Below are 55,796 nucleotides of genomic sequence, written 5' to 3'. Positions count from 1 at the left end.
TGGGGAGTCATTTTTTTCAGCTTAATGTTAGCATTTTTTTAGGCTTATTGGGCTTTCACTACATATAGTTTCACAACTTTCCATGTGAAGCCCACTTTGAATCGTCCCAACTTAATCCGATTTACGGGCTTATGCCTTGGGCCGTGCCAAGCTGACCCCTCAATGTATCCCAGGGGAGAGAAGCATGGCCCGACTTGACCCGCAGGGCGGCATGGCAAAGTCCGCACTTTGCACGAGCATGATCTGATTTATACCTCTAATCCGATTATCATATTTTTAGATGAGGTGTTTATGTAATCAAATTAATTTAGATTTTGATACATTATTACTATATTATCATATATAATTGTCATGTGAAAAACACGTGTATGCTTACTAGTATTTTGTAAAACCCTATCCAGAATGCCATGCAACTCACACCATATCGTATAAAAAGAGGTTTTCAAAAAGCAAAACTCTTAACCCTCATGATAAGCCTCTCTAAACAACGGATTCCACTATGATACGTAAAAGATATGATATCTAAAAAACATTGTACCAATCAACTAGTCAATGTGTTATTTATTAAAATTCATGGGTGGGTATTGATTAGAGGTGTAAAACGAGTTGTGCTGCCCTCCCCTGGGTTAACTTAGGGGATCAACCTGACACGGCCCACAGCCCAAGCCCGTGCGGGCCCGTGTCGTGCATACCGTGGACCAGGCTAGCTCGTGGGCCAAGCCTTGGGCTAGGTCGGGCCAAAGTTATTTATTTAAAAATGTTGAAAAAAAACTTAAATTTTTAATTTTATATGAATTTATGTGTGCAGTTGCTTATATATACAATAATTAAATAAATTAGTACAATAAATTGAAAACATTTGTTTATTTTATTAACATATTATATACTATATTATTATATAATTATAATTTATACAATATTATATATAAATAATATATATGGGTCATGTCGTGTGTCATGTCGAGTCGGGCCACTAGTTGGGCCGTGTTGCCATGCGGGCCACGAGCGACATGGTCCACCCGGTCGTGATGTGCCAGCCCGACTCGTGGACCTAAAACTCCAAGTCCAACACACCCACACAATCGTGTCAGGTCTAGCATGACCCACATGCCATTGTGTCAGGTCAGTCCATGCCGGGCCACAGACGGCACGACCCAATTTACACCTCTAGTTTTAATTGGTCAAAACTCTTTCCATATATTTTTCCCTTAACAAATTAATTGGAGTTGTAATCTTTGATTCAAACTCTTTCCATGCATCGTACAAGTACAAAGATGATGAATAATTGGGTTTAAAAATAACACTCGAAAGTTCCTCATTTTTCCAACAATATATCCTTAGTGTGTTTTATCTATTTCTATGTATTATATCTCGGAATCGCTCAGTGGAGACGTCTTGGTTTCAGCCAGTCTAAAACAATACAACAATGCCCTATAAGTGATTCATATGGCCATCCCCAACCATTGGCAGCCACCCAGAAGTGACCGCCGGTGGCTTGCGATGTCATCTACATTAAATGTAAAAGCTGTAACGACTAAATAATAACAGTAAAAAACAGAGCATGTAATAACTGTAAAACAGAGAGAGGTCCGGTCTAGAACAATATAACGGCGGCCTATAATTAATTTATATGACCATCCCAACCACCGGCAGCCACCCAGAAGTGATCGCCGGTGGTTGGCGATTAATAACTGTAAAAAAACATAGTATCTAATTAATAATAGTAAAAAACCCGTAAACTAACAGGATTGAGACAATCTACTAAAATCAATTCCCAGAGATTTATAAGCACTTTCAGTCGTATTTAACAGAGATTAAAAAACAAAACTACTCCCCTTACTTGTGCAATCAGTTTCTCTAAAACTAATTGGAAACTATTCTACAAAAATATAGAAATTGAAGTTATGTAAATCAGTTTCTGAACACTAACCGGATTGAATCAGGTTCTCTGAAATTACAGCAATACTTTGAATTCAAAGTTTCTTTGTAATGCAGTTTGAAGCAGCTCCTATATTGAACTATTCTCCCGTTCCCTTGACTTCTCTGAGATTGCAGGCTTAAACAAATGTTATTCCTGGCCGTTCGAATGAAGGTTAACTGAGTTTCTCTGAGTTGTATATTTCTTTCAATCTAATCGGATTGAATCACCGCTTCTCTGAAGTTGCAGCTTGAGGAACCCAATTGAATTTCTGCTTTCTCTAAACTTGCAGTCAGATTGAACTCAATATAGAATTGCACAGTTGCAGTTCGAATGATAGTATTCAAACCTGGCCTTCCAATCGACTACATGCTACAATGGAATGAGAGGTTTTGGTCTGCTGAAAAATAGGTATGTGACCTACTAACTATTAGACCTGTTCATGGGCCGGGTGGCTCGACGGGTTGGCCGGGCTCCCGGTCGGGCTTGAACAGGTATATAGGCCCATGAGCTTAACCTCGGGCCAAAAAGCCCGGCCCGCAATAAATTCGAGCCGGGCTCGGGATTTGCCAAAATAGCCCGGCCCGACCTATAATTAAACCTAAAAACCCTAGTCGAATACCCCTCTTTTGTTCACCTCTTTCCCTTATTTTTCCAGCCGAACCCTTATTCTCCACATCCTTTTTCCCTTCTTTATATTATTTTTTAATGTAAATAAGTTTTGAATTTATATTATTTTTTTAATGTAAATAAATTCTAATTTATATTGATTATTGAATAGGGAAAATTTCTAATTTTTTTTATTAGGTCGGGCTTCGGGCTTTTTATCAGGGCCTGGCTCGGGCCCAAATTGTAGGCCCGTTGGTCGGGCCGGGCTCAGGCTCGGGCCTAACATATTTCCATTAATGAAGAGTAAAAGCCCGGCCTGAGCCTGGCCCATGAATAGGTCTACTAACTATGTAACTCTCTCTACATGCAGTATTGTATGACCACGTGTGCGAATGGGGAACTAAATAAATTCTCTCGTAATTAAGTATTGTAAGGCCACGTGTCTGAAGTATTGTAACTCTCACAAATTTTGGTATTTTTTATTGCACTAATTTGCAGTTTGTTTGTTATTTTACGAGTTAGCTATTTCCTAAAGTTATCTATTCAAATTTTCACTTTCCTAATTTTTATGAAAGGATTGAGAGTGGGGGCTTCCCACTTCACATAGCATTGTGAAGGGCTCAATTATACATGTTAGTGGGTTCTATTATTGAAAAACAACCAATCAAAAGAAAAGTACTTGTCTAATTTATTTAACAGTTTGAGTACAGGTGTCTAAATAGAGCAGAACTACGTGTCTCACTAGGGGAGGCTTTAGCCTAAAATCATTCCTATATATAGTAGCAGTAATGTAGTTATTAATTAACGATATTAACAGTAATGTTTAATTAACAATAGTTATTAACATTAATGTATTTGTTAATTAACATTATTATAATATTTTTAAATAAGTAATAATATTTATTAAAAACAATATTATTTACCAGTAAATATTTATTAAAAAATAGTATTATGTAACAGTGCATCATACAGAAAATAACAATAATCATTTTTTAATTAGTAGAAAATTTTATTTAATTAAAAAATTAACAATGCATCATACAACAATTATTTCAATTCAGCATGAATAACAATTTTTATGATCAAATCATCCTTGAATGGTGAGTTAGAGGAAAATGGTCTTTTTCATTTTTCAATTATATTTTTGCTTTTTACATTTTAAGTGTGGCAGAAATCCCAATATCGAATATGATGACAAAGGGGTTTAATGGAAAAGTAAACCCTTATATCATTTGTTGAAGGATAAAATTTCAACAATATTTATAATATTACAGACTTATAAGACTTATTACTGAAAGCTTAGACATATTTTCAGAACCATTATTGAAAAGTAATAATATTTTCAGTAATTCAAATTTTTAATAAGTATATCGAATTTTTAGATTTTGATATTAGTTATAATAAATATATTCAGTAATTATTTTGATTTTTTATATTTTGGTATTTTTATTTTTATTTTCAATAATTTAATATTTCAAGACAATATTTAAAACCAATTATCATCAGAATTTTCAGAATTTAAAGCTACTAATTTCACCAATTATCAAAACTATTATAACCATTTCTCACAATAATTATTTTAATTTTTTGCTGTTTGATATTAATATTTTTTATTTTCAATAAATTCAGATTTCAAAACAATATTTAAAATCAACCTATTCTGGTTTTATTAATTGGTAATTAATCAATTATATTAATTTATGAAAATGTTAAAATTTGAAAACAATAATTACTCATGAGAATAATTAAAATAAGTAATTTCAATAACCATTAACAAATTTCAGTAATTTTCAATACTTATTTTGAAATTTCAGGTTTCAAAATAATTAGTTATCATTATTCAGTTTTTAACTTTTTCCCTGAAAAATATACAATAATTACTAACATAATAATTAACTTTTACAGTAATTACATTAATTTATAAAAAATGTGAAAATGTGAAATGTCAGACTTATTGTAGGTAATTATTTTTATAAATACTGAAAATAATTACTAACATAATATTTTAAATTAAGTAATTAATAATATTTTATTACTGAAAATAATAATACTTTCAGTAATATTATAAATTCAGACTTATTGTAACAAGTATTCAGTATTATAATATTATAATATTTAATTATTCAGTATAATGATTAATATTTATTACTGAAAATAAGTATAAAAATAAAAATTCAATAATCATTACTTATTTTAAATGTTTATAAATATTGAAATTTTGGTTATTACTATTAATGAGTGATGATTATTTATTAAGTAATGTAACTAATAGTTATTTAGTTATTAATTAATAATTGATTATTAGTTAACTTAGTTAAATACGTGAATTAATTGTTAATGTAATTAATAAATGATAATTAGCGTAATTAATTAATTAATAAACCGGTGTAGGTCGGTTTTAAATGTTATGAATTAATACAAATATTAAATGAATAAATTTGAAATATTAATTATCATTATTAATTATCGGTTGGAATTAATAAGTACCAATATTATCAGTAATTAATTATTAACAGTAAGTAATTAATTGCTGTTAATTAATAGTTAGTAATTAGCATTATGTAAATACAGTTTATAATTAATCGCTGTTAATTAATAGTTAGTAATTAGCATTAATTAATTAAGTAGCATTAATTATTATAAGAAATTATTGTCAGTATTTAAATAAATTAATGTAAATACATTAAAAATAAATTATTTATTAATTCATAATAATATAATTAACAGCAATTAATTATAAACTGTAATAACTTACATTTAACAGCATTTATTTACATAAATGTATTTATTATTTTTAATAATTATAGTATTTTAAATAATTAACAATATTTATTAAAAAGCAATATCATTTAACAGTGCATCATACAACAGTTAAGAGTAATTATTTATTAATTAACAGAAAATTGCATTTAATTATAAATAATTAACAGTAATTAAACTGTAACAAAATATTATGTGAAGAATAAAACTGATATGGGTCTTGATAATTAATTATTAATGGTATGTTAAAATTTAAATATCAGTATTTTGGTAATTATTAATGCTTTTAATGGTACATGCCCGAATACCATTGTATTAATTATTAATGCTTTTAATGCTTTTTTTTAGGAAGAGATTGAGTGTGGGAACTTCCCACTTCTCAGGTATGAAGAGTTATAGTATCACAGGTATGTGAAAGTTAAGAGAAAATAAAATCAGAGATGGCCATGTGTCTACATGGTAGTTGGCTTTGGGCTTTATTAGTCTGTAAGTGAGTGGTCTCTCTTCTTGCAAAGACAGGTGTCCGAATGTAAATAGGCCACATGTCTGATTGGGAGAGACTTTGGCCTGATTTCATTACTTTAATATATATTAGATGAATCAATGCATTTTCTACCTATGCCCAATTTCTTGATTTATGAGACATTTTCTGTTTTGATGCATTTTACTTAAACTGTGCCAAACCAAACAAATCTTTAGCTGTTGGAGTTGAATCAAAGATGTGACACCATTGATAGGAGAAATGACCACAATAAGTTCAAACAAAATTATGAGTTTAGAGAAATTTTCAAAATTAAGAGTCTAGATTGAAGATGTTGCACCAAGATGGTTTAGAGTGTCCATTAAGTTCAAACAAAATAAGCCCATTGAGGAAGACAAGGCAATGAAGTAGGTCTTAAACATGAGATTAGGCTCTAATTGGGCTTGTTTAGGGTTTGAACAACCTGAATTATTTTTTAATTAATATCACAATAAGGCTGCATTTGGCATGCTTTCAGGAAATTGATTCTAGTGGATTTTGTGATTATAAGAATTAATTTTCAGTTTGAATGTATGGGAAGTGCCACAACACCTACAACCCTTTTTGGGTCAAGAATAATAATTGATTAATTAAAGCCCATTCTTCAAACTGCGATTCTTTGAAGTAGAAATTTAATTAGACGTAGATGATATCTGGGTTCTTTTTTTTGGGGGTGGGGGCAATGATATCCAGGTTTTTTTAGGCTCTATTTGGGAAGAGTGCAGATACAAATTTCATGAACTGTGCTTTTTTGTACGTCCATTGAACATTTTTATATTTACACTATTCCCAAATGAAGATTTAATTCCATTTCTCTTATCTTCCGAAACACCTTTTCAATTGCATCAATTCATTATATTGCCTTTGCTTCAATAACCTCTCTGGCTCGTCCAAACCAGTTCTACTATAACGTCCATAAAGAAACTCCCCTTGACGATGCCAAATGACTATGCCCACACCAGAAGAATTCTTCCCCTTGGCCCCATCAACATTGGACAGGGCTGTTCACGGGTCACTTCGGTTCAGTAGCACTTGATTTTGTCAATCGAATCGAAAAAATCGGTTGAATTTGAGGCAAACCGAAATCGACCGATAAAGATAGAAAACCATTTTTAAATTTTATTTTATTTAACATCGGTTTAATCGGTTTTAGTTAAACCAAATCGAAATTAATGCTTGTAGCCTAAATTTGTACCTATATGCTCCCTACATTTCTGACGAGTTGTAGATGGCTAGTTGAGTGTTAGTCAATCCCTATATAGGTCCGACCTGTACCTATAGTTGTCTATTTGGTTTTCACTCATATGAATATATTAAACTTCTTACTTTTTTTGCGTCAGTCCCTATATTTAGCTTTTGTTAGTTAGATCATAGATGGAGATGATTAAAAATTAGTGATCGTCAATCAAAAGTAACAGAGATGAAAATTATATAAGATATATGAATTATAAAAGGCAAATATGTATACGTATGAGGGTCGATTTCACATCGGGTTACAAAAAGCATAACCACAACCGAACCGGGACATCAGGTTTTGTCATTTTTTAAATCGAGACCAACTGAACCATTTTAGAAGCTAACCATCTCGAGTTGAATCGGTCCAGTTTAATTGGTTTACAATATCTTCTGAACAGCCCTAACATTGGAGGAGTGGTGGTACACCAATGAATAGTTCGATGGAAGTGAATGCCCTAGTTGGCCAGAGTGGATTGGTTTCTTTGCACCTTCAAATGAATAAGATGATGATCAATTTGAGAGTGGGTTGTAATGATAACCGAGAGAGGGTTGAGATTAGTACCCTCCATAACTCTCTTGCATCTTGCCTTCCAATAATGTTAAAGAAAACTTGGACCCTTACTAAAGGTATTAATTGATGATACCATCTAATGGTGTTTCATCTATTTTGCTCCACCAAATAATGCTTCGCATAACAACTACCAAATTATCATAACCCATAAAAGGGATTTGAAGTATAAATTATTATACAAATGTCAATGGAAGGTGCAAACTTGTTTACATCTTCATCAATAATAAGAAGTAACATTTGAGCTCTTTCATCTCCCAAATCATTTGGTCTTTACAGAATAAGAAATAATAGATAGAAAAAATACACATATTTTTTTTTTGGATTAATTCCTCAAATTCTACCAAATCATGGTATCTTAGAAAAACAAATGTAACATTTGAGCTCTTGTATCTCTTAACAGGGATGACAGTTTTAAACTTAACCATCTCTTCCTTATTATTGGATGCAATTTAAAAAACAAGTGAAAATAAAAGCATTCACATTGTAAAATGGATTTATGATGAGAAAGGAGCATAGAGTTTTGGTTTAATAATGGACCTTTCACATTGTGAATTAATATTTTAGCACCCACAAGTCAAGTGGTGTTTAAGACAATTTAATGAAACTTTATTAAGAATGGCAAAAAGAACAAAATGTCATTTTCTTGTTACTAGTAAGTATGCACGTGCTTTGAATGTAGCAATTCTATATATAATAATAATGATAGCAATAATATATCAAAAAATTTCTATAAACTTTATGTATTTTTTGTTTTTTATTACTAATCAAATGTAGATTGCAAAGTTCAAATATGATTACATAAACACATCATTCAAATATGTGATAATCAGATGGAGCTGTGAAGTTTCAAATATCATTGATAAGCCTAACTGCTTTGCTAGACTCTTCTTTTTGTGATGTTTTATTTATTTGGTTTATCTTTTTTTTTGTTCATTTATCAAAAAAAAAATGTAAGATTTAAATAGAGGGAATTAAATGAGGTGAAAAGTAATAGTTCAATTTACATTCTTATTCATACAATATATTTAATAGCATTGTAAATATAAAATTATAGATGTGTTCAATATTTTATTTTTTTTTTATTTTTATGTGTAAAAATAAATTTGACATGTCACACTTACTTTTTTGTTTGATATTATAAATACATGATACGATACATGTGCCTAAATGATTTTTTTAAATGTATGTATTTTTTCATTTTTATATTATTATATTTTATTAATTTTTATTATTTATTTATGACATTAATTAAAGGTTAACACATTTGACCCAAAAGTTGGACTATTGATCTTTACTAAACAGCAAAATAATTTCATTTTTGGTCAGGTCTAGATTTTGTATTTCATTTTCATTATCAATAAAAATAGTTATTGTTTATTACACTTATTTTTAAATTTTATTAATAAAAATATCATAAATGTGTCTAATTTTTTCTATATTTTTGTAGTTGGTGTATTTATTTATATTTTAAAAAATCTATTACCTAACTATGGCTTCATAGTTTGATCAATTTGATTCGGACGGTTGATTTTTTAGCCACCACTTGGATAAATAATGATTTTGCTTTTTAGTCAGTTTTAAAATATATGGGTTTATATCATTAAAAATATTAACATAGATCTAATTATTAGCATTTATTAGTGAAAATAACTTAAATATAAGATTTAATAAGAGAAAATGAGAACTAATAAAGTATATGACTTAATGAGAGGAAATTAAATGAGGTGGAAAATAATAATTGAAGTTATATTTTCAACACTTACAATTATAGATGGAATAAATACATAAACATGGGCATTTTAGTAGTCATTAAAGTTATAATAAAATGACTTCTATATATTTTCTCAAACAAAGAAATAAAAGGTAGTTTTAATCCAAACAAACTTCTGCTCTACATCCTCACTTTCATATATAGTATAGATATAGATTTAATTAATCACAACAGTAGCATGGTCCTTTTCTTAATAAGCCTAAATCAGTATTGAATGTAGAGCAAATAGACAAACTAGATTGGTTGCTCGTGGTAATTAATATAATGATTTTAGATCGACAAAATAGCTGGTTAAATACATATTTAATAAAATAATATATATTAATGAAGTATAATGTTAATATTAGGAGTTGGGAAATGCTCCCAACAAAACATGTTAAATCATGCTTTCAACATGATTTACAACTTCACGTCTCAAACATGATCCAACTCGTTTCCAAAATTACTATGAAACATGTTTGGGACATGCGGTTATAGATCATGTTAGAAGCATGTAGGAACATGCTTTGTTGGGAGCATACTTGAACTCCAAAATTACACCTTCTAATGATAGCTATTGTGAGCTTCAATGATATTGTTGTTGGGGTCTTACCCCAATCGGTTGAAGTTGCCATGTCTTGCAGTTAACTAACCTCTTCGAACCACATCAACGGACCAGCACACCACACACCAAAGTTGACGGATGACCCAACAAGCAAGAACCTTGAAAGGAAGCGTGATGCATGATCTCTATTTGACTATTTCCCCAATAAGTGTTCCCTCTAAGTAACACAGAGCCATTCGAAGACCTCGGTGGGAGGTCTCATCCCTTAAGCCCCACAAGGGATGTGCTCAAGTGTGCTACAACATTCGACTATTTAAAGGCACCTTCCCTCAAGGTACACTCTCTCCAATCTATTGCTATCTAGTCTCCTTGTTTCCTCAATCCTGCTCAACTTAGACCAACTCATCTTCAACAGCCCAACCCAACCAACCTTTATATATAGCTTACTAACTTGAGCATCATAGTGCCTTCCCTGAGAACCTCATCCACGGGACCTCTAACCACACTCTGATTGCAAGTTATGCTTGATGCATAAGTCCATCTTTCCACCTCAGTTCATCCAAATTGGAAAAGATTTATCTATTGATCAACCTGGACCGACTGTTTTTAATAGCCCAGCCCAATCAACCTTTACATATATCTTACTAATTTGAGTATCAGAGTGCCTTCCTTGATAACATAATCCTTGGGACCTCTAACTACACTTTGGTTACAAGTTATGCTTGATGCATCAGTCTGTCTTTCCACCTCAGTTCATCCAAATTGGCAAGATTTATCTATTGCGTATTCAGTTCGTTTTAGACAACATCAACTGGCCTGCTACATTTAAGGAGATGTTTAGTTTGTTTTAATACATTTTCATTTGCAGTAATGCAGATGTATAGGAGTACAAATGATTTAATTACAAATTTTGATTTATTTTGCTTCAGTTTGTGCCTTATTTTGCTATAACTCAACAAAGTCAGAAGATTGGACTACGGTTGTATTGCCCACTAAATCAAAGGGGAATAATATATATATATAGAGAGAGAGAGAGAGAGATTTAAACCATATATTTTATCCATTGTTTTAAAAAGCTCTTGAGGCAATGCCAAAAGGTCTATACTATGAGGCAAGGATAGGAAAAAAGGCCTCACCTCAACAGCCTTAGACCCCACTAACATGGCTTAGGCCTTTAGTTGTTTGAGGCTTACGCCTTTAGGCCTTTGGCCTCAAAATGTTCAAGGCTTAGGCCTTAACTATTCAGCATGTTAATGTGTAATATGAAGGTGTAAAGGGGCAAACATAAATTTATACAAAAAAGCGTTGTTTTATATATGTTGGTGTAGTGAGCAAATAAATAAACATACAAATAACAAAAAATGCATATAAAATGTGTAAGAAAATAGCTTGCTTTATTCTTACCCATTTGGCCATTTATCTCATACTTAATAATCTATTTTTTCTAAAGTACATGCATCATATAGATGATCATTATTCATTAATACACATTAATGCAATAAATGAAGTAGGAATGCCTTGTTCTTAAAACAATGTTGGTTCGTATCCCTAAATTGAAAAGTTTGATTTCCATGGGTTTGTTCATATAGGAAAAATAAGAAAATAGGAAAAAAAAGTAAAAAACTACTTTGATAATATTCTAACCCAAATTATATTATGTATCTTTGGGGTATTGGTACCCCTTTTTAAGGTAATTTAAAAAAAAAATCAATAATTAAATAATATAAAACTAACATTGTACAATTGAATAAACTAAATAAAAAGGTATGCATGGTTCAAAGTGTTGATACTCAATGCATCCCTTTCAACATAACGGGGTGTATGGATACTTTGAACCATGAATCCATGTCTAATATATCATACATGCCATGTAAGATCCTAATTTTATGAGGCTTATACCTCAAAATGCCTTGAGGCTTATGTCTCGCCCATATGAGACATAATTGCCACACCTCTGCCTTTAGCCTTTTAAAACATTGATTTTATCTTTATTTAACAAAGGGATCATATAAATTTTAGGCACATGTTGCATTTTAGTTTTAGCCTTGTATAACGAGTTAGAAATAACATGTAAAAAAATGAATGTGATATAAATTCATCCATTTAGATGGATGAGTGGAAGAACCAAAAATAATAGAATCATAAACCAAACCATTTGCATGAACCCAAAAGTAGCTCTAAATATGTGATAAAAGGAGAGAAAATAGATTTCCATGAGGGGGAGATGTTCTAAATGCACCATGGATGTGAATGTGGGGCACCCTTTGTGGAGGTACCCATCCGAGCTCTCTTGAGCCAAAGTGAAAAATAAAGGGTAAATTGCTAAAACCTCCATGAAGTTTCTAGTTGTTGTTGAAACCTCTCATAAAGTTTGATAATTACAATCACCCCTTTAATATGCCTAAAATACCTATAGAGACTTTTGACAAAAGTGTTTATTTTCCAAATTTTGTCGTCATATGAATCATAGTTCCAAGCCCTTTCAATTTTCTTTATGAAATTGATTTGTTTTCCAAATTTGACCTTCATATAAACACTCCAAATTAAAGATGCAACTTTAAATTATCTCTTTTTTTTGTTATTCATATAGTTTATTTGTGTTTTTTACATATAAACTAGCCTCAATAATAACTGAATGGGTATCGTGGACATTTCATGGCTTTTATTAGAAGATTCTTACATAGGATTGTGTTATAAAATTTTGGGGGTTATTGCAATTACCATCAGGGAGGTTTCAGCTGTTCAGCTGCGGTCAGAAGCTTCAGGGGAGGGTTTCAGCAATTAATAAAAAAAACGAAGGCGGATGGATTCCGTTTAAACACACCATGATTTAACACTCACGTCGTGTACTACGATGTAAAGTTGCAAAGGACAGTAGCGAATAACATGTAAGTTTGACCTCGAAGAGCCCATTGCCGTCCGTTCAGCCTGGGGTCACCCCATCGGTGGGTTTATGTACGTCATAGCATAAACTCTTGTTACATTCCCTTTTCTCTTCACTTGGGACATTCCGCAGTTTTGGAAACCTTGTTCATAGTTCCATACTTCCATTCGTATGTGGACCTTGTAGTGTATCTTCATACTCAGCTTCACGGATCTGTCACTCTGTTCTCAGTCATTGAGAGCCAATCGACATGGCCATGGCGGTTAGGGTTTTTCTGCTTCTTACTTTACTCTTCCTCTATGCAAACTTTAGCTCTGCCTTATATGAAGATCAAGTAGGACTCATGGATTGGTTCGTCCTCTCTCTTTCTCTTATCTTTTCTTATTTGATATCTCTTTTCTGTATGTTGTTTGCTTAATTTGATTTTACTTATAGTTTTCAGTAAATTTTACTTCTCTCTATTTGTCTTCGAAAAATTACAAAGTCTTCGGGTCTTCCGCTCTTGATTTTCTGTTGCATTTGGGTGAATTTATGTTAGTATTCGAGCTCTGTTAGTTTGCGAACGTTTTGCCTTTTCCTTTCCTCCACGAATAAGTGATTATCCAAAATTGTAGAATGAAAGCTCGATCTTTTTTAATTGCTTAATCAACAAATCGAACATCTTAATTTTTGATTACCTTGTTGATTTGGATTTGCAGGCATCAACAGTACATAGGAAAAGTAAAGCACGCAGTTTTCCACACTCAAAGGGCGGGAAGAAAGCGTGTTGTAGTCTCTACAGAGGAGAATGCTATTGCTTCACTCGATCTCCGTACGGGGGACATATGTAAGCTTATATTTGCCTATTCCACCATGAAAATTATGATAGTTTGCAAATTTGTCGTTTATGGTATTTTTCTCAATGTAGTTTCATACGAATCTACGTTGGTTTCGATGTTCATCATATTTGATGCTTATTTTTATTAAGGAAAAAGATTCATTGAGGTTTTCTTGGCTTTTTTTTTTGCTAAATGCAGTTTGGAGGCATGTTCTCGGTGCTAATGATGCTGTGGATGGAATTGATATCGCCCTTGGAAAATGTAATTACTCTCTTCTGTGTGTGTGTGTGGGGGGGGGATGATGGTGTCTGATCGTTCATGCTAAATACATTTTGGTTTTAGTTCTTGAGAACATTTGTTTTACCTTTTCTTCTAAATTGGTCTTTTATAAATATTTGAAATAGATATGGAGGGAATAGGACAGTCATACATATCCTAAGGTCTCATGACAAAAGTGGCAAATAAAAAAAGGAGAATATTGTGAACAACATTCTCTAAGAAAATATTGTGAACAACATCTATGATATTCCATATTAATTGTACAGAAAAAATCAAGACAACAACATTTACAAAATTAGTGTTGTATGTTGCTGCCAATGATTCAATCTTCTCATTTTCTTCATTCTTTTGTGCAATTATATCTATAACAAATAAAATCATCTTAATGTCATTTTGATATGAGGAGCCTGGTAGTTCAATTTCCATGCAGCAAGGGATGGAATCTATAACTACCTCCTAAGATGGTGTTTCATGCCTTCTCTTTCAAATGCTTAAGAATATAAGATCTAACAAACAACCTTGGTAAAGTGTTATTGGTACAAGGATGCAACTGGTGATACATGTCATAGAATTTAGGAGATCATCAACATGGTTGGAATAAACTTTTCCAAAGGATTTTTCTACCCTTCCCCAGTGTTAAAATGTTAATACATGAACTACTATGCCTTATCTTTTGGAGAGCCCAAGAAATTCCAACTCATCCAAATTCGTGTTTTAAAGGGAACTAGTCAAAGGCTATGCTAAGAAAATGCATGGAGGTATACAGGAGAGGCACAGATAAACGTGAGATGTATGCACCTAGCCTAGAGGCGCTTAGAATGAGGTGTCTGCCTCTATTGCTCTTTATGCAGGAGGTATATGCTTCATATGCCCTTATCTTTTAAGCCTTTTTTTTTTCATAAAATATTATAAATAGAAGTGGGGGAACCATTTCATTGTGTCCCCATTACATATTAATATAATACAAAATGAAGAAAACCCTCCAAACTTGTTTTGTATGCCTTTGTACAAAGGGAACCCCTCCCTTGGATTATCCTTCTTCATTCTTAATGAAATTTCACTTTCACCTCTTAAAAAATGCTATAAATAGAAGTAGCACCACTGCTTTGATTGCTTTCTGTGCTTTGCATTCATTTGAATATGAGATGACAACCCTTTTATGTTAATATTATGCAATTCATGTGATTTGTTAATTTTGAAAATTTGATTTGCAACTTTGCAATTGATGTATTAATAGCTGATTATACTTATATAATTACAGGTTATGATCCTTTGGTTTTATATTTAAATGTGATGGTTTTATTATTACAAATTGCAAATATGAAAATTTCCAATTTCTCATAATTTTATCTATCTATGTATTTTTAATTATTTATTAAAAGACCCATGCTCAAGAGGTTCATGTCTCTTGCATTCTGGTTTATGTCTCATGCCTTAGGTTAGTGGAACGCCTTGCGTTTTGCCTTTGCATTTTAAAACATTTATCCAAATAAATTGTTCTAGATTCATAAGCATGCCTCCACCTGACATCTGCAATGTTGTATAGGCCCAGGTGGGTTTCCACTTGTGGGTGTCTCACAGAATATTCCTCATATGTGGTGAGTGATGCACATGTACTAGTATAGCACAGATGGAAAAAAAGAGAGGACAGAAGGGATTCTAGCTTGGGGGGAGGCAATGTATTAACCTTAAAAATATTTTAGGGAGGCCACTCTATTAGAATGAGGCAACCTCCTATCAACCCAATGTATATGAGGGGTGTTTTCAAAACTTTTGTCTCCGCTGGGGGGGGGAGTTACCCCTGGTCCTAGTTATATCTGCTGCCTAGCCATTTTTTGGTAATAAATAAAAAAGAAATTTTATTAGAAGAAAAAGAAACTACAACAAGGTGACATGATATCACCCCAATATTTGAATGCCCGAATTTAAAAATTTCAAGGCCCAAGACCCACAACCCTGAAACCCTCTGACCCCTTTAAAACAGAAAACTTTCCTTCCCCAATTTTTACAATCCCAACAAAACTCTGTGGCTGATAAGTGTTAAAACATGCGTTCAAGTCTGAGAGGGGCCATTTTGTGCAGAAAATGCCAAAGATTAGGTCTGTATCTAGTCAATCCCTCCCAATACCCCAAATAGTTGGAACCAACATAATGGCCTCTTTTTAGCCATGACGCGAAGCCCCTTAAACCTGTTAAGAAAAAAAGGACCAAGCAAAAAAACTGCTGCCTGCCTTCCTTGACAATTGTTTCATATGAACCGGATTTGTTCTCAAATGCTCAATGGCTTATACTTTTCATAAATTGCACTGACCAGTAAATTTTAAATTGAAACACACACTAAACATGATAGAAGTTGGCCAAGATCTTCAGTAGTTTTCTTTTTTTTTTTTAATAAGTAACAAAAAATTTTATTAAAAAGGAAAATACTGAATACAACCTAAAGGCAGGTGTTAAGATAACACCCCCAAACCCAACAACGAATTCTACTAACCACCATGTTAATTGTCACAGTTACGCTTTTCTGCTTCCTTCCATTAGCCATATAATGATGCTAGCTTTTATTAATTAAATTCTCGTGTGACAACTAATTAAATATCTGAGTGATTTTTTTTTTTTTTTTTTACTTTTTTAAGATGTCATCACCCTTTCATCAGAGGGTAGTATTTTGAGAGCTTGGAACCTTCCTGATGGGCAAATGGTATGGGAAACTTTCCTTCGGGGTTCAACGTCATCAAATTCATTGCTATCCATACTGGTTAGTTGATACATTCTATGTTATAGTCATCTCTCTCTCTCTCACTCACACACACACACGCATTTATATCCACCTAACTTTCATCTTGTTACCTCCACCATATTTCTACCGGACATTTTATGTTTTCTTTTCTGATATCCTTCTCTTATCTTGACTTATTTTCCTATAAGAATTTGTGCTTTAACAAACTTTCCTCTATAATCTGACGTGAATGTAAGTCAAATCTTGTAGACAAACTTTAAAATGGACAAGGAAAACATGGTTCTTGTTTTTGGTGGAGGGTGTCTACATGCTGTTTCAAGCATTGATGGTGAAACTATTTGGAGGAAAGAGTTGGCCACTGAAAGGTTAGTGAAGTACAAATCTTAAGGTATTGAAGATTGTTCTTCATTTCCTTAACATCACTGTGTTTTGATCCTTTTTTTCTCTCCATTCTGTTTGCAGTTTTGAAATTCGGCAAATTCTCCAGTCTCCTGAAAGTGATATCATTCATGCTTTAGGATTTGTTGGTTCGTCAAAGTTTGTCACCTACAAAATTGATGCAAAAAATGGTGAGCTATTAAAGCATACCAGCACAGCTTTTCCTGGTGGCTTTCCTGGGGAACTGTCGCTTGTTTCTGCTGACACAGTTGTGGCATTGGATGCCACCAGGTCAATTTTGGTGTCAATAAGTTTTCAGAATGGAGAGACTAGTTTTCACCAGACATTTATTTCAGATCTGGTAGCGGATTCTGCTGGAGTAGCAACAATACTGCCTGCAAGGCTTACAGGGATATTTGCCATGAAAATTAATTCTTTTATTGTATTTATAAGTGTGACAGATGAACACAAGTTAGAGGTGGTACAGAAAATTACTTACCCAGCAGCAGTTAGTGATGTTCTCTCATTCTCAGAAGGGCAAAAAGCTTTTGCATTGGTTCAACATGGAGGATCTAGGATTCAGCTTGTAGTGAAACTTGATAATGACTGGAGCACTGATCTTCTCAAGGAAAGCATTGAGATCGATCCTAAGAAAGGGTTTGTTGAGAAGGTTTTCATTAATAATTATATCCGGACGGACAGATCTCATGGGTTTAGGGCCTTGGTTGTTATGGAAGATCATTCTTTACTGTTACTACAACAGGGGGATATTGTCTGGAGCAGGGAAGATGGGCTTGCATCTATTATAGACATGACAACATCAGAGCTACCTGTTGAAAAGAAAGGTGTATCAGTTGCTAAAGTGGAACACAACCTCTTTGAATGGCTGAAGGTTTGATTTTTTTTTTTTTTTTAACTTTATGAAGGCCTTAAGGTACAACTAGTTAAATTCGTTTCATCATTTTTTCCTTAGTTTGAAAGCAATGAGAATAACGATCTATATTAAGGTACAACTAGTTAAATGCATTTCATCTTTTTTTTCCTTAGTTTGAAAGCAATGAGAATAATGATCTATATTAGAACTTAGAAGTATGGATGCATTTCAAATTTGATAGCATGTTTTTGCAGACCTTATGAGTAAACTCTGGCTGTGACTTGTGACTTTTGTTGTTCAGGAAAGAGATTGACCTGCTCACCTTTTCACTTTTAAGTCACAAAGATGAAATAAGTTTATACATCTAGTTTTAGAGATCAGAATCTAACTGGTTACATCTGAACTGTGGTATAGATTTTTGAAACATCTTGTGTTGGCTTAAACCTATTTAGGTGTTCCTGGAAATGGTTATTTTCCTGCTACTTGAGAAAAGATTTGATGGGCAGGTCAAAAGAGAATAGATTGTTGATATGACCCAACTGACATGACAGGACAGTATTTCCATATTTGTAAACAAGTATTGTTGATCTGAGTTTTTATGTTTTGGATGTAGAGCCCAAAGCTGGGGAAAAAATAAATTATTGCTTTATTTAGGTCTTTGTAGTCCTTATAGGCCAATAATTAGGTTCCAATAGGCCTCTGTGAAATGACCCAATACTGCGGGCTTTGGCCACATATCTGTAGCTGCAGAACTCATGGGCCCTACAAAGATTTCATACATCCAAAAGAATGTCTCACAAAATATTCCATAGGTTCATTTTATCAGAGTTTCTATCCATTGGCTGGTAGTTTTATTTGCTGTCAACTCAAGAAATCCGAAGGATGTTTAAGATATTGTGTGGGTATATAGAGCCAACCTTTTGTAGGGAGCCTTAGTGTACAGGGGTTATGATGTATATGCTAATCTTTTCTCCCTGCTACAACTAAATATAATTCTCTATCTTTCAAAAAGGGCGGTTATTCACTTATTCCCTTGATCTAAGGTTTTGTTAAATGATTTATATGATTAATACAGTAACCGTATCTGTGCCTTTCTATGAGAAGCTTCTGCCCCTCTTGATCAGAATTTCATGTTTAATTGTTGTCATATTATTTTAATATTTATAAACTAAAATACATAATTACTCTATGATCTTTTCTCCAGATGATTTATTTGTGTAACTTCAACCTTTTGAATTTATGGTCTTTGTTAGGATCAAGCGCTTACCACTACACCAAAACCTTAAGGTCATAGTGGTGGCAATGTCCTGTGTCTAGACGTGCTGCGGGTGGGCCTTGGGGGCTTCACAGTGCACATGTGATGCATCAGTGGGTTGGGCTTTCAAGCACCAAAGTCATGCCCATATGTGACAACGAGTCCATAGGGTGATATGGGAATCACAGTCTGATGTGTGTCCTGAAATCTGACCTGGCAAAAGGAAGAAACAATGACTTGTGCAGATGTCTGTAGAAAAATACAAACTATTAAAATAGTCTATATTTTGTTGAATTTAACATTATAAACCTATAAAAAAGGTCTAAAAGATAAAACTGTTAATAACATTTTATAGGAAACATGACACTTATTGTGTATATCAACTGTTCATTTATGTTGAATAACCAAGGAGGAAAAAAAGAAAAATGTCACATAGAAGTCTCCTTCAAGAATCTATGAAGTGTCGGAGCCTGACAAGTGACAAGGGTACTTCATCCATTTAGAAGAGTCCATGCAGCACAACTTTTTCATCATTTGGCAACGACCAAGCAACTGAATTCTGGTCTCTTTTGATGCTTATTGCTTTGGTATTTTGAATTTTTAGGTTGGATCAAAAGAGAATGCACCTTACTTTACGAAGGTTTGGTGGAAATGTTTTGCTTTTCAACTTCTCCTTTCCAACCTGTTTTTAAGTTTGTGGGCTGATTCTTGTTTATGTTATTTGTTTTTATTGCTAAGTTGGGCCTGAATTTATTAGGCCCAGATCAGTTAAATTTTTTTTTTTTTAATCAGTGAAAGTTACTTTGTTAAAGTAGTTTAAAAGAGATCAGTACAATATGATGACAGCAAATCATCCCATATATCAAAGCCCATTCGCACTCCTCCTTACCCACTTGAATTAAGCATTTACATCCCTTACTATCCCTTCTACTACCCTGAAAACATTTTTGAGAGTCCAAGGGATGTTTCTGTTACTGCTTGTCCATGAGATAATTACTTTTGAATCTGCTTCCACCTTCACCTATCTAAAACCCAGTTGCTTTGCTAGCTGTAGACCTTGCAACAGTGCCAATAGTTCAGCTTTCATATTGTTTGCAATACCTATTGGTCCTGAATAGATAGCCAAGATTTTACCCTCCATATTTCTGATTGCACCACCTATGTCTGCTGGACCAAGGTTCCCCAGTGAGCTTCCATTCATCAAAGTATAGTATAACTTTGTTGACTTCTATTGGTTTCTATACCATTCTTATTCTTACTTTCTTTCTTGTTTTTATTTTTTTTATTTTTTTTCTAGAGGACTGTGCTACCTCATTCCAAGCCCTAAGGATGCTAGTTACTGAGAAATTTTGAAAGCAATCCAAGGTCTTCCCTCAAAAAGCAACAATCATTTTTATGCTTTTATTACCTCGTCCAAAGTCTAACTCTTATCCGTAAAAAATCTGTTGTTCCTCTCCTCCCAAATCACCCAAGCAATTGTTTCCTTAGTAGTTCTCCACATTATTCTCCCTCTTTTCTTCGGTTGCCTCAAGAAATTTGGTTTGAAGATGTCCACCACCTCTTGAGGGGGTCCTACCTGTATCCAAAAAGATCATAGAAAAACTCCCAGATATGCAGAGCAAAGGAGCAGGAGATTAATAAGTGGGATAAGGTCCCTCTACTATCCCTATATAAGAAGCACATATGAGGAGAAAGGCAAGACAAGGGTCTTCTTCTCTGTAACAACTAACAAGTCACATGTATTTACCTTTCCAAGGAAGATTTCCCCACAGAAAGCTTGAATTTTTGACGGGATTGGCTTACACTAGATTTCTTTCACTAAAAATTCCACCCCTTGAGAACTAGGAAAGGCCAAATGCTTGAAGGAGGAGCAAGTAAAGAGTCCATCTACGGAGATCTTCCAAATTCTAGAATCTTGATGGTTAGGGTCCAGAAAAGCTGTCTCCAAGGTGCCAAGTAGGTCGATCAAGGAGGTACACACGTTTTCCCTTAAGCCTCTTCTAAAAGCCAAGGTCCTAATTTAATCCCAATTGAGAGGTTGTGCCCATCTTTGATACAACTTCCCCTTTAAGGTTGGAGAGGGCAAAAAGTTCAGGGAATTGATCTACAACCTATCTCATTCAAAGGGAAATCTCCACAACCATTTCACCGACAAAGTAGTGTTCCTAAGTACAATGTTCCCTAATCCTAGGCCCTCATTCTCTTTTGGTTTTCAGACCTGTCCCATTTAACCAAATGGTCCTTTTTTTCCTCTCCCGGTTCCCATGGAAAGTCCCTCATAAATTTCTGCAGTTGTCTAGCTATCCTAGACGGGATACGGAAAGTGGACAGGAAATAGATAGGATGGTTTGCTAGTGTGGCTCTGATCAAAGTGATTCTTCTTCCTAAGGAAATATAATTCCTTTCTGGAGAGCTATTTTCTTTGCAAACCTCTCTACCACTGGATTTCAGAAACCATTAGATCTAGGGTTTTCCCCCCAAGGATAGACCTATGTAGGTTAAGGGCCAATTTCTAAATTCTAACCTTACAACCCAACACCTTCGCCAATCTTACGAGTTCCCCTTCTTCCAAGTTAATTCTAGCAACTCCACTTTTATTCCAATTGATTCTCAACCTTGAGATGTTCACAAAGTTATCAATCAATAACTTTAATTGTCTCACCCTTTCTAATTGAACATCCTCACAAAATAGAATTGTATCATCAGCAAATTGAAGGTGGGATACAACTATTTGATTTCTACCAATTCTCCATCCCTTTAAGAACCCCTGAGCATCTGTGGCCACAACCATTCTGCTTAGTACCTCTGCCACTTGGGTGAATAGGAAAGGAGGCAACGGGTCCCCTTGTCTTATTCCTCTCTTTTTTTGAAGGATCGTCTTATTCTTCTCTTAGCTGGGGAGGAGTCTCGTGCAGCCCCATTAATAAGGGTTGAATAGTGGAGTGAGCTCATGCAACCTTCAATCCACATTCTCCATCTAGATCCTAGCCCTAAAACCAAGCCTCTCTAAAATTTCTGACAAGAATCTCCAATCAACTAAATCATAGGCTTTCTCTAGATCCACTTACACAGCAAACCTTTCTACCTACTTTTCTCAACAACACATTCATTAGCCACTAGGATTTGATCCACAATCTGCCTACCTTCCACAAATGCCCCTTAGAAGTATGAGATTACTAAAAGTAAGACCCACTTAAGCCTCTCAGAGAGAACTTTTTGAAATGATCTTATACAGGCTTCCAATCAAACTTCTAGGTCTGAAGTCCTTTGGAGATTTTGCTTCCTTCTTCTTCGGCACTAGTGAGATAAAAGTGGCATTAGCTCAAAAGGAGATCTCCCTTTTATAGAAGAATTGTTCAAAGACTTCCAAGAGACCTGATTTTAGAAACTCCCAACATTCTTGGTAAAAATCTAGAGAGAAGCCATCCAGCCCTGGGGCTTTGGACCTATCAATTGAGAAGTTGCTTCCTTAATTTCTCCCAGAGATAATCTTCTTTCTAGCATGTTGGACTGTAACTCCGAGATTTTACTCCAATTTGATGTCAAGAAGCCAAATCTATTCCCATTTTGTACTAAGAACTGAGTCTTAAAATGGTTTATAAATACCGTTGCAATCTCCTGAGGCTCTCTTATCTCCTGCCCTTCCACTTCCACACTAGAGATGGTGTTTTTCCTCCTTTTACCATTTGCAAGTGAATGAAAAAACCTGGTCTTGCTTTCTGTTTCCATCTAGCTTTCTATCTCCAACAGATCTCTTCTCTCCTTAAGATTCCTTCCAATTCAACCTTCTGTTTCCATCTATCCTCCCTTTGCTCCACTGATGAGACTCTAAGAGCATCTTTCCTATCCAATTCTTCAATCCTGGAGGAAATTTTCTCTTTGATTTCTTCCACCCTTCCAAACTGCTCTTTGTTCCAGGCCTTTATCTTCTTCTTTAATCTCTTAAGCTTCCTGAAAAAACCCACAACTTTTTTCTCCCCAAGCTTCTAGACTCTTCCCACCAATCTTTTAACTTATCTTTAAAAGAAGAACCCTCAAACCACATGTCTTCAAATCTGAAAGGTGTAAGACCTCCGAAAAAGACTTCTTTTTCAGTACAAATAGGACAATGGTCTGAGGTAACTCTAGGCAAGGCCCTTAAGACTAAAGTATCCCACATTTGTTCCCAATCAAAGGAGAACAGGAAGCTATCTAGTTTTGAACAAGTAGGGAAAACTTGAAAATTTGACAAAGTGTAGTCTGCCAGTAGTAGGGGGATTTCTCTCAATTCCAAAGTACCAATTAGATTATTGAATTTTCTCATACTAGTGGTGGTTCCTTGGTTAGGATTGTTTGTCTCTCCCAAATATTTGATGACATTGAAGTCACCTCCCAAGCACCAAGGGCCCTCTCATAATCCTCTAATGGCAGACAGCTCCCAAAACAAAGCCCTATCTCTATAAGAGTTGGGACTGTAGAAATTAGTTAGTGCCCATTCTTTTCCATTCAAGGAATTTTTAGTTTTTAGAGAGACTGACAATTGGCCAATCAGTTCCTCCATGCACTCCATTTCCTCACTTTGCCAAATTATTAGAATCCCTCCTAAAGTTCCTCACTAAGGGGCAAAAGACCAGCTAAGATCCCTGATTCCTCATATACTCCTGATCCATTTTCTGTTTATTTCTGCCAGCTTGGTCTCTTAGATCATGGTTATATATGGCTTTTCTTTTCTGAGGACGTTTCTTATTAACCTTCTTTTCTTTGCACTACCTAACCCTCTCGCATTCCAACTAAGTATTTTCACCACCCCTACTTACAAGTCCCAATAGAATTCCCAATGTTCAGTTCTCTCCTTTCCTTCTCTATTTCCTCATGTTTTCCTCCTTTTCATAGCTTATGCCACATTTAAGCTTTTCAATCTCACTTCTCTTTTTTTTGATCAATAGCATGCAGCTTCATTAAAATTATGGGAAAATATGGGATTCAATCTCACTTTTCTTTCTCTTCCTTTGTTTCCCCCACCCCCTTTACCTTCCTCTACCATTTTTCTCTTTTCCTTTCCTTTTCCTTCTTGAATTAAAGTTATTTCTCCCTCCTGGCTGGTCTGTTTTTCATGACTAGGATCTTGTGCTTGGGACAGAACGTGATCTGATCCAACTATCTCGGGGGCCTTACAACCAAAGCAAATAGGTTTTCTAGGATTAGGTTCACAATTCTGCTCCTTTCTTCTTCAATGTTCCCACTTGAAGGATCCCCAAAACCAAGGCCAGTGGCAACCAAGTTGAAAGCATTCTGATCAGGTATGGCTCTGATTGGATCTTCTTCTGGGGGTGAGTTGTGGGCTGTCTTCAAGTTGGGACCTGGTTATTGAAAGAATGGAGAGAAAACTGGCATCTTGGAAGGCAACATATCTTTCTTTTTTGGGTAGGGTGACTTTGATTAAGAGCACATTATCCAATTTACCTACTTATTTCCTCTCCTTCTTCCCTATCCCAAATAAAGCTGCAAGAAAGCTTGAAAAACTTCAAAGGAACTTTCTTTGGAGGGGTTGGGAAGAGGAGAAAAAAATTCATCTTGTTAGTTGGGATCAAGTTTGCCTCCCCAAGGATGAAGGGGGTTTAGGCATAAGGAAGTTGAAAACCTTTAATTCTTCTCTTCTTTGTAAGTGGATTTGGAGATTTGTGGCTGAAAATGATGCTTGGTGGAGATCTCTCATTGCTGGTAAGTATGGAGTGGAGTGGGGAAACTGGAGAACTAGGGACCCTCCTCCCAGTTGGGGAAACTCTCTGTGGAAAGGGATAATGAAGAACTTCTCTGTTCTTGCTGATGAGATCTCAAATAAGGTTGGCAATGGTAGTAGAACCAAGTTTTGGAAGGATCCTTGGTGCTTGGATGGTTCTCTTGCTGAATCTTTTCCTCTCCTCTTTCAGTGTGCATCTAATCAAGAAGCTTCTGTTGCTGAGTGTTGCAGCTTGTCTGGAGATTCAGTTATTTGGTCCCCTACCTTTAGAAGGAATCTTTTTGACTGGGAGCTGGAAGAGATAATGAACGTGTTGACTATTCTTCAGACGCAAGAGGTTGATTTCTGCTCAGAAGATAAGTGGTATTGGAAGTGGAATCCAGATGGTGTTTTCTCTGTCAACTGTCAAGTCTTTGGCTTCCAAACTTTGTAGAACGGATGCCACTGATTTCCCTTGTTCTCAGGTTTGGAATCCCATTAGCCCATCCAAATCCAACTTCCTGGTATGGACTATGGTTCTGAATAAATGCCTGTCTAGAGCTAACCTTGTGAGAAGGGGCATTCAGATTTTGGACCTTTCGTGCAGTCTGTGTGGGAACAATTCTGAATCTACTGATCATTTGTGCATTCACTGCCCGTTCTCTTCTCAGCTGTGGCACCACTTTGTCAGCTCCATGAACTTAAGATGGGCTATGCCAAGATCGGTAAAGGAGCTTTTGTGTTGCTGGAACATCAAAGGGCTTAACAAAAAAAGGAAGATAGTGTGGAAGACTATTCCTAGTGCTGTCTTGTGGTCCATCTCGTCTGAGAGGAATAGTAGGCTTTTCTGTAATAAGGCCTTAAGTGCAGAAGATTTAATCCAGAAAGCTGTGGGCAAGTTAATCTCTTGGGTGTCAGTCTCTGAAGAATTCAAAAATTGTAATTTGTCTGTTTTTCATTCCAGTTCTTGGTGGAGTATGTAATTGCTGAGTTGATCTGTCTGCCTTTCTAGGACTGATCTCAGCTTGTATGTGCAGCTTTTGATTCAATAAATATTACGTTTCCTTTTCCAAACAAAAAAAATGGCTCTGATTGGATCTTCATCAACAGATCTTCCTGTATTATTGGTTCTATAATATAAAAACTATTTTATGGCCCTATGATATAGGGATATCTTTCTTGATTATAGAGCCAATAATACAGATCTCCCTGTATTATTGGCTCTATGATATAAAAACTACTTTATGACCCTATAATATAGGGATATCTTTCCTATTGATCTGCAATCTGCATAAACAGATCTCATTGTATTATTGGCTCTATAATATAAAAACAACTTTATGGCCCTAAAATATAGGACAAGTATGTCCCTGATTATAGAGCCACTAATGCATTTCCTTGTGTCATTTTTCCATATTGGTAAATGGAGTAGCTAGGGATACCAGATATCTTTCTTGTTAATAGGGGACTTAGACAAGGAGATCCTCTTTCCTCTTTCCTCCTTCCTTTTTATCTTAGAAGCTGATATGTTGAGTGTAACAATATAACTTATTAAGGGCAAATGTTAATAATTTGTTTAGAGGTTGGAGAATTGAGAGGGAGTGGTGGTCACACATTTGTAGTTTGCATATGATATTATACTGTTTTGTGAATGGGAAGCAAAAGAACTTTTGAATTTAAAGAGGCTAGTGAACCATTTTGAAAGGGTTTCCAATCTTAAAGTGAACTGGGGCAAGAGCTGTGTGGCAAGAGTAAATATAGGGAGAGAAGAGGTTGAAAATGTTGCTAGTCTAATGGGGTGTGAAGTAGGGGATTAGTTGTTACAATATTTGGGACTATCATTAAGAGGAAATCCAAATAGATAGCTTCTAGTATCTAGTGATTGAAAGACTTACTAAGAGGTTTGCTAATTGGAAGAGAAATTACATTTCTTTGGGGGTTAGAATAACTCTAATTATATCAACTTTGGCTAATTTGCTAGTTTATTTCTTATCTGCCTTCAAGGTACCTTGAAAGTGACAAATCAATTAGAAAGGTTATGAGTGATTTCCTGTGGGAATTGGGAGACACCAAAAAGAATCATTTGGTGAAGTGGAAGGTGGTATCTAGAAGTAGGGATGATGGAAGTCTAGGAATAGGGAATATTAGGTTAAGGAATAGAACCTTGTTGGGGAAGTAGTTATGGAGGTTGTTGCAGGAACAGGTGGGCTATGGTACAAAGTGATTGTAAGCAGTGTTTTCAACCCACAGTTGACCCGACCGGTTGAATTGCTCAAACTGTCACCCAGTCAAGAGTATGGGTCCGGTTTGAGTAAAACCCAAAGAAGGTAAAAAATTGTTGACTTGGTAAAAAATCGTTTGACCCAGATGATTGGATCGTTGACTTGTTCGACCCGGTAACCAAGTCGTGGGTTGCATACAACTGTGTATGCAAACTTCAGGAGGCCATAACTTTGCACTCCAATGTTTGATTGAGGTGTTTTCTTTTTCTTTTTTCTTTTTTAAATTTTTGGTAACTGTTTGAGATCTATGCGCCCCAAGGCTCCATAGGCGCCTTGCCCTGTTATTTATTCCAAAAAATCCCTTTTTGGCCTCAAATTGCAATTTTTAATATTTTTTACAAATAAAAGATTTAAAACTGAATTAAAAAACATGACCCACGACCTAGAGGCAAAAACGGTTCGGCCTCCGAGTCGGTGTTTAAAGCACTGATTGTAAGCATTCATGGAATGGCATACATTGGTTGGGATGCAGGCCTCAACCCTAGAGCTTTTTGATGTTCTCCCTAGAAAGCTATTCATGCTATCTTGCCTTTTCTCTTTCCATATTTCAAATTTGATGCCTGTATAAGGAACAAAGTGATGCTCAACGAAAAGATCAAGAATTATGTGGAGATGCGTGAGAGCTGCTGTTTGTTGGACATTATGGGAGGAAAGAAATGCAAGGATCTTCTCGGAAAAGGAGAGAGGCTTGGAAAATATGATAGAGTTGATTCATATAAGAGTAATACACTGGCTGAAGACTATGAAGGAGTTTACAGGTTTTTCAACAAATGATTTGCTAAGAAAGTGGAAAGAAGTTGCTAGGTCAGTTATAAGGAAGAAGACTTTGATTCTCACGTGGAACCCTCCACCTCCTGGTTTATCAAACTAAATTTTGATGGCAGTAGCATGGGGAATCCAGGGCCTTTAGGTATTGGGGGAGTCCTAAGGGATGAGAGAGGTAATGTAATAGCTTTGTTCTCTAGTCCAATTGGAGTGGGAGACTTCTTGAGGGCTGAGGTGTTAGCAGTGTTGGAAGGGGTGCAAAGGGCCAAAGAAGTTAAAGTTAAGAAACTGATTATAGAAGGAGATTCTGTGGTTGTTGTGGATTGACTGAAAGAAGACACTTCCAAGATGTGGAGCTACAGCAATGAGAAAAGAAAATTCAAGTGGTTGATTAAGGATATGGAAGTCCTATGTACTTGGGTTAAAAGAAGTGCTAATTCCTTTGCTGATGGATTGGCTAGGCAAGGAGTTTTTAGAAATTCTGAGTTTTGGGCTCAATTGTAGGGTTCTAAGTGTTTAAATCAGGTGTATCTCTATTCTGGGGAGTTAAGAATTTTTAGCTCCTCTTCCCTGTAACTTTTCTCCATTAATTAATGAACTCTGTGGTTATTGATAAAAAAAGAAAGGAACAAAGTGCTGTTTTGAGAAGATGTTTGGTTTGGGGAGTCTTCCTTTAAAGATAGGTTCCCATCTATTTATTCCCTTTCTAAAAGCAAAAGAAAAGTGGTTTATTTGGTTTATAATGATAACTCATGGGATCTGGGCTTGAGGAGAGGGTTAAGGGAATTGGAAATAGGTTTGGTTGATGAACTTATTGCTCTTCTAGGGTTGGTTTACTTGGACCAATCTTGCATGGATAGTAGAATCTTGAAACCTTCCTCTTCTGGTTTTTTCACTCGTTCCCCATTTCCTCAGGAATTGGGGTAATGTGGACACAAATAGATGGTGAGGGAAATCCTTTGTATAACAAGGGAGAACAGGGTATGCTTCAAGTGGACAACAAGGTCAATTAATGGGCTAGCTGATACCTTGGCAAAGCAAGGGACTGTCAAGGATAATTTGTTTTGGGTAGTGCTATAGTCTTAAGAATGTTTTTTGGGTCAACACCCTTCACTAGGGGTTGACAGTTGCACTTCGAAATCTCTTATTTAATGAAGTTACCATTTCCAATAAAAAAGCCTTGTATGGGATGAAACAATCACCTCATGCCTGATTTGGAAGGCTATGTGGGGCTATGAAGAGCGTGGGATATACTCAGAGTGGGGCTGACCATACATTGTTCATAAGGAGGCAAGGGGATATGCTCACAACTCTTATAGTCTATGTGGATGATTCATCACAAGGAATGACCCGGAGGAGATAAGAAGATTGATGAAGTTCCTGGTTTTTGAATTTGAGATCAAAGATCTAATTAGTCTAAGATACTTCCTTGGTATTGAAGTTGCAAGGCCAAGGGAAGGTGTGTGTGCGTGTGTGTCTATATATATATATATATGAGATAAGAAGATTGGTGAAGTTCCTGGCTTTTGAATTTGAGATCAAAGATCTAATTAGTCTAAGATACTTCCTTGGTATTGAAGTTGCAAGGCCAAGGGAAGGGGTGTGTGTGTGTGTGTGTCTATATATATATATATATATGGCAAAGGAAGTATATACTGGATGGATCTACTTGAAGAGATGGGAATGTTGGGGAGTAGACCAAACAGAATCATGGGCTACAGGAATTTGTTGGTGAGGATTATACAGACAAGGAAATATATCAGAGGTTGGTGGGAAAATTGATTTACTTGTCTCTTACCCGACCAGATATAGCTTATGCAGTTCATGTGGTGAGTTAGTTTATGCATGCTCCCAAGACTCCCTACATGAGAGCAGTTGAAAGAATCCTCAGATTTCTGAAGAGTTGTTGAAGAAAAGGAATCTTATTCAAGAAACACAACAAACTTGAGATAGAGGCCTATACTAATGCAGATTGGGCAGGTTCAATTGGAGACAAAGTCTAGATTGAGTTATTGTACATTTGTTGGGGGATCTTAGTCACCTAAAGAAGTAAGAAGTAGAATGTAGTTGCTAGATCAAATGTAGAGGCTGAATATAGAGTTATGGCACATGGTGTTGCTGAACTGTTGTGGCTTGGAACCATTCTTGGTGAGTTAGGTTTTAGGAATGAAGGTTGCTTGTCCCCTCAAGCTGTATTGTGACAACAAGGGTGCAATTAATATTGCAAACAATCCAGTAGAGCAAGGCAGAATCACAGAACCAAGCATATTTAGGTTGATAGACACTACAGTATAAAAGCAGCTTTTAGGGCCATCTGAGAACACACTAGACACCCATTCACTCTTCTCTTCTGTTTTCTCTTCGTCTTCTTGCTCTAATATCTTTGCAGGTCAGCAAACACAATCAAATAGTCCTGAAACACTGCCCACAATATCTCAAAGAAATGCCCAATCAAAATCCATGTGCTTAAGTAAGTGGCTCTAGTAGTCTCTTAGCAATTGTGTGATGATAAATATTTTTTACCAATTACCATGTGTCAAACATGTGAAGGAAATTAAGTTGAACTGATTTCTCTGAAGAACATCACAATATCACATATGCAGGGAATTTATCAGAGAACAATTGTCCCCACCCACACAGAAAAAGTAATAATAATAATAAAAAATGGAAAAAATAGGGGGAGGGATAATAGTTGATCTTGAGGAAGAAAGGTACCCAGATCTTCTTGAACAGAAAGTAACTGGGGTGTTTGATGGGAGAATGATGGGTTTTGAGAAGGATGTATAAATGGAGATACAATTAGACTAATTGATAAAAAAAAGATACAATTAGACTCATGAAGTCTAATTCAAGCTATAGATGGAAATTATTTTAAATTACAGAGGAAGGAAACGGTTTCTATAAGTTAAACCTACCACAGGTTTAATGCTCCTTTGATATTTGAAGCAGTATACTTAACTGAACTTGCTTTTCTGTTATTTGCTTGAGAATGCCTTTTCCACAATTTTGATTTCTTTGTACTTGAAATTGAAGATTTTGCATCTTTAATGTTTTTATACTTGAAGGGAAACAGTTGCTTCCTTTGTTATTTCCTGTCTGACACTGTTGCCACTATTGTGTTATTGGAAAGGGACATTTTCTGAAACTCAAGGGAACTCTGATGCTTGCAAGTCCTGATGATATAACATCTATACAAGAAATGAGGTTGAAAAGCTCTGAGAAGAACAAAATGACGCGAGACCACAATGGTTTTCGAAAGCTGCTGATAGTACTAACCAAAGCAGGCAAGCTTTATGCTCTGCATACAGGAGATGGACGTGTCATTTGGTCTCTTCTACTTTCCTCCCTTCGTAGATCAGAAGTCTGTGAACATCCCACTGGGCTGAATATATATCAATGGCAGGTTCCTCATCATCATGCAATGGATGAGAATCCATCTGTCCTTGTTGTTGGTAAATGTGGACTTGGTTTTGATGCACCGGGTGTTTTTTCTTTTGTTGATTCATACACTGGGAAGGAGCTCGACTCTTTGAGCCTTGCTCATTCAGTGGCCCAAGTTATTACATTGCCATTTACAGATTCAACAGAACAGCGGCTCCATTTACTTATAGATGCTTCCAACCATGCACATGTATACCCAAGAAATCTTGAGGCTGTCAATATTCTTGAACGTGAACTCCCTAACATATACTGGTATTCTGTTGAATATCAGCGGGACATCATTACAGGGCATGCATTAAAAGGCAATTGCATTCTTGACGTGGAGGATGAGTATTGCTTTAACACAAGAGAGTTGTGGTCTATTGTATTCCCTTCTGAGGCAGAAAAGATTATTGCAACAGCAACAAGAAAATTGAATGAGGTTTGCTTTGGTCTCAATATTATCCTGATTTTTTTTTTCTTTTTCTGCTACATGCTTTATTCATAACCCTTGCCTGTTCTTCCTCTTCCTGTTTATGACTAAACACCTTTTCTTTTAGGTAGGATATAAATTAGATGTTCTCAGGCTTCTTCTTAACTTTGGCTTTGGCTAAGATAGTAAATGTTCATAAATTTTCTCTATTTATAATCTGGTTTGCAATGCTTGGTGAAGACAGAGCAGATAAAAAAAACTTGGTCAAGTCAGATCATCATGTCATGGACTATGAAAGGGATTCTGGTGGTTCTTCTTGAGAACAATTTCTGTTTAACTCCAACCTACCACCTTTAGTTGAAAATGTTTATCCATGCACTCTCTCCCGCTCTCATCCTTTGGGGGGGGGATTCCACCTTTTGTGTTGTGTCTTTTGACCTAGTCATATGACTATTATTACTTCATTTACATGGTGCAATAATGTGATTCTCTTCAATTGGTGCAGCAATTTGAATTTTGATAGCATGTTGCCTTGTATTGCAGTTGATGTGATCCATGATCTTCACATGAGCATATCACCCTTAGTAAATGTATAGAACATGCAAGAGCAGTAACATAGCACAGGCCTTATGCCTGCACCTTACTTGCCGGTTTATTTTTATGAATTTTGAAGTGCCAGATGTGGTTGCTTGAATTTGCGGAGTTATATTGTATTATTTAGAAATTACTTTTTCCAATTATTTTAGTTAACGGAAATGAAAAATATGTAGAAACTACTGTAAATGGATAAAAAGTTATGTAATGTAGTAACTCCATACTATTAGGAACCAGATGAAATAATAAATTTACTACATCTCAGTAGCGACATAGATTGAATTATGTAGCATAGATATCTGGAGGATCAATGAAAAAACACAGGCATCTGGAGTTCTTTTTTCTGTTATTGTCACACAACTTCCTCTCTTCTTGATGCGTATGTTGTATGCTACTATCCATGTTTTTATGGGCTGTAAAATCATTTATGACTTCTGTTCTCTAGGTGGTCCATACTCAAGCTAAGGTAATAGCAGATCAAGATGTGATGTACAAATACATATCAAGAAATCTGCTCTTTGTAGCTACTGTTGCACCTAAAGCTGCTGGTGAAATTGGATCAGCTACACCTGAGGAATCTTGGTTGGTTGTATATCTTATTGACACCATTACTGGTCGTATCCTTCATCGTGTGACACATTTTGGTTCACAGGGTCCTGTCCATGCTGTAAGTGGTTGTATCTTCATTCTATCTTCATTTTTATCACTAGGCATTCTAATGAGTGATGGGAATGATTTTCTGCCTTTTCTCTGTTTAAAGGTCTTTAGTGAGAACTGGGTCATATACCACTACTTCAATCTCAGAGCACACAGATATGAGATGTCAGTAATTGAAATTTATGATCAGTCTCGGGCTGTAAGTATCCTTCAATTCCGTTGTTTTGTTCCTTTTATACTGCTTTTGTATTGTTTAGATTAATCCCTTCTTTTCCAAAACGACTGCCTTCCACAGGGTAACAAAGATGTTTGGAAGCTTGTCCTTGGAAAACATAATCTTACCTCAGCCATTTCCTCATATTCTAGACCAGAGGTGATGGTGAAATCTCAGACTTATTTTTTCACTCACTCAGTAAAAACAATGGCAGTGACTTCAACATCAAAGGGCATAACTTCTAAGCAACTTCTTATTGGTACAATTGGTGATCAGGTCAGTTAAAGTCTACAAATATAGATTCGTGATTCTTGTTGTGCCACTGAAAATATTCAACAATGTAACTTGCTCTGCCTGCAGTATTTTTGCCTCTGTTCATGCGCTAAAAAAGTGGTAGTCTGTGTTGTACAGGTGCTGGCACTTGATAAGCGTTATTTAGATCCTCGACGATCACCTGATCCAACACAAACAGAGAGAGAAGAAGGAATCATTCCTTTAACTGATTCACTGCCAATCATTCCTCAGGTTCATTACCTTTTCTATCCTAAATGATCTTTTTTCATATATCTTTATTCTTTGGGAAGAAACCAGAAGACTAAATTGGATCTCTTTCTCCCTCTCTCTCTTTCTCTCTCTCTCTCTCTCTGTATATAGACATGGTTACAAACTTATAACTATGAACTTTTGGCCATGAGATGGATCTGAAAAGTTACCTAATTAGTGGTAATATGTAATATTTTCATTTTTGTTTTTGATTATCACTGGTGCTGCTCCATTACCCCAACTACAAGCTTTTAGATAAAGTAGGGGCAGGTGAAAAAGATGGCTATTTTACACCTTGAGTTTTTCTGGATAAAAGATCAATTACAAATGCAATTCTCAGTTTATGTTTCTCTTGCTGCAATTGCTGCTTCACAAGCCTTGTTTTGATTTTTGGAAGTTCTTTGGTTCCTTTCTGTCCATTAGCTACAAGCAATGGCAAAGCAGGGAATACTGGAGTAATCTTCAAGTGTGTAAGGAGGTCACTTGTCAAAAAAAGTGTGTAAGGAGGTCAGCCAATTCTGTGGCTGATACTTTGGCAAAGCAGGGGACCTTCAGGGAAACCCCTTTTTTGGGCTGTGTTGTAACTTTTGAAAATGGTTGGGGTCAACACTCATACTCTGAGTGGTTGGCAGTGTATATGATTAACTGCTATTTTTAATGAAAGTTTACTGTTTCCAATAAAAAAATGGCAAAGGATGACCATCATGTAAGTCAACTACACCCCTTCTTTCAAAGAGGGCCAATGATTGGTGTAATTATCAGTCACCACCAGGAGACTGCAGAAGTAGAAACATAGTGACTCTAAACCTGAATCTTAATGTGCCATAATCTGATTGATTTCTTCACTCCTTACTTTTATATACGAACTTGTGAGAAATAAAAGAATTTAAGAAAGGAGGTAGAGACTAGAGCTCAATGATGGGTTCCTGAGTTTCAGTATCTTGACACCTGACACCAAGTTAAACTTGTTGTCACCATGTTTCCTTGAATTATGTAGTGATTGATATTCTTAAGTACACATTCCATGTGATGTTTGGGCAAGGAACGGACAAATACAGAAGTTCAAGTGAATCATCTTGAGGGACCAATGTTTGGTTATGTAATTGTATGTAACACAGTTGAAATGTAGAGGCTCTGAGGCATTCTGCCACATACTCTTGTTTGTTCTGTGTTAGTTAAGCTTATATTTGATACAAGGATTGTTTATGCAGTCCTATGTGACACACTCACTCAAAGTGGAAGGGCTCCGAGGCATTGTAACAGTTCCTGCTAAGCTGGAGTCGACCAGCCTTGTCTTTGCATATGGAGTGGATCTTTTCTTCACCAGAATTGCACCTTCACGTACATATGATTCCCTCACAGAAGATTTCAGTTATGCTCTGCTTCTCATCACAATAGTTGCTTTAATTGCAGCCATCTTTGTAACATGGATCTTGTCTGAGAATAAGGAACTGAGAGAAAAATGGAGGTGAGTCAGCCTCTCCTTTCGTCTTCTTTCTTGTCCTTTCAATATTTTTACTTGATAAATTTGTATTTGTTTATCTTTTCTTAATTAGTTGGGTCTTAGATTAGGACTATACCCCAAACTTGTAATATTACTTCTTTCATAATTTGGTAATGTGGCATTGAATACGGTTCCTAGAATTCTATTTCTGTATTCTGCATGCTAAAAGTGCTAACAAAAAGCTCAGAAATTGGAGATACATTTCATTTTGGTAAGAGGTCATACACAAAATTAAGTGTATCATATACTTAAATGCCAATACTACAATCAACATACAAAGTGGCATCTGCTAAGTAATGTGTAGCACAATTTATTTATCATGTGGATAACTTCCTGTTACAAGAACACAAGAAGCATGGTATTTCTCTTTCTTTTCTCTCTTTTTTTGATAAGTCACAAGAAGCAAGGTATTTTGGAACACTAGTAGATTCCTAAACTGATCTAACACCTTAACACCTTGTGAGCTATTCAGCTAATCTGTTCTGTTTGTTACCTCCATCAGAATGATATCATAGTTAATTGCTAGTAGAGGAAAGGGATTTTCTTAACAAGGAAAAAGCCTCTATACTGCACCAATCTTGGTCTTGTTTGAAGCTTTTCTCGAAATGTAGTTTTGACATACCACTTAAGCAGTAGAAATCCTCAAGATTTAGCCTTGTCAAAAAGAGAAAAATAGAAGAATAAGAAGAAATGAAAGCAAGGAAAAAAAAAAGATTTAGTTTTATTATGTGATTTTGTAAGATAAACAGTTGGAATAGACTGTACAATGAAGATCTTCAATACTAATGGTCATATGTGTATCCTCAATGTAGCCTTACTGTGCAATAGCCGATATCTGTAAGATGAACCATTATGGAGCATGTCCACGGAGGATCCTCCTCCACACTCTTTTCCCTTTCTGATGGCTGGTATAAACAAAGCAGAGCAGAACATTTAACGTGGAAAGTAAAAGTACCTAATTTGGATAAGTATCTAAAGATAGCTGTAAATTTAAGTTCAGAATCTTCTTTCTAACAATTTGAATAATTGAAACGGGAATGGATCCTTTATGCTGTTTGAGCTGTTAGGAAATTTATATGGTTAAGTAAGGTGCCGGCTAGTTCTCTGGTAAAGTCTTCTGCTAGTTGTAGTGGAGACCTGGGAATGAATCCACCCCCCCCCCCCCCAAGGGTTGGGGTATGCAGGTTTTGGGGCTGTAATCAGGTTTGATTGAAATCAGGTTTCGCCACATCTGTATCTGAACTGTTTATTTTTAACTTTATTCCGCTATGAAAACTGATGGGATCTAGTGTCTCAGATTGGATATTGGATTTAATCCGAGTCTGCTTCATTATTTTCAAAACAAAGAAAAGTTAATTACTTTTGAATACATATAAAATAAATTTATATAAATATAAAATACTGAGTTTATTAAGTATAAACTTTTAAATACATATATGCATGCACATTTACACACATATACATACATATATGTGTGTATGTACATACATCCTTGTGTATGTGTATATATAATTACATATAGTTATATAATTTATATGTTATAAAATTTAATCAGACTCAGATCTTAATCGGATGGACTGTGGTCAAATCTGCATCCAATCTGGTTATTGAACGGATGCAAGTTCCCAAATCCAAATCCAATCCGATTATGTAAATGTCCGAATCCAAAATAATCAGATCAAATGCAGGATCAGTTATCGGTTTTTGCAATCAGTTGAAAGCCCTATTTGCCTAGCAATAAATAAACAAATGAATAAAAAAATGCAAAGAGGTTTTGGCAGTTAAACACCATCAAGAATGCACCAAAACTATTGTTACTTTTCAGTTCCTGGGATCTGGTAAAGGGGAAAAGTCCACTCCAGATGGAAAAGGTTGTTATTGAGTCTGCCATGAATTTCCAGTGGGGTCTGAAGTGACTACCCGACTCTAGTCTTAGTTTTGTGTTTTGTCCATGGGAAGGTTATTTGGGTTCCTTGTGCTTGAATCTAGATTCATGGTTATCCTAATTAAATGTACATGATAGAATTGAGGAGGTCATGTACCTTGGTTACCCAAAAGGAAATGAGGTCCAGGGATGAAAGAGTTGTTAGCCGTAAAAACCAGCTAAAAGTAATCCGTTTTTGGTCATGCGCTATCTACCTTCTTTATCAGCAACATGCAGTGTCTACTTGAAAGTACACCAATGATTATATGGATTGGGACTGTATTATATTTTAATGGTACAATTGGCTCTACTAATCCAACCCACTTGGTTGCACTGATTGGGGATGATTTCTGGTGATTTGATTTACAAACCTAATCATTTGTATTTTATATAGGTCTATGCCTTGCTTGACACCTTAGGGTTTCTAAGTTTGATGTTGCATTCCAACCTACTTGATAAATGCCGGTACTTCATGATCCAGACACTGACTTTTTTTATTTTTGGCCAAATATTGTTTGCTATTCCTAAAATTTTCCCCACTATAAACTTATCCTCTTATTAGAACTATGAAGTGTAGTCTTGTATAACCTACTGAGCACAGTTTGTGAAAATCGTGCGTTCTTGTTTATTACATGCCTTGGTGATTGGGTCACAGAATATTGTAACCTGATAACCTTATGGTTCTTCAAATTTAATCCTCTAGTACCTCCTTTTAAAATTCCTTCATCTCGTCATATGTGACCTGTGTTATGGTATTTGTATTGCTAAATCTTTCATTGTTGTATGGCCTTGCTATTTACAGGCTTGCAATACTAAAATTTATGGTATAAAACAGACATCTGCTTTGTGGGCCCTTATCATGGTAGTCCTAGTGGGATCAAAATGATTGAATCTTGGGTCTTAGCATTGCATCCTTACTGAATAGTATCTTGTTCAATAGGTTTAGCCCACTAATAATTCTGTGGTGTTATTGTGGACCTTCCAGCCGAAGCACGCTTAACATAGATTGAGTGTCCTTAAATCACACATTTAGTTGGGCGATACAGTGTCCTTGGGTTAGGTTAAATGATGGTTACTGTGGGAAGTTGGTGGTTACTGTTATCCACCAGTTTAGGTACAAAGCTTTAGATAAAAAATGTGGCTGAAACTTGGGGTCCTGTTTTTGTAGGGTCTTGTGTTGGTCAATCAGTATAATGTATGGTGGCGTGCAATTGGAAGAGTTTTATTGCCGTTCCCTAGAATGTTATACTAGAGTAATATCAGGACTGAAATGGTTTTCTGAATGGTTGTTTCTAAGGTTCTGTATTTTGGGAATAGGTTTTAAGATGTTTGGTGTGGCCTAGGGAGGGCCATTGTTTGGTGTAATGGTAAAATCTTGGTCTAATAAGCGTGAGAATGTGGGTCTATGTGAAAAAAATGCCATAGGGTAGGTCCATATCCAGTCCACCCGTCACAAGACCCTAAGATAGATGGGACCAACAATGGGTAATGGCCTTTCTTTGTATGGTGTGGTCGTCCTAGACACTCTCCTGATCGTTGTATTGGGTTCTATTGCATTAGCCATCCAGATGAATTATCTCCGGATCTTATGTTGGTTCCGTGATGCTCACCATCAGTCACTTGATTTTCTTTTGGGGACTTGAAAGGCTTATCAATTAGCTTGGAAGAAAAAAAGATATTAGGACTCCATTCCAATGGGTTTTTTGCTACTACATCTATACGATGGTGATCATTATCAAACCAGTAATCTAATTATGGATGGGAATGATCTCCTGCATTATAAGCCTTGTATGAGTGTGGTGTGTCCTTTAGATCAAAATTCAAATAGATAGATTTCGCTACTGCTTGTCATATTCAAGTCTTAAGATGCATGTATCAACCACTTCATGAGTAGAACTCTGAATATCATGCATTGATGACAACAATCTCATCTCTAGTTAATTTTCCTTCCAGTTCTAATCTCTTACACAAAGCAGAGACATACTACACAAACACATCCATTTAGACTATAATAGAAGTGAACAAATCTAGAAGTGGATTGATGGTGAAGTTAAGGGATGAAGGTGAATTTTGAGCATAAAGCATCTTGGTAGTGGTACACATGTATTGCTGGGTCCCGCATTCTCACCTCTGCATGCGCGCCTAAATATGTAGGTATGATACATTTCATGTGGCAATTATGGCCCCCATGGGACCGAAAGTTATATGCTTCTTGGCACTGTTGCACCCCATTCTTTATCTTTCCCCTTACCGCAGCCTATGGGGTCGGGGTATGCTACATTAAGATTCATGCTGTCTCCTGCCCACCCCCAAATAATCGAGAAGTGTCGTCCAGCTATGATATTCCTCATCACATGTGGTCGTGGGAGGATTTTGGGTTCAAGCAGGTCCTCCATATCCCTAACTGAGATTTACCCAGGACCCTTTGATTTTATCCTCCCTCTATTCCTCTCCTCTTTTATCCTCCTTTTTGGTGATTGCGGTTCTACCAAATTTGGGGTGTAATCAAGCTGAGTCGAGTTGATTTTTGGGTGGCACCGTAGTGGCACTAGCTTGAGTTTGACTCGAAAAATCGATGTTCGAAACTCAACTCCGTACTTGTGAGTTACTTGAGCTTGACTCGCTTGAGCCAATTATAAATAAATTTCTATTAAAAATTATAAATGAATTAATATTTAAAATATATGAAAAAAATAATTTATATATTACAAATTATAACTAAATCAGTATTTATTTATATTATAAATATAAATATATTGAAAAATAATATTTTATTAGAAGCTTGACTAGGCTGACGACCTATTCGAGTTGGGTATTATGAAGCTCACATCTGGCTCAACTAACTATTTGATTTGACTCTAGAATCTTAAAGTCAAGTTAGAGTATTTAGCGAGTGAGCCCAAGTAGCTTGCGAGTTGGATTGATTTGCTTACACCCCCATACCAAACAAAGGGTTTACTATTCTATAACCAATTACTTGGAAGGAAATGGAGTTTCAGCAGAGCTCTCCTGTGACTGTCAAGTATTACGGACTACTGGGTCCATGCTTCGTTGGATGTTTGTTGTGTTGATTTCCATTACGCTACAGATCTTTGAGGTGTGAGGCCCAGGCATTGAATGATAGATAACACGTAGTATACGAGGACAAAGTTCCATTAACGATGATGGATCCCTTGGTTCCCCTCTTAAACCCTAGTTTGTTTGTTTTGTTTTCTTCAATTTTTATATCCTATAAGCCTGTCAAACACTTTCATAAAGATGAGGTAAGTATCAGCTCAAGTCCTTGTAATTAAATCGATTGGTCTAACTAAGCATAAAGAGGTGGGTGTGATTTGGACTTGAGAGGTTCCTCGAACGCTTTTTACCAGAACGTAGCTTATCCGTTGATCCACATGTAACTCACTGTAGCACTGGTGCGTGACACGTAGGACCCACATGTCCCACCACCACAGGCGATGAGTCGGATTAGGATAAACTGAAAGAACGTAGCGTGTCCGTTGATCCACGGGAGCACTGAACACAGATCACTACTAGGCTACTAGCTCATGTGGGTTCCACTTAAGTTCAGGAGGTGGAGCCCACGGCCATCTCACTTTCTCTCGTGCTCTTAGTCAAATAAAACGGCAAACGTGAAGATTTCTCTTCCCTCCAAAGTAAAAGCATATTTTGATTGGAAGAAAGAAAATAGACGCTCGGTTTTCCTTTCCCCTCTCTAATCTACACATGACTAATTAATCTTTATGCTTTTTGCTCTAATAACGGGAGGGGAAATATTAAGCTTATTTAACTTGAAATTTTATGAGGGGAGTGATGTGATTGATCGAATGTCGAATCCATTTACATTGCAACTGGCCATGCCACAACCCGCCAAGCCCAAGAATAAAACAACTTACATCATGGATCAAAGTCCGCGATCCACGTCTTGATGGGGTTCAATCAGTAAATGCTTAATAATTTCGGCCTCCGTACTCTTTCAAGTAATGAGCCCAGGTTCGATCAAGGGGATAAGACACAAGAGTTCTTCTGTGGAGCTTTGCTTATTTATGGTAATTGCGTTTTAGAGAGAATATTACATTTTGGGCTAAAGAAAGTAATAAACCGTAATTTGCGTCTCCTTATCTTACTTTGTTGTTTGTTCTGTCCTCAATTCAATGTCAATTATCACCTTTTTGTTAATGGGGGTTTCTCGTAAAGGCGGTGTCACATCAATGAAATAGTCGATTAATTGAACGGCACTATGTACCGAAAAAAAAAAGCTTGGATACAATTTTTTTTCCTTATATTGTGGCCGATGATAAGCACGACTTAGATCGTAATTTAAGGGTCTAGAGATTTAGCATATGCCTAGCCGAAAACACAACAAGGTTTAGGGCTTTAAGCCTTTTAGTGGGACAAGTAGATGGAGACCAAATGTTTGATGGCCACGATCTTGGAGAGAGAGAGAGAAGCAAGGTTTTTTCTGTCGTTTTCCTTTACCAGGTTGAGTTAGGGTAAGACCTAAGCTGACCTGAGATATTGGCATCCCCTATATAAATCGAGCTCAGAATCAATTGGATGATCACAATCATTTCACCTTTAGACATTTTCTTACAGATATATCCTTGGAGAGTTCTAATTTTAAATTTGAACTTTAATAGTGCATAATGCCAGTTCATTGCCATTACCAATTTCTTTCCGTAATAAGAACACATTATATATCTTCAATCACCTACTGTTTCTCCATAAAGCCTGATATATCATAATTTCTTATATCAAAATTGACTACAAAGCTTCCTGTTGTAGAAATTCTTCCCTACAGCATTCCCAGCTCATTTAATTTGTCAAGAGGCATAGCCACGTGGCTACACCAGGGTTTTGATTCGACATTGATAGCAAACCGTACTAAAACAGCTTAGCTTTAGGAAATAAAGGATTTAGAAAAAGATGGGGCAGCTAGACAGCATTCTTAACTCTTTAATTAAAAGTTGTCTTAGCTCAAAGCAACGCCTTTCATACTCAAAGTGTAGTTTATAATGATGTCTAAGTAATGTGCTCAGCAAACCATTATTTAATGGTGTGCAGAAAGTTTTGCTTCAAACGTGCCTGATTTATACCCCCTAATAATTTAGGGATGAAACCCATGTTCAAAAGTTCCCCCAAGAATATTATTTTTGGTTGAGGAAGACAGATTTTCTTATCTCTGAGCCTGCCTCAGTCCCTTGCTGAGAGATGTAGCTTTGTTGGCTGCCCAAGAAGCGTCCACGTGTTAGCAAGCCACCCTCTTTCACGTGGTAAGTTTAAAATCTTTTCTACTTGATGGGCCATATATAGCCAGATTGTCTGGATGGGTATTTACTGGATGTGGGCCTCCAGCTGTGCAAAGTGGTGGGTAGTTGGACTATTGGCGACGTCTTTGTATTGTAGGGCTCACAAAGAAGAAAAGCAGTGAAGAAACACCCACAAGATTACCCCTATGTCAGAGGAAATTTACTGGAAATGCCATTGAAAACGACTCAGGAGTCAGGACTCGGGGAGTATTTCTGTCTACGAAGTCCCCGACAGATTCCAGTAGCGAACTCGGCGGTGGTATTAGCGATTTTGATTTCAACTCCACACCACGACATACCCATACATACGTATTAAAGGCTTTCCAAAAGCAGAACCGCTCAAAGAAAGCAACCTCAGTTGTTGGAGAAAATTACGTGAGGAGCCACTGATAGTGACAACGACTTCACTCTCGTTGTTCTGCGTGGAGAGAATAATAGAATATGCGGGGTGAAATGGGGAAAGTGGGTTTGGGTTAATGAAGAAAGGGTGGTTCAGAAAATAAATACGCCTTACCCAAAAAGAGAAAGGGCTTTGTTGGTACTTTGGGCTTTTGGGTTTGGCCCTACTACCCAGTTGTCAAAGCCCAAAGGCTGCAGATGTTGGAGTCTGGGCCCCCTCATGAAAGAACAATGTTCCTAACTCCCGCCCGTACCTCTTGGCCCACCACAATATCGTGACTCGTGAGGATAAAGGTTAAAAGCTTTCTTATTCTAGTTCTAGATGGGTGATGGGTCACCCGGAAAGCTGGTATCTCTTTGTTAATGCTAGAGAGGAACCATCAAACCATCCATCAACTAACCGACCATCGGGGTCGGATGAAAAACTCGTCGGGTTAACGGTTTTACTGGTGAATTAATCGTTCAACTTGTAAAAACTGAGACCCAGAAAGGCTTAGTTACTGGTTTCACCATCCATTCAATCCTATCTGAATTTCACAGTACTATTCCATGAGAATGCTTCATTGAATAAGCTCAGCAAGTAAAAGCTTTAAAGTTAAAGAGTTCAGGCAATAAAGAAACTGTGAATTTGATCTTTGCTAGAGCAACCATCCCACTCCCACCATCCATCATCAACAAACAGACCATTTGGGTCGGAAGAAAACTGTTATGAATTGAGGGGAGTTATCAAAATCGGGGGGCTTGTACGTATAGATGCACGTAGGACTTGCACACAAGCAAGAAAGGGACACCACATACAAACTAAAAGCTTAAGCAATTGGGTTATGATGGGTCACTCTTGTATATAAATCCCTTTCATCTCTCAATCCTTTCTAATGTGGGAATCTCCTCAACTATTTATATGTAAATCCGAACAAAAACTCATTGGGTTAATGGTTTCACCGGTGAATTAAGCGTTCAACTTATAAAAACTGTCAAAAAACTGAGACCCAGAAAGCTTACTGGTTCCACCATTCCATGAGAATGATTCATTGAACAAGTTCAGCAAGTGAAAGCCTTAAAATTAAGACTTCAGGAAATAAAGAAACTGTGAAACTTGATGAGATCTGGTTGGAATCCAGGTTTATGGTCTTGACGGTAGTGTCCCTCCCTCAACACATTGCAATTGATCTAAGTGAAAAAGCAGTCAATTAAACACTGAGATCCCTGGTTGAATGGAAAGTCATTGTTTAGTTGGTAGCAACCAGACTCTATCAACTTGGGCTAGGCGGCACCTTACAATTCACATACGGATGGCAATCATTGACTTGATGATCCGTCTTGTCTCATCAGATAAGACCATTCACACACGCAACTAACCGGAATAATTGATAGTGCACCTTGAATTGCCACTTCCTCTTAAGCCTGAATCTGAATTCAACCAGTAGTCAACCAAATTGGGCATTCTTTCACCAAAGAATCTGATTAATTCTTTGGTCCCATGAACATCAGGTTCAACCTGATCCGACCCAACAAAGTTGTGGCCTGGAAGTCTGAACATGGTCAAGGTTTTCATACACAGTTGTGTATCCTGTGATGAATCCTGTGTGTTTTGATATTGAGGAACTGCAACTGAGGGCTTCCATCTCTTTAATGTGTTAGTTCATCCATGATGGACCACTTGAGTCTTGGCGTTTGTGATTTAATGATCTGACTGGTTGTTGTTGTGATACTCTAGCCCGTTAATCTTTTATGGCCCCACGTGGGTTGTGGATCAATTAGTGGTGAAATCTGTTGTGTTTATGTGAAATCTACTCCCATTATGAGTCTCTGCTGTGCTTCATGCAGAGAAATATGAAAAAAACCTGATAGGACAGGGGACTGAGGAGGGTTCTTGACTGTGCTGTTTATGGGAAATCTGTCCCCATTATGAGTCTCTGCTAGCTCTGCTCTGTTTCATGCAAAGAAATATGAAGAACCCAGATAGGACATGGGACTGGAGGGTTCTTGGATGTGCTTAAATTAGGTTCATGCGAAATCTGTTCCCGTAATGAGTCTCTGCTAGCTCTTCATGCAAAGAAATATGAAGAACCCAGATAGGACAGGGGACCCGAGGACTCTTGACTGTGCTGCTATTGGGTTTATCTGAAATCTGTTCCCACTATGAGTCTCTGCAAATTCTTCATACAAAGAAATATGAAGAACCCAGATAGGACAGGGGACTGGAGGGCTCTTGATTGTGCTGCAACTGGGTTTATGTGAAATCTGTTCCCATTATGAGTCTCTGCTAGCTCTGCTCTGCTTCATGCAAAGAAATATGGAAGAACCCAGATAGGACAGGGGGACTGGAAGGCTATTGACTGTGCTACTATTTTGAGTTATTGGGGGGACCAGTTATCCGTGTCTTGAGTCCAAAGTTCAGGTGATTAACTTCCAAGTTATGGCTGTTTTGCTCAACCTTTCTAAAGCAGTGAATGTAGCTGTTATCATTGCAGAGATTAATTAATACTGTTTGGATTGATCCAATCAGGAGTACGATTTATACAAATAGTGCTATTGCTTACTTGATCCATCCATGAAGTTTGGGCTTGTTAAGATGATTTGTGGTTCAGAGTGAGTGGTTCTGGTGGCCCCATTTGCCCTGTTTGGTCAATGGAGAAGTCTGTGGGCTGCTTATACACTAATCAATCCTTGGGGACATGAGGGAATGGCAATGGGGCCTGCAGCCAGGACTGTGGATCATGTATTTCAGTAAATCGGGTTGTTGAATTTGTTTTATTAAAAAACAAGTTCAACGGAGAGAGAGAGAGAGAAATCCAAAGATAACAGGCAACTTCTAATCCAGTGGTTGGTGCAAGTAGTCTAAAATCCTGGCTGTGAAATAGTTGGTATGTTCCATCAATTCGGGTTTAGGTCGATGTGCAATATGGGTAAGAGGTTCCGAGTTGACATGGCTGGTCTGAACAGATCAGAGTAGAATTTTAGATGGTATAACAAAAGAAAGAGAAGAAGGGAAAATATCAATTATGTCTGACGTCCTTTGATAAGTTCCAAAACAAACGGTCTCATTGGATTGTGGTTGCGGGTTCCAAGATCCATAAGACCATACGTGAGGGACCCGTCCTGTCGGATAGATGGATACTCGCATATAGCTCAAGTATTTTCCCTCACCTTCTGTTTTTCTTATTTTTTATCCAACCAAACAGAGTTTAAGGGATTACAAGGGCCCGTTTGGTTGGTGAGTATAGAGGTCTGAAATTAGAATCGGAATAGGTCTGAAATTAGAATCGGAATCCCATTTCCAGTCCTGCTGTAATGACATTCTCCCATTTGAGAGAATAGCCATTTCCTCTCCCTCCCTTGGAAATGAAATCCTATTTCAGACTATTCTAATTCCAACTCCTGAGTCTCGTTTGAGCCAAACATATTATGGTAATAGATTAGACCATTCTGATTCTGATTTCAACTCCGATTACAATTCTGACTGAGAAACAAACAGACCCTTAAAAAATTTAAAACCAACCACTGTTTAGTTTTCCAAATCCAAGTTGCAGCTGCTTGGGTTGGGTCCAATGATGAAAACTCTTTGAGGAGTTGTTTTAATTTTGAGACCATTCATTAATACTACAAGGCTCGCTCATTGGTGGGTTGTCAATGAATTGGACCACGACAGTCCAAAACAACTCAAACTCAACAAAAAGTCTTGTACCAATTAAATGCGATGGATGGGGGCAGTCAATCCTCTTCAGTCCTGTTTTTTTTTTTTTTTCAAATGTTGTATTAAAAAGTTGGACAGTTGCTTAAATGAGAGAACATGGTTCAAACTATCTGTTTTTTTTTTTCCTATTCTTTTTGAATATTCACTATAAGGAATTAAGGAATGTGGTTGTTTCCCAAGCTTTATATCTTTCTAGGGAGCCATGTCTTGAAATAGGCTGACACATGAAATTGATATTGTATGACATTCATTTGCAATCCAATGTGCTGTTTGATTGATTTTTTTTTTTACATATTTCTGTATAGATTTTAAGGTTTTTCTAACAATATCAGAGATACAATTTATTGTTGAAAATTTTTTCATTTTTATTTTTTCAAAGGATGGCAATTTTTTTTCTCATAATAAATCGTACATTTTATCTTTTTTATTTGGGAGAAGGTCAATAGGTCATCCCATCCGTCTAAAATCAATTGTTGGATCACGGATTAATCGATTTTAGACTGGTGGGATGACCTTCTTTCAATCATGAAGTTTTGCTCTTAGTGAAATTAAATATTTTTTTTATTGAAAATAGAAAAACATTCAAATTTGACAAGTATAGATTGATCCAGTGTTGCATGGACATGTCTACCTAAAAGTATATACTAGAATAATTCATATCTTTTTTTTTTGAATTCTAAAATTATATATTAATAAAAAAACTTATGATGTTTAATATAAAAAATGGATTTATATTGTAGATTAAATGTTCCTTTTAAGGCCTGTTTGTTACCTACCGTTCCTACCTTAAACAGGAAAAGAAACCAAGTAATTTTTCCTTAGAGGATTACTAAAAAGTATCCACCAAAACACAATCGAAACAGTTTTGAATTAGGGGTGCAAGTAAGGCCGGGTTGACGTCAACCCTAAGCCAATCCGAGTGTTGAACCACCAACTTTAATCTTAATCCAACCCTAAAACTAACAGTTGGGTTAAGATCAGGTTGGGTTTGGGTTGATCTGTTTCTCTATTTCTTTTCGTCAAATGTATTTATTTCCTAGATTCTAGGGGTTAATTTTAATTCAATATTAGCATTATTATATATGAAAGAACATAGTTATCATGTTTAAAAAAATTATTCACACTTAGAATTTTTGAGAAACAATATACTTGCAAGTTGCAACAAAAATACATAAATATACAGATATATACATTTATAAATGTATAGTTGTAGGGGTGCTCACGGTTAACCAAACTGTGAGGCTTTTTGTTGGACCGAATTGGTATTACTAGTTTTTGGAAAACCGGTAATTGAAATAGAATCGAAATTAGTCGGTTAACCAGTTGACTGATTTGATTAATCATCAGTTTTTTAATTTTTATAATATATATTATAAAAATATATATAAGTATATAATAAAAACTATAAATATATATAAAATATTATATTTTAATTAATAAATAATATATCATATATTATAAATATATATTTATATATAATGCATATTTATTAATTTATATATATATATATAATATGTAAAATATATAATATACATAAATATATATAAAATATATAAAAATATATGTATACCGGTTGGTTCGGTTAACTGTCGGTTTTCTATATTGGTTAACCAAAACCGAACCACTACCTTCGGTTTTTTAAAAACACCGAACCAAAACTAAACTGTTCAGTTAACCGATTTTTTGATTTGGTTTCGATCAGTTTTTTCGATCGATTCAGTTTTTCGATTTTTTTGCTCACCCCTACATAGTTGCATATGTATATATTCATAAATGGCCGAGGCCTCAAGGCCCTCAATCCCAACCCGATCCAAGATTTGTTTTTCCTCCATAATTCAAAGCTAATTTGAATTCATACTTTTCAACCCTAACCCTAACGGCTGAACTTCAACCCAACCCTAGTTTTTCGGGATGGGTTCGGGCTAACCCAGCCCAATTTGCAGGCCTAGTCTTGATGCGTCTGGTTTGTGTTTTTCTCCAGTACCTACTTCCCAGTTCGTATAATCATGACCCACTGGATACGGACTTCGGACTATGGAGGGCCCGGTACTGTTGCTCCGTGACCAAACAGCCCCAGACGCCAAATTTAGAAGAAAGTGTGGTGGTTTGTAATGAGAAAACTCTTTTTGGTTCTAGTTACCGGCATTTTACCGGTATAACCGGGAGATTCAAAGAGCCAAGGATAATAGCCGGTAGCCAAAAGACACAACACCGTTAATGTTCCCTAACCACCACATTGCCTGACGTTGCTAAATCTCCACCCAACAGAGTTTCCTGGGCCCATCTTGGGCCGTCCGATCATTTGACTCTGACTTATTTCACTTCAGTTCTCACGATACGGTAACAGAGAGGCATGGTTAAAAGTAAAAAGGTAAAAACGGATCTGCACTCATTAATTTTTACCCTTTTACGGTTTTACTTTTACCTCGATCTAAATCACTCAATTACATAGACTCAAAACTAAAAATGTTAGAAAAAAAGTACAATTTCAGATGATAATTCGGTGAATATTCTTCCGAGTTTTAGCTTCTGCTTTTCAATTCTTTAATTGCACTTGAAAAATTAATTGTTTTAATTCTTTTTCTGGTTTAATCTGGAATCTTTAATCCAATCTGCAACTTTCAGAGCTCTTCAGCTTAATTTCTATGGATTATTTTCATATTAAGCTTGAATTTTTGGGTTTTATTCATGTACGTTTGGCAATGGAACTAAGCAACTCCTTAATTCTGGTAAGAACTTGTCTGATTTTGAGGATTACGATTAACGACTCGTTTTCTTCTGGTCAGAAGAGAGTCGGGTGTAAACAGACAACATTCTGCCTTTCAACTGCCGTTTTTTTCTTTTCTGAGTGTTACTACGTTCTAGTGGTGCCAGCTTTCCAGCAAGCAGCAAATTCCTTCATTTTCTAGGGTTTCGAATTCATTCCCCGTTAGGATTATTGTTTTAAGGGTTTCAATTAATCTTGATTTGTTCATCTGTTATTCATTTCCTTTATTTTTTCTTTTTCTTTAGACGAACTGCGAATCTCAACAAGAGATCAGGCAAATCTCCAAGAACTATAATCGCAGATCTGCAATTTTGTCGAGTTGAAATTCCGAAAAAGAGTGGGAGGAGACAACAGTCGTTCCATCCCTTTCTGCAAATTTTCCCCTCCTGCCTTTTCTCTCTCCTTTCTCCATCTCCGATTCCGTGCGATTCGTTTCGGCTCTCCCCAATAAAGCTACTACTGCTACAGTGCTACTCTCTCTCTCTCATGTTTCACTATAATGCGCTGCTTCCCACGCGTACATTAGCATCCATTGCGCATGTTAATTTCCCTGTTTTCAATAAAAACTAAAAATAAACATTATCTGGAACTGGAAGGATTGCCGGAAAGTTTCAGCAACCTGTCGGTGGGGTTGCCCGAAAAAGGTGAAAAACAAACCCCAAAAAATAAGTATAAAAAATCAGAAAAAACCGAAACTGTTCCGGTTCTCATTTCTGTTGCTCTGTTGCTCTGTTGCTGTTATAATTATTTTCCTTTTTTCCCCGCCTCTGTTGCTGTAGAGCGAAAATATTAGAAAATAAAAAAGCTACAGAAGGGCCAACGAAGCTTCTCTTGTATACATTAAACAAAACCCAGTTCATTTAAAGGTCTCTCAGAGCTTTCTCTCCGCTCGTCTCTGGTTTCAAATAAGCTTCTCTTTCTCTCTACTCTTCTTCTTGCTCATACCCTTTTCATGCTTTCTGGTTTTTCTGGGTTGCCTTTGCTGTTCAACTTTAATGTCTAGGCCCTTAGAACATGATTACATAGGCTTGTCAGAGGTTTCTTCAATGGAAAGCTCTGAGAAGATTTCTTCTGCCTCCTCTACTGTTTCCACTGAGGAGGAGAAGAGCAATGCTCTTAACCTCAAGGAGACTGAACTGAGGCTTGGCTTGCCTGGTTCTGAATCTCCTGAGAGGAAGTCTGGAGCTGGGGTCGGAGTTTCCCTTCTGGGGAGGACAGTGGAGGATAAGAACGGCTACTCACTTGGCGTGCTCAAGAATTTTGTTTCTGGGGCTAAGAGGGGTTTCTCTGATGCTATTGATGTTTCTGGGAAATGGGTTTTCTCTGGGAATGGTGGATCTGAGGTTGACATGGGGAAGGGAGCCGTCTTGTTCTCCCCGAGAGGTGTAAATGGTGTCAAGTCTCTTGGCGTTTTGGAGAACGCTAACCAGCAGCCTGGTTCGGCTGCTCCTGCGCTGAAAGATGTTGTTCCACCTTCGCCCAAACCGGTGCAGGACAAGAAACCCCAGATGCCTGCTGCAAATGACCATGTCGCTCCTGCTGCTAAGTATCTCTCTCTCTCTCTCTCTCTCTCTCTCTCTCTTTCTCTCTCTCTCTCTCTCTCCTCCTTTTTATTTCCATGAACTCTTACACTGTGGAAGGGGGGAGAAACTGATGTTCTTGTTCATTTTCTTTCGGCTATCTGCTAAGTTTTTGATATCGCAACCTCATATAAGAATACAAAGTTGCTCATTTCTTCTCTTTCTAATTTATCCTATTGTGGTTCTCTGTCTCTGTCTCCTTCCTTACTGCTGATTTTTGTGGGCTTTCAATCTCTTTGTTAACAGCAATACATTGCTCGATGCGTTTGTTATACATCTTGCGTGCTTAATTATCGTCTTTTCTATATACTCCACTTTACAGATTATGTCTTTGTTTTTATTTTTTCATGTTTTGATTTGATCTAATTCGCCAAATCGTCTGGACTGACAATGGTTTGCCTGTATTATTCTTTATGGGAGAGTGGTTGCATGAAATATCTAAAATTTTGCAATATTTTGATCGTTCATGCCTCTATCTTCCTAGCCTGGTTTTATGAACTAGAAAGATCTCTTATTTCCTGTTTCTGTTTAAGCAAATTTGTAAGCGAAAAGGAGAGTTGATATTGGTTATCTTGCAGAGAAGAACGGATAATTAAATTTGTTTTGTTTTTCTTTGAATAGGGCTCAGGTTGTAGGATGGCCACCAATTCGATCTTTCCGGAAAAATACCATGGCTGTAAACCCAGCAAAGAACAATGATGATGATGAAGGAAAGTCGGGATCTGCATGTCTCTATGTTAAGGTTAGCATGGATGGTGCTCCATACCTGAGGAAGGTCGATCTCAAAACCTATGGCAGCTATAAAGAACTTTCAGCAGCGCTTGAGAAGATGTTCAGCTGCTTTACCATTGGTAATTCACCCTCTCCACATTTATTGCCTAGACCTGAAAAATGTTTTTTCTTGAGGCAAAAATTATGCAGATGCTTGGCTTTCCAATGTAATTCTGTGAACGCAATTTAACTTTAGAACAGAGGAAAATATACCTTTAATGCAGAAGAGACGGATCCCTTCTGCAAGCCTTTGTCTTAATCCTCTGATTGTAATCACAATGTTTGTGAAGTTGATCATGTGGAGATGCATGTTACTCTGTAAATTTTTGTCTTATATCCTCTGATTATAATCACAATCTTCGTGAAATTGAAGATCATGCAAAGATTAATGCCTCTTCCAAGTTATGATGCATTGATGCCTGCCTTTCTTTCTCATATAATTCGAAAAGGGTGTTCATTCATGTAATTATGTTTTTCAATTACTTTTTCAGGGCAGTGTGGTTCTCATGGAGTCCCAGGTCGTGATGGGCTGAGTGAGAGTCGATTGATGGATCTTCTCCATGGTTCTGAATATGTGCTAACTTATGAGGACAAGGATGGTGATTGGATGCTTGTTGGTGATGTTCCTTGGGAGTAAGTACAAAACCCATCTTGCTATACATTTCTAATACTAATAGTAAGACGGATCAAATTGTCCCATACCCAAACCACTCCATCTGAATATTTGTACTATTTGTTGGGTAGAATTCTTCAAAAGAGGCTGGTCTTATTTGATGCAATTATTTAATGGAAATGCATGAAGCGATCTATAACATAAAAAAGAAACAAAATTATTAACTCTGTCATGATTTAGGAAAGAAATGTTACTAATAAACTTGTTGAGAATCTTGCAACCTGGGATTAACTTGTATGATTTGAAGGAAAAAAAAAAGAAAAGGTGTAAAAAAGAAAAAGAAGATTAATGAAAAGGAAGAAAAATGTCTATTAAAAAAAGGAAGAAATAAATGTCAGTATTCTTTATGGTTATCTAAGATCATCTCAACTGCACCTTGACTTGGTAATCTAATAATTTCTGTGACATGCATAGTCACCTTGATCGGAATCTTACTATCACTTGTATTCAATGTTACTATTTCATGGTCTTTAATTAATTACAATATGAAATTTTATGTGGCTATTTTTATTTCTAAAAACAGTCTCTTGTTGTGTTTGATCATTTGGTGAGCAACCAGATCAATAGCTATTATTATTTGGCCTCTTTTCCCTATTCTGTTTGTGATGTTATTCTGTCTCTTTTATTTACATTGAAAGCTCAGTTACATCCATTAATTTTCTTTTGTTGTTTTTACTGCAGGATGTTTACTGACTCTTGCCGGAGGCTGAGGATTATGAAAGGTTCAGAGGCAATTGGCCTAGGTACTTACAGATACCTGGAACTTTCCTTCATATTCTTTCTACTCATCAGTTACTCAAATCCTCCTACATCCAAAATGCCTTCACCCTAAAAATTATTTTTGGAGCTGGGCCAAAAATCAGTTACACCCAACACCTAATTCAAACTGAGATGAAAAGTAAAAAGAAAGGGAAAAAGAGAAAGGTGAAAAGAAAAGGACTGCCTTGATTGCCCTTGAACTTTAACATGCGCAAAGGTTCCTTCTTCCAAGCGGACATGAACTGATGTGATGTTTCCTGTACCCATTTGCAATTCATTTGCAATTTTGTGACCAACCAACACTTACCATTAAAATGATGCCCATTGTCTTTAGGAGGCATCATTGTGCTTTTGCTAATTGGATGGCCATGTATTTTCCTCGTGATAGTATGTAGGTAGGCAAAATACATGATTATAATCAGCCCAAGCAAAGTGAATGAATACTATAATCAGGAATTCAATCAGACGCCAGTTTGCTGGTTGTCTGGTTGATTGCCGAGAGTCTGTTGTCTGGTCACCTCTTTTCGGCTTCTTTTTTCTTCATCAAGCCCTTAACTAAGTGATATTTGTTTCTATCGTAAACTTGTCATTACATTTATGTACTCCTGCATGCACATTACAACTTCTTTGGTTTGCTTGGTTGCAGCTCCAAGGGCCATGGAGAAGTGCAAGAATCGGAACTAGCAACACTGCTGTAACCACTGCCGGCAGATTGATGTTGCAACAAGTGAAGCCGAAGGCGATTTGAAGTGTTATTTTAGATTGAATACCTGAAAAGCCTTAAGAGGGTTTTAAAGTTGGTTACTGTGTTTCCTAATCCTATATTTTCTATGTATCTTGAGGTTTGATGTCTTTCATGGACTGGAAAAAAAAAAGAAAGACTTGTAGGCAGAAGGTATCAACCCTAGAGACAGATCCTGCAGGCTACGTAGATATGTGGTTTTTGTTCTGTATCTATATTTTGATTGTTTGCCTTCTCTCATTCTACGTATGTAAATGGTTTGTTTACTGTTTGCTAATTGGGCCTGTCTCTGCTCATTCATTTTTTACTTTGGAAATCTGAGATTCAAAAGAAAGTTTACTTGTCGCATTAGTTTGGAGATATTGAATGAAGATGGTCCTGTCCAGAGTCCAGCATGTTGTTGGGTATTAACTATTGAGATCAAGTAATTTCATTACAACAAAGAAAAACTGTTTCTCATCCCAGAAATTCCCTCTGCGTTGTCATTCCCTATTGTCAAAGCTCACGGGCAGACAAATGTCACAGAGGAAACTGAAAAAGGATCATCATCTAAAGAGAAGCCTCCAAACAAGGCAGAATCCACCGGGTTCTCCCTAGTTGGGTCCGTCCAGGTCTGTTTTGGTCGAACCATTTTCTTTGCAAGCATGTAGATTAGTAGACATTGCTGTGTAGCAGTGTAGAGTGTAGGTATGAACTAGGAAGTAGGATTGTAGGAAGGAATTTTTGTTTTCTAGGTAGAACTTTTGGCAGTGGGAACGAGCCGCCCAGGAAACGCATCAGCACGTCTAGCTATGCTAAGTTCTAAGCTAAGAGCATCCAATCCATGTTATATTGTTGTATTTGTCTGGATGTGAAAAAGAGCTCAATAATTAAATGAATTAAATGGTTTGTCCCATCGTTCCACTACAAGTAAAGGAACAGAAAAACAAAAGCCAAAGAAGAAAAAGAAAGGGAACATACAGGACCAGAGCTGTGGCTGTCCCCTCTCTGTTCCTCAAAAATCGGCTTTTAGGGAGTTCTGGTTCAATAAACAAATTAAGGGTTCTACATTTCCACCTTTCTTTTGCTCAGAAAGCTATATAATTGAACTCTGTCTGCTTTATTGAACCCCTTGGGTGGTTAATGGAGGATTTGAATTCTGTAACTTGGATGATTATCAGCTTCATTGTTAAATGTTAACGAGATTTTCTTTGTTGGAGATAAAAAAGATTCCTTCTTTTCAAATTTACTATGTCAGTCCAAATCTTAGGTGGTTGGGCATGTGAAAAAAGCTTCCCTATGGTCACATTAAAAATAACCCTCCATGGATAAGTTGGAATTTGTATTGGATTTCTTTGTCGTGACTCTTATCAGGGTAATATTCTCCCTCTAAAGCTCTAACAATCTAGTCCCTATCACCAAGAAAAAATATGAACAGAAAATCTGCTGTTGCCCTAAAAACTGAATACAATAGAAAGAAATTCATCCTCCATTTCATAAAAGACAAAAAGGTTCTTTATATTATATGGTAGAAATTTGAATGGTGATTGCTTCCCCACAAATCCTGAGATTTGCTCTTTCAATATTCTTAAAGAAAAAGAAAGTTAAGAAGCAATAATCTCAATTCTGTAATTGTAATCAAAACAATAACAAAGGAAGCGAAATAAAACAGAGAGTCCAAGGGTTCTAATGAGCTTCTGCCCAACCATAGCTTAATTTAACTAGGAAATTCTGGCTCACCAAATCACTGTACCTTAAGGCTTAGTTTGGAAAGAGTACAAATACAAATATGTAGTGTAAAAACATACAAAATACAATATTTTGCACTCTACATATTTGTATTTGTATTCTTACCAAATTGAGCCTAAGGCTATATTTTAGTTTGATATAAATTCCTTAGACTTGATTTTTGCAGTTCAAAATCATTTGTACTGG

The 55,796-nt window shown here is 36.4% G+C and overlaps 2 protein-coding genes across 3 annotated transcripts; both read left to right on the top strand.

Moving 5' to 3' along the window:
• Positions 1-12,843: 12,843 nt before the first annotated feature.
• On the top strand, positions 12,844-36,489 carry LOC104595143 (uncharacterized). Of its 2 annotated transcripts, XM_010255741.3 has the most exons (13): positions 12,844-13,164; positions 13,512-13,639; positions 13,830-13,892; positions 16,544-16,665; positions 16,897-17,012; positions 17,110-17,917; positions 31,030-31,761; positions 32,792-33,013; positions 33,107-33,202; positions 33,299-33,493; positions 33,629-33,742; positions 34,972-35,228; positions 36,077-36,489. In XM_010255741.3, exons 1-13 carry the CDS (start codon positions 13,064-13,066, stop codon positions 36,090-36,092), a joined length of 2,970 nt encoding a protein of 989 aa, XP_010254043.1. In that variant the 5' UTR covers positions 12,844-13,063; the 3' UTR covers positions 36,093-36,489. The 2 variants fall into 2 exon arrangements, with proteins under 2 accessions (XP_010254043.1, XP_010254044.1); XM_010255742.3 differs by lacking the exon at positions 36,077-36,489 and having other exon boundaries at positions 34,972-35,404.
• A 12,896-nt stretch (positions 36,490-49,385) lies between these two features.
• On the top strand, positions 49,386-54,159 carry LOC104595142 (auxin-responsive protein IAA27-like). The gene is made up of 5 exons (XM_010255740.3): positions 49,386-50,903; positions 51,559-51,788; positions 52,200-52,341; positions 53,063-53,124; positions 53,787-54,159. Exons 1-5 carry the CDS (start codon positions 50,353-50,355, stop codon positions 53,822-53,824), a joined length of 1,023 nt encoding a protein of 340 aa, XP_010254042.1. The 5' UTR covers positions 49,386-50,352; the 3' UTR covers positions 53,825-54,159.
• The last annotated feature ends 1,637 nt before the right edge of the window (positions 54,160-55,796 follow it).

The sequence above is a fragment of the Nelumbo nucifera genome, chromosome 2, assembly GCF_055504915.1.
Source record: "Nelumbo nucifera cultivar China Antique chromosome 2, China Antique-T2T, whole genome shotgun sequence".
In the NCBI taxonomy this organism is placed as follows: Eukaryota; Viridiplantae; Streptophyta; class Magnoliopsida; order Proteales; family Nelumbonaceae; genus Nelumbo; species Nelumbo nucifera.
This window is presented reverse-complemented; position numbering and strand designations above follow the sequence as displayed.

Bases quoted from the DNA above. Each gene is read 5' to 3' on its own strand.
- LOC104595142 (XM_010255740.3), top strand. From the start codon at position 50,353: ATGTCTAGGCCCTTAGAACATGATTACATAGGCTTGTCAGAGGTTTCT. The intron at 52,342-53,062 runs GTAAGTACAAAA...TTTTTACTGCAG, and splicing joins GTTGGTGATGTTCCTTGGGA to GATGTTTACTGACTCTTGCC. The intron at 53,125-53,786 runs GTACTTACAGAT...GCTTGGTTGCAG, and splicing joins TTCAGAGGCAATTGGCCTAG to CTCCAAGGGCCATGGAGAAG.
- LOC104595143 (XM_010255741.3), top strand. From the start codon at position 13,064: ATGGCCATGGCGGTTAGGGTTTTTCTGCTTCTTACTTTACTCTTCCTC. The intron at 13,640-13,829 runs GTAAGCTTATAT...TGCTAAATGCAG, and splicing joins TCTCCGTACGGGGGACATAT to TTTGGAGGCATGTTCTCGGT. The intron at 33,743-34,971 runs GTTCATTACCTT...TTGTTTATGCAG, and splicing joins CACTGCCAATCATTCCTCAG to TCCTATGTGACACACTCACT.